This window comes from Hibiscus syriacus, unplaced genomic scaffold (assembly GCF_006381635.1).
Source record: "Hibiscus syriacus cultivar Baekdansim isolate YM2019G1 unplaced genomic scaffold, ASM638163v2 tig00112383_pilon, whole genome shotgun sequence".
Lineage (NCBI taxonomy): Eukaryota > Viridiplantae > Streptophyta > Magnoliopsida > Malvales > Malvaceae > Hibiscus > Hibiscus syriacus.
The window spans coordinates 433,218-505,306 of record NW_024063319.1 but is presented as its reverse complement, the minus strand read 5'-3'; the positions used below and the strand labels follow the sequence as shown (position 1 = coordinate 505,306).

At 34.0% G+C, this 72,089-nt stretch overlaps 2 protein-coding genes, 1 non-coding gene and 1 pseudogene across 6 annotated transcripts; 3 read left to right on the top strand and 1 right to left on the bottom strand.

The window, feature by feature from the left end:
• Positions 1-134: 134 nt before the first annotated feature.
• LOC120178913 lies at positions 135-2,780 on the top strand (annotated as a pseudogene).
• Positions 2,781-4,371: 1,591 nt separating this feature from the next.
• On the top strand, positions 4,372-7,748 carry LOC120178909 (mitochondrial outer membrane protein porin of 36 kDa). The gene is made up of 6 exons (XM_039184676.1): positions 4,372-4,503; positions 4,586-4,653; positions 5,033-5,143; positions 5,397-5,483; positions 6,610-6,818; positions 7,180-7,748. The coding sequence occupies exons 1-6, from the start codon at positions 4,455-4,457 to the stop codon at positions 7,484-7,486; spliced, it is 831 nt and encodes a 276-aa protein (XP_039040607.1). The 5' UTR covers positions 4,372-4,454; the 3' UTR covers positions 7,487-7,748.
• Positions 7,749-19,718: 11,970 nt separating this feature from the next.
• Positions 19,719-19,791, bottom strand: TRNAK-CUU. Its single transcript has one exon. It is a non-coding gene; the product is annotated as a tRNA-Lys (tRNA).
• A 7,783-nt stretch (positions 19,792-27,574) lies between these two features.
• Positions 27,575-44,821, top strand: LOC120178984 (protein TWIN LOV 1-like). 4 transcript variants are annotated; one of them, XM_039184727.1, is made up of 8 exons: positions 27,575-27,592; positions 41,892-42,578; positions 42,922-43,141; positions 43,254-43,318; positions 43,476-43,555; positions 43,662-43,717; positions 43,804-43,867; positions 44,620-44,821. In XM_039184727.1, exons 2-8 carry the CDS (start codon positions 42,020-42,022, stop codon positions 44,770-44,772), a joined length of 1,197 nt encoding a protein of 398 aa, XP_039040658.1. In that variant the 5' UTR covers positions 27,575-27,592; positions 41,892-42,019; the 3' UTR covers positions 44,773-44,821. The 4 variants fall into 4 exon arrangements, with proteins under 4 accessions (XP_039040658.1, XP_039040657.1, XP_039040655.1 ...); XM_039184726.1 differs by lacking the exon at positions 27,575-27,592 and having other exon boundaries at positions 41,853-42,578; positions 43,515-43,555; XM_039184724.1 differs by lacking the exon at positions 27,575-27,592 and having other exon boundaries at positions 41,853-42,578.
• Positions 44,822-72,089: the final 27,268 nt, after the last annotated feature.

The following is a 72,089-nucleotide window of genomic DNA, read 5'->3' as shown; positions in this document are numbered from 1 at the left end:
ATGAAAACTTCATTTATTGGGATGTTTGCATTCTGCAGACTGAAAATATGAAGTTAATGTGATTCTCCCTTTCCCAGAAATTTATTTTTTAGCACCGCTTGTTAAGGTTTAACAAAGTAGATTAGATGACAATAATGGAAAATTCCAGGGTTGGTTTCTGTTTTTTGCTTTCTGCAATTTTCATGGTTGTTCTTGTTCCAGTTTCAATAGCTCAGCTAACTCCAAGTGAAACCAGGCTTCTTTTCCAAGTCAAAAGGATTCTCGAATACCCCCAAGTTCTTCAAGGATGGACAAATTGGACAAACTTCTGTTATCTCCCATCTTCTTATTCTCTCGAGGTTGTATGTTCAAACAGCCGAGTTACTGAGTTGATTATAGTTGGAAACGGGAGCTCTTCAGCTGGACAGACTTTGTCCCACAAGTTCTCCATTGATTCATTATTCACTGTGCTCACCAAGTTGTCTGATCTGAAAGCATTGTCCTTGGTGTCCTTGGGGTTATGGGGTCCCTTGCCATTCAAGATCAACAGGTTTCGTTCACTCCAAGCTCTCAACTTAAGCTCCAATTTCCTATCCGGAGAGATTCCCAAGCAGATTGCATCGTTAAAGAATCTAACCAGTCTGGTTTTGGCTGATAATTTGTTCAATGGGAGTGTTCCTGATCTTACTGGCTTAACAGACCTTCAAGATCTGAATATGGGGGGCAATCACCTTGGACCTCAGTTCCCTTCGTTAAGCCAGAGTCTTGTAAGTATAACGTTAAGTAACAATTCTTTTAGATCTGAAATCCCTTCTGGGTTGAAGAAATTCAATCAGCTTCGGAAGCTGGACATCTCTTCTAACAAAATCCTCGGACCAATCCCATCGTTTCTCTTCTCCTTGGCTTCGATTCAGTATCTTAATTTGGCCCGAAACCAGTTAAGCGGGGCACTTCCTTGGAGTACATCATGTAGTAAGAATCTCACTTTTCTGGATATCTCGAACAACATCTTGATAGGAAAACTCCCATCATGCATTGGATCAAATTCCAGCAGGAACAGGACAGTCGTTAGTTCATGGAATTGTCTGTCTGCTGATATGTCGAATCGCCAGCATCCTTATTCGTTTTGCAACAAACTAGCAGTGGCTGTTAAACCGGTCGAAAGCAAGGAGCGGGAGCCGGGATCAACTTGGGCCTAATATTCGGTATTATCGGAGGTGGTGTTGTCATGGCAGGAGCTATTGTTGTGTTAATTTTCTTCATTGTTAAAAGATCAAGAAGTGAAGATGCAGAGGATGACAGATCCATTGCAGATAAAATGTCCGTTCGTAGCTCTCCGAAACTGGTCATTGATTCAAGTAAGACTTGTCGAATTTTATGCCTTGTTTCAAAAGCATTGACTCAAGATTGTTAACGTGCCAAATTCGGTTGGTTTGCTACACCACAGGACGTGTTCCTCAGACAATGAGATCGGCTGCAATCGGGCTCCCTAGATATCATGTTTTCAGTCTAGAAGAAATCGAAGATGCAACCAACAACTTCGACCCATCAAATTTCATGGGGGAAGGATCTCAAGGGCAGGTAAAACATTTGTGTTAAATCTCATTACATGAAGCTATATATAAAAGGTTACATTATTTCTTTTGGAAGAAGATAAAAGGTTGCATGAAAGTTGAACAATTGGGTGGTTTCGATGTTTGCAGCTCTATAAAGGTTGGCTTGTAGATGGCTCGGTGGTGGTGGTAAAATGTTTGAAACTAAACCAGAAACATGCACCTCAAAATCTGATGCAACACATGGAAGTCTTGTCCAAGCTAAGGCACAGGCATTTGGTTAGCGTTCTGGGACACTGTATCGTTACCTACCAGGATCATCCCAATATTGCCAGTACAGTGTTCGTTGTTTTTGAGCACGTTTCCAATGGAACAATACGGGACTATCTTACAGGTAAAGCTGCCCCCTCAAACAATTTACTCGGCAAAGAAGATGTTAGATTTACATTTGATTTGATCTTGGCAGATTGGAGAAAGAAGGAAATACTGAAATGGCCACAGAGAATGGCAATCACCATTGGAGCTGCAAGAGGAGTCCAATTCTTGCACACGGGGATTTCACCTGCAATTTACGGAAACGATTTGAAGATCGATAACATTCTGTTGGATGAGACTCTTACAGCCAAAATTAGTGATTACAACATCCCATTGCCCCTTAAGGTGTGCTAAACAGCACCAAATACATCGTTTCTGGATTTAATGTGTCCTTGTTTTTCATGTGTTTTACTTGATGAAATTTGCAGACAGGTTCAGAAAGCCCCATTTCCAATCGGCTTAGCAGTGATGAGAATGGTGAAAAGGAAGACATTTATCAGCTGGGAATTCTTCTGCTACAAGTTATTACTGGTAAACTGGCCACATTCACAAGTGAATTGAACGAGCTTAAGCATCAGGTAAGCCAAGTTTCTTTCTTCTACTTCTTAGCTTAATGGCGTTATATAGAAGCACCAAACAGTGAATTAAATTTGGCAATACAGCTGGAAGAGAGCTTGGCAGAAGGACCATCAAAGCTGAGAAGCGTGATAGATCCTTCAATAAGGGGCACTTTTGCATATGACTCGATGAAAACCACGGTTCAATTCGCCATCAATTGCCTGTCCAAGGATTCAACCAAGCGCCCCTCCATTGAAGACGTGCTTTGGAATCTGCAATACTCGATTCAGGTTCAGGAAGGATGGACCAGCAGCGGCAACTTAGCCACACATTTGTAATAAATACTTCATTACAGTTTCTTTACCCTTTTTCAGCAACCATAATTTATTATCTTCTGTAACTTCACAGCTGTTGCAAAAATAATGTGTTTGCAGTTTCACTTGTACTTGCTCAAGATTCTTTAGTAAAATCAACATCATGACAAATTATCCATGTGGCAACAGGGTCCACCATCATTACTTCTGTCAACACCTTAAATCATTCCTTCATTCAATTAATCTTTCAAAATTATTTTGTGTAAAGTACACAGATAGACCTCGGATTAGGGTGTTATTTTATTGAGTATTTTAATTATTAAAAATTATAAAATAGTTCCTAATATTAATCTTCAAACTCGTTCTTTTCCGTTGAAAATTTGACGGTCGTCTAAACTGAATGTTGATTTGTTGATTGAGATAAGAACAAATCTAATCACAAAATTGTTTGAGATGTATTTTGTGGATCGAGTCTTTATTTACATTGTGTCCTCGAGTTAGTGTTTAAAACATTATATCGTCGAGCCAATGCTTGAAAGCAACGAAAGTGGCAATAAACATGATTGAAATATAATTTTATCATACCTCGGTTAACAAGTTAATGTCCAACTCAAACATTCGTCAGTAGATCATTTTATAACTTTTAATAGACAAATGACTTAACAAAATATCACCCTATAATCGAAGGACTATTTATATATTTTACCTTATTATTTTCGGAACCTGTAATGAACTACAAAGAAAAAAGTTACAGTGAATAAATATTAGGGCACAACTCCTTGGACATAAGCAAAGTGAATCGAGTCTTTATTTATGTTAAGTCAGCAAGTCAGTATCTAAAACATTATGTGATTAAGCTAATGGTTGAAAACAACAATAGACATTACTAAAATTTTAGTGGCCTGAAGTTGAAGTGCACAACTTCCTATCCATTAAGAGCTTCTTTGTCAACCTAATCTTTCATTTGTATCACAGTATACAACCGAAATGCACTACAAGACATTATAAAATGCTCCTTACAGGGGGAGCATAATCTGTAATCTTGTGTGGAATCCAAGTTGTAGGAGTTTAAAATTTTGCTACGAAACGAGGCCAGCATGTGTTTTTCAAGCTTTGAAAATCATAGAAAACAGCAATACCTGAAAATGAGGATCATCCCCAACCACTGCACCATCAGAACAATGCTCTTAATTCACTTACGATTTCCATCCAAGCAAGGAATATTTTGTTCTAAAATGAAACGTTGGAGACTAAAATGTTTTAAAAAAAAGAATGCGAGGCAAAATGATAATTTGTACAAATGTTGGGGTAATTTTGTTATTATTTCCTTTAAACAATAGGAAACTTTACAATAGAAAGACCACACTTTCTTCTTAAGTGGCATTATGACGTGTATTTATGTATACTCAGACATGGTAAAACGAAAATTATGAAGAAAAAAAATGCACATTAAATACGCTGGTAGTATTTTACGCCAAATGATTTGATCGCATAATTTAAATAATTAAATGATTTAATTGATAAGATAAAAAATGAATGACCAAAATAAAAATAAATAATAATTAAATGGTCATATACGGAATAAAATCCCAATGTGATTGAGTTTTAACATCAACAAATTTACTAAATAGGGGTTGGAGTGTTATTCATCCCCATCTTTGGCAATCACCCACTAAACTAAACCCGCCTTGGTTTCTCTCACTTTCCTCTTTAATTTTTCTCGGCAAAAACAAGCATGGTGAAAGGGCCTGGTCTCTACTCCGATATCGGCAAAAAGGCTAGGGGTTAGGCTTTTCTCATTCCCCACTTTATTTCTCATTTCACCTTCTTTTTGTTCATTCTTATTCTTGTTTATTTTAATTTCAGATCTTCTTTACAAGGATTACCAGTCGGACCACAAATTCACTGTCACTACTTACACCTCCAATGGAGTCGTGAGTTTTTTCCCTTTTAATTTTCAATTTTTTCTTTACATCTGATGTTCGGTATCGATTATTTTTATTTGTTTTCTTCGGCTTGATCCGAGTATTGTTCTCTTTAAGTTGAATTTCAAGGTATTATCTGCATTCAGCATTTTATTTATTTGTCATGTTTATGTAAAATGTCTCTGTTTTGCTGGTTATACAATTATGTATGATTTTTTTGCATATATTTTTTGTTTAGTATGCTCGTTTGAATATTTTGTATGTTTTATCTTGTGAATTTATGACCGGTCTTGAGATTAGTGGTTTTGGCTCTTTGTTTCCTTTTGTTCAATATGTTACTGTGTTTACTAGTTCTTATGCTGATTCTTTAATTTGATATATATGTCAGGCAATCACATCAACTGGGATTAAGAAAGGTGAATTGCTTTTGGCTGATGTAACCACTGAGCTGAAGAACAAGAACATCACAACCAAAGTGAAAGTTGACACTAATTCTAATGTAAGTTGTAAAACAATTTGATAAGTTTTTGAATTTTAATGGTCATGCTCATATAGTTATTGCATGCAATCCCATTATGAATTCAGCATTGTTTTGGACTAGTACTGTTTTACTCATTGCCATGGTGAATTCAGTATTGGCTTCATTATTATCTCATTCTGAAGAATATGAAGGTAGGAAATTTTTTGGTCTCGTACCATTGGTGTCATCTTGAATTCAGTCTTGACATTATTTCAATTTTTTTCTTTTGTAGCTATTTACCACTTTTACTGTCGATGAACCTGCACCCGGATTGAAGACAATCTTCAGTTTTATTGAACCTGATCAAAGGTCTGGCAAGGTAATGGACATTTCCTTACTCCTGTCATAAACTTTTTCCCAATATTACCAACATTTTCAGGATTCTGGTTTATGTAACGAGCTGTAGCTATGTTTATCAATTGATTCTACAAACTAGTAGGTTTCATTTGGTCATGACCATAGTTACATAAATCGCTCAATTGCCCACGATCTACGTACTGAACGTTGCGATCCAAAACGCGGTACGAACGCGTTCGGATTGTTTCAAAATCGCAATTCGGTACATCGTAGTTTTGCAGCAGGGATAAGAGGAGATGCAATCAGAAAAATAAAGGGATTGGGGGTTTGAGAGAGAAAATCAGAGGAGAAGAAGAGGGATCGGGGAAACCATTCGGGGAAACCAGAAAAAAAACAGTGAGTTGAAGAGCCTTACCTTAGGTGTTGTCATCGTGGCCTCACCGGAGCTGGAAGAGCCCATCATCGTTGTAGTAGACATTGATTCTCTTGAGTTGAAGATCTTGGTCTCCTTGGTAACGACCGGTTGGATCTATACCGAGCTCGGCACAAACAACCTCCCAAAACTTGGCTCCGATTTGGTTGTCGCACTGGCCACCTTGAGTGTGAAGGATCTCACGCATCTTCGATTATTGAGAGAAGAAACCAGAAAAGATAAATGAAGGGATTTAGAGAAAGAGAGAGACGGCAAAATAAGAGATGTAAAATTGAAAATGGAAGTGGGAAGAGCCTGGTTTTTATATAAAATATATTTCATTTAGTTTTGGTCTAATTTTGAGTTTAGATCCTCTATTCTACTCAAATTTAGAGATTAATCCTTTTACTTTTCGAGATAAGAATGCTCAGTCCTGTTCCTAACTACAAACAAAATTGAGCAGTTCAGTTGATAAACCTCAAATCTAAATTAAATAAAATAAGGCAAACAAAACATGCATTTCTAAATTTTTTCTATAATTGATCTCTATCTAAGAAACTGGTACATCGTACCAATTTATATGGTACATCGTACCGGAGCGATCCGAAATAAGTCTACCCCGTACCGAATTTTAGGGACCTAGCGAATTGTGATCCCGTTCTACGTTCCCGTACCGGAGCGTACCGCGATCCATGTGACTATGGTCATGACAAGGTCTTTATCATCGTTGTAACAGGTGGAACTGCAATACCAACATGAGTATGCTGGCATAAGCACTAGCATCGGTTTGACTGCTAAACCCATTGTTAACTTTTCCGGGGTGGTTGGAAATAATTGTGTCTCTGTTGGGACTGATCTTTCATTTGACACTGCCAACGGAAACTTTACCAAATTGAATGCTGGGCTGAATTTCAGCCATTCTGACCTTGTAGCTTCCCTTACATTGTAAGTACAGTTCCTTCAGCATAATTGCTTTAACGTTTAGTTTATATCTACATTGCTATGATATGAACTCTGATGATCCTAGCAAATGGAAAAACTTAAAAGAAAAATCTAACCATACTTGTTTTTGAGGAACATAAGTTTATTACATATTAATATAACGATATTCTCATATGGGACTTTTATTAAATTGCTTTATACGATCAGCTAATTTATTGTCCTGGAAGCATGAAATGATGAAAAGTTGTGCTGAAATATCTGTTTGAATGATTCTCTTTCCATTTTTTAAGCTTCTGCATGTATTCCATTATTCTGCTTGTTATGCTTCTGGTTTTGACAAGGTTATTTTTGTTGATATCGACAGAAATGATAAAGGCGACACTCTTAATGCTTCCTACTACCACATTGTTAGCCCATTGACTAACACAGCTGTTGGTGCGGAGCTGACCCGTAGTTTTTCAATTAATGAGAACTCTCTCACAATCGGTACACAGCATGCTCTTGACCCGTTGACAACAGTGAAGGCTAGACTGAACAACTATGGCAGAGCAAGTGCTCTGATCCAGCATGAGTGGCGCCCGAAATCTCTCTTCACAATCTCTGGAGAGGTGGACACCAGAGCAATTGAAAAGAGCGCTAAAGTTGGGCTGGCATTGGCACTCAAGCCTTAGGGAAAGGCGATATTTCTGCGCAAAAGAAGGCGGGACTTTACCTTTTGAATGATGAAACTGGATGTCTGGAAGACTTAGGAGAGTAATAATGTGAAGGATTTTTAATGATCTTGGATTGGAGAAATAATTGTGATTGATGAACTGAAAATTGGCAATTTGTTTTGTTGAATTTCCAAGGGCGTATAGATTTTAAAGATCAAAGTTTCGTGTAGTCTATTCATTTGTGAAATCAATTGTTGCATACATGCTATTACTCTCGCTTGTTTTCTTTTTTCAGTCATTGAACATAGCAGGTGGATGAAGGAAGGGCCTAATCATAATTGAGACCCTCGATATTTTTTAAGGGTAAATTACACCGTTCCTCACTCTACTTTACACTTTCTATTATTTTGCTCACCGAACTTTCAATTTTTCTAATTTGCTCACTGAACTTTACAAATTAAATCATTTTGCTCACTCTTTGTTTTTCTCTAACGTGGCATTTTTTTTATTATTTAATATAAAATAATTAAAAAATAAAATAAAAACATAAGATGATCGGATGTCATCGTCGGCAACCGTTGACTGTTGTAGAGGGTGACCATTTGGTCTCAAAATGGGATGGTTCGCTTCGCCTCGACGTTGTGAGTTCGAATTCGACCTCCATTTTGTCGGAAGTTGCTCCGAAGTCTATGTGTATACAGTCATTTTCGTCCCGTTATTATTTATATTATTATTTATATATTATTATTGTATTATTACTATAAATATTATTAATAAATACTAAATTTTACTATAGTAGATATTTACAAATCAAGACCCGGAGGCCCGTTTACAAGTTCAACCCGAGTCAGGCCCAAAAATGATCCAGGCCCAACAAGACCAGATCCGATCCAAAAAATCGATTCTTTAGCAGCCAACAAGCTCAGCCGTTGGATCTAGAGAGATCCAACGGCCCAGAATGAATCTAGCAGAAATCCTAGGGTTTACCAACCCTAGGGAGACTTTGGTGTTGCCTCCAACTGCTCCGCCGCTTATATCCAACTGCCCTGCCACCTACATCCAACTACTCTGCCGCTATGTTCCCCAACTAAATTCTGCCACATCACCTAAGGCTCCAGAAGACGCAAAGAGGACCGCACAACTCATCGAAGCTACGGTGAGTCACCATCGTAGATCCGGTGACTCATTGAAGGGTTCAGCAGAATAGTGGCTCATCGAGGCCTATAAAAAGCATTGAAATCCTGCAAAGAAAGATGGGGGAGCAAGGAGGAAGCAACCAACAAAGAAAGCTACGAACAACCAGCAGTAGCCATTTAAAAGCAAAGAAACAAAAGGGAGAAGAAGCATAACTTTGTCGAAGGTCAAAAGTCGTCGGAAACCATTTTACCGAAGGTAAAATCTTAGATCTAGGCTGATTGAAAGACTTTCAGGAAAAAAGGAGGGTGGTTTCGGGTTTAGGGTGTTTCGATCTACGATTTGGTGTATTTTTATTTTTTTCGGTCGTGAATAGTGATCAGAATAATAACCAGCGCGCGGTGAATAGTGACCAACGGTGGTCGGAGCTCCATCCGGTGAGGGAATTTATAGAGAATGGAGAGCTTCTCTTCTCTCTCCTTAGCTCTCCTTAGGGAGAGGTTCTCTCTCCCTTAGAGAGAGAAGCAAAATAGAAAAATGAAGAAAAATAACTTGAAATGGCCATTTAAGGCCTATTTATACCCAAATTAAAACTACGTTGTTTTGGGAGGGAGTGTTTGTATAATTTCATTATGAGAAAACCCTTTCCATGGTCCCTTAAATTTGTAATAGTTTCAAATTGGTCACTAAAATCATGTTTATGTGCCTTTTAATTTGGACTTCGCATTTTATTTTATTTATATTTTAGTCTCTGCTGGTATTTATATATATTTAGGGTAAATATTAGATTTAATCCCTTAGATTTTAATAATTTATAATTTAATTCGAATATTATTTAGGGATAAATTACACTGTTAATACCTATATTTTATTATATTTCGAATTAGGGCTATTAATTTATATATTTTTGTAAATTAATATTATTTTTTAATTTCTTTTATTTTGGTCACTATTTTATTTTATTTTATATTTTATTATTGCTCCTCTATTTTTCAATATTTTTTATTTAGTATTTTAATTTTTATCCCCTATATTTTTAATTATTTTTATTTTAATTCCTTATAATTAATTATGATTAAATTACTATTAATACTTATATTAAATGTTTTATTTATTGATTACATATGTTAGGTGATAAAAATTATATTATATAAATATATTGATAATAAAATCAACATGAGAATAGTATGTTATTAAAGCTATTCAACTACTCTTGACTTTTTAAATTATTAGTTAAGCATGTAGTAATGTATTCAAAGATGATTTTGTTTAAAATATATATTTACTTTATTAGAATATATTTTATTATTAGTCACGCACATGTAGTAATGTATTCAACATGGGAATATATTGGTAATTATTAGTCATATTTATATATATATATATATATATATATATATATATATATATATACTTTATTTAAATTAATTTTTAGGAAAAATTATTATATTCTTATTAATATTTATTTATTTTTTATATCAAATAAAAGGGATGTCTTAAAGTAACTAGATGTCATTTTCTGATATTTGTAAATAAATAAATACCATATTTATAAAACACTACAAAATATAAATATTTACTTCAGTTTTATAAAAATCATTTTCTTTAGAATTATCTGATTGGATCTGAAATAATAAGATCATAAATTAAATTTATATTTGAATTCTTAGACTTTCACTAACAGAGACAATTTTATAATCAATGGGTACTAATTTTGGGCGTTGTGGGGGTGCTAATCCTTCCCCAAACGTAACTGACCATGAATCCTTTTTTATTACTAAAAAGAATGAATTTTGGTTATACGCAGACCAATTTATCTTTTAACTGACGTTTTCTTAAAAACTCTCTTAAAAGGTGTTTTTGAGGTATTCGACCTACCTAACTCAAAAGGGTTAATGGCGACTCTAAAATATTTCCTTAAAAACCCATTTATTTCATTCACATATTTTTCCGCCAAGGAAATTCATGCCTGGGCGAAAATCGGTTACGACAGCTTGGCGACTCTGCTGGGGACCCTGGTCAGTCTCTATAAGTTAGAAATTGAGAATTCATATTTATTTAGTTTACAATTCTTTTTATTTCTTTCAATTCATTTTATTTTATTTTTTATTTTTTATCCTTATATACTAACATTTATTTTTGATTAATTTTCAGATATTAGGATTCATTTTTTAATGGTTGTTTGACAAGGTTTGAGAGTTTATCCTCACACACAACACGTGCATTGCATAAACAAAAGCTCTATAATCGAGCTCTTTTCCCTTTTAAGTAGGAGTGAAAGCGACGTCTTCGTGAGAATTTATTCTCCATGTCAGACCTAGCAAGTAGTTTTCGGGGTCTATGTCTTCATGAGAATTTATTCTCTATGTCAGTCATAGAGAAATGTGTCCCCTCGAATTGAACTCGATCCGCTTAAGTCTGTAATGGATTAGGATTGAGGGTTTGGTAGCCCAAGGGGGCACCAACAATGACAATTCGAGTACCTTTACTCTTAAATCCAAAACCTTGCATATAATAAACCATAGAAATTCACCCAATCTAAGACAATACTAAAACTCTGTCTATAGGTGTACACAAAGGATAAATAAGCTCTTACTTTTGTCTTTTAATTTTTTTTGGAATAAATGCATGTGAACTAGAAATCATGCAGTTAGGTTAATTTTTCCAAACAAAACATGAAACTAGAAAGAATGAGGTTAGAATTTATATATAAATAACGTGATAAATAAAATCTTTTATTTCCATTAATTGGTACTAATCATTTTATTATATATTTTGTAGATACATTTTATTGTGCTCTAACTTGTTTGTATTAATTGCTTTTGTTTGCATTGCATGATCATGACATGATTAGAAGGTATTGATTCAAGAGTGGACATCAAATTGAAAAGTTTTCATATATGGGCACAAAGTTTTATGGTCAAACAAAATATGGCGCAGCTAAGGAATGACATCTTAAAGAAGCTCTAAACAAATGGTAATTTGGATGTTAAGAAGTTAGGAATGAAATCTATCCCATATATGTAAAGTTTTGTTTGATGTACTGAAACTTTTGTGTTCAATGAAATCTGTTTTAAGATGATCACTCTTGATTAACACCTTTTTGCATACATGCATTTTCATTTTATTTTTGTTATATTTGCATTATTATATTTATTTATTTAGCATTTTTTTTGCATTCATTTTCAAAACTTAAAATTAACAAAAAAAGTTTTTTTTTTCTTTTTTCGAAGAATACTGGACACCTACAAGCAACCATATCGTACTCGAAAAAAAGTAATGGATGATAAGATAGATCAACTCGAAAGGACTCAACTGGAAATGCAAGAAAGCTTCAAGAAAGTTCAGGAAGAAATGCATGAACAAATGATGAAAGCCCAAAATGATATGATGAAGAAATTTGAAAGTATGTTACAAGGAAGAAGTATGGATCAAGAAAATACTCTAGCTGTTGCTACTACTGAAGAACCTTTACACCCTCCGGGTTTTACACCATGAGCAGATCGTCAAAAAGCTAAAGTTATTGAGGAACCTTTGTATCCTCCAGGCTTTACACCACCTCATGTTAAGGCCCAGCAAGGAATGGCTACTCAGTCAGGAAGAGTAAACATAAACTTACCTAATGCCTCTATAAACCAACAACAAACTGAAGATGTTCCTGATCTTGATGAAGAGGGTAAAAAAGAACAAACCAAACATGATGTTGAAAAATGGAAACAATTAGTAGAGGAAATTAGGACTATAAAGGAGGACCCTAGCATGTATGGAATTGAGGCTAAAGAATTAAGTTTGGTGTCTGATTTGGTGTTACCGCCTAAGTTCAAGATTCCTGATTTTGAAAAATTCGATGGTACGAAATGCCCCTCTGCTCATATCACAATGTTTTACAGAAAAATGAAAGGTTATATAGGGGATGACAAACTGTTGATTCATTGTTTCCAAGAAAGCATAACAATTTCGGCTATTCGATGGTACAACCAGTTAAGTAAAGCTCATATTAAATCTTGGAAAGATTTGGCAAAATCTTTTCTTGAACAATATAAGCATGTAAAAGATATAAGGCCCAATCGATTTGTATTGTAGAGTATGAAAAAGAAATCCAATGAGAACTTCAGACAATATGCCCAGAGATGGAGGGACATAGATGTACAAGTACATCCACCATTGAAGGAGATGAGACAATTGTGCTTTTTGTGAATACTTTAAAAGATCCTTTTTCTACTCACCCTATAGGGAATTCCTTCAAGAGCTTTGCTGACATAGTCACAGCTGGTGAGATAATTGAAATGGCAGTTAAGAGTGGGAAACTTGATAGTGGTGAATCTAGCAAGAAACCACTAATGAAAAAGAAAAAGAGTGAGGTAAATAACGTGAGGAAATACGAATCCAATAACATCACGGTGTCTCGACCTCAGGATACAATATCATCTATACAAAACCCTGCCAGGCAAGGGATAAGAGAGAGTATGAAAGAGAGAAGCCCCATTTTGATCCAATTCCTATGACCTACAAGGAATTGTTTCATATCTTGTATGATAAACATGTGGTGTCACCTTATCATATATCACCTATACAACCTCCATACACTAAATGGTACGATGCTAGCTTGCAATGTGAATATCATGCAGGAGCCCATAGACACTCTATTGAAAACTGCATGTCATTTAAGAAACTTGTTCAAAGTCTTAGAAACAGGAATGTCATAAATTTTGGTGACAATAAGCAGCCTAATGTGGCCAAAAATCCATTTCTAAATCACGCTGGTATGGGAATCAATGTTGTCAATTAAGAAAAAAAATTATATTGGAAGTCAGTGAGGTGGAATCACCCATGTGTTGGGTGTGGAGTCAAATGATCAATGTTGGTCTGTTAAAGCCTAGTTTTCCAGTTGAAAAATTCAATAGTGAAAATACATGTCATTACCACCAATGTGAAGGACACGTTATACAACAGTGTTCAAATTTCTGAGATTTGGTACAAAAGTTGATGGATGAAAAAGAAATAGAGTTTTTCAAGGAAGTACCAGAAGAAGAAGAAATGGATATTTGCGCCTCTGAGGGATCGTCTAGAGGGATCTACAATTCTGATTGTCCTTTAATTATTACACCAAGGATTCGCGTATCAGAGAAAATAACTCCAAAAGTGGTTATAATACCTCCATCTTCGTTCTGTATAAAGATGACAAACAAGTGCCATGTAAATATGGTTATAAGATGGATGATATAGTAAAAGAAAAGGATGAAGTATATGAGGTTGGATATTTTACTCGAAGCGGAAGATGTTATTCCAAAGAACCTAAGAAGCAAGCTACCGTTGTGACAAAGGGAAAAATGTTGACCTGCAGTTGAGAGAATATGAACATGTCATCAACGAGCCAGTAATTGAGAATGAATTTGTATAATTTCTAAAATTTCTCAAACATGGTGAATACAGTATTGTTGAACAGTTGCATAAGCTGTCTTCTTGTATATCAGTCTTGGCACTTTTATTAAGCTCTGAGGCACATCGGAATGCCTTATTGAAAGTGTTAAATCAAACTTTTGTACCAAAAGAATTATCGGCAAATAAGATGGATAGGTTGGTCGCAAACATACAGGCTGACAATTTCATTTCTTTTTCTGAAGATAAAATCCCCTCTGGGATGAATGGTATTCCTAAAGCCCTGTATTTCACGATTAAGTGCAAAGGACATATTCTATCTCGAGTGTTAGTTGATAATGGATCAACTTTAAATGTAATGCCATTAGTGACTTTGAAGAAACTACCAGTTGATAGCACACTCATGAGAAATAGTCATAGCATTGTTCGAGCTTTTGTTGGAACCAAAAGGGAAGTATTAGGAAAGATTGACATTCCTTTAACTATTGGCCCAACTACATATGAAGTGAAATTCCTTGTGATGAATATTATACCCACTTACAATTGCTTATTGGGGAGGCCTTGGATTCACCAGGCAGGGGCAGTTATATCTACACTTCAAAAAAAATTAAAATTTGTGATAGATGGAAGACTGATATGTCTTAATACTGAAGAATATATCATTGCTTCTGTCTCTACTGCTGCTCCATATATTGAATTAGATGAAAAAGCTATTGAATGCTCTTTTAGATCATTGGAGTTTGTTAATGCCATATTTTTGGCCAAAGGCCAAAGGATGCCCAAGTCTATAATTTCAAATTGTACTAAGATGGAGCTTAAATTAACCCTGGGGAAAGGAGCAAAAACTGGAAAAGGGCTAGGAAGTCACTTGCAAGGTCCAATTAATCCAGTTTTTCCCATCACTAAGAAAGATCGATTTGGTTTGGGATATCAGTCGACTATAAGGGACAAACAGAGAAGCATTAGGAAGAGCCAGGAAATGAGGAAGGCAAAGTTAGGTGGAGAAGATCTCAGCTGGGAACCAATGACTTTTCCTCTGTTGAGTAATACTTTTGTGTCTGGAGGACATATGTTCCAAGAATATCAGCAAAACGAAGGGCTAATAGTTGTGGATGCTTTGAAAGAGTTGAGTATCAATGTCATATCAAATGATGAATCTGAAGAAAAGAGAGCTATGGGCATTTACCCCGCACCACCATACTTTGAATTGAATAATTGGACTATGGAGGAATTACCTGTAGTTTTTAAGTCTTTTTCATAGTACTACACAAGAACTTCCTCTATTGTTTATACCCTGGGGCAATAGTTTATTTTGTGTAAAGGGTTAAACTATGTGTTTTTCTTTTTCAATAAAATATGCATTCCAATTAATTTCACATGGAAAATATTTTATATGCATTCTTATGATTATATTTATATATACTCTTATTCATTTTCCTTTCAGGAACTCACATATCAATAACATGGATATTGATGACACTGACACGAAATTTGATTTTTGAGCAGCCCATGTGTCAAGGGGAAGTTGAGGGTTGTGATAATGATGAGAGATTAGACTTACCTTTTGAGTTATTAAAAATGGTGGAAAAAGAGGATAAGCAAATTCTGCCTCATGAGGAACATACTGAGACCTTGAATTTGGGATCAGATGAGGATAATAAAAACGTGAAAATTGGTACTACTTTATCTGATAAAGCACGACAGAATTTGATTAATTTGCTTCAAGAATATAATGGTGTATTTGCTTGGTCATATTAAGACATGCCAGGTTTGGATACAGAGATGGTAGTACACAAGTTACCAATAAAGCCAGAATATAAGTCTGTTCAACAAAAGCTGAGAAGAATAAAACCTGAAATGCTGCTAAAAAATAAGGAAGAAGTAAAAAAGCAATTCGATGTCGGGTTTCTTAAAGTGGCCCAGTACCCGGAGTGGGTAGCAAATATTGTCCCTGTACCAAAGAAGGATGGTAAAGTTCGTATGTGTGTTGACTACCGAGATCTCAATAGAGCTAGTCTGAAGGATAATTTTCCTTTGCCACACATAGACATATTGGTGGATAATACTGCTAAAAATTCTTTGTTCTCATTCATGGATGGTTTCTCCGGTTACAATCAAATTAAAATGTACCCTGACGAAATGGAAAAAAACAACATTTGTTACCATATGGGGAACATTTTGCTATAAAGTAATGCCATTTAGGCTGAATAATGCAGGAGCAACATATCAAATGGCTATGGTAACGTTATTTCACGACATGATACATAAAGAAATAGAAGTTTATGTCGATGATATGATTGTGAAAGCCAAGTCAGAGGATGAACATATCAAGAATTTGAGAAAGCTTTTCCAAAGATTAAGGAAATACCAGTTGAAGCTTAACCCAAATAAGTGAACATTTGGGGTGACATCTGGAAAGCTTTTGGGGTTTTTCGTGAGCAAAAAAGGAATTGAAATAGATCCAGATAAAGTCAAAGCTATTCAATATTTTCCACCCCTACAAACACAAAAAGAGGTTTGAGGATTCTTGGGAAGATTGAATTATATAGCTCGATTCATCTCACAGTTAACTGAGAAATGTGATCCTATTTTTCGTCTCCTTCGCAAGAATAATTATGGGGCATGGAGTGAAGATTTTCAGGAAGCTTTTGAAGCAGTTAAGAGATATTTTTCAAATACCCCAATCTTAGTACCACCTATTCCAGGCAAACCCTTAATTCTCTATTTATCGGTTTGGAAAAATTCAATAGGGGTGTGTATTAGGACAACATGATCAAATTGAGAAAAAAAAGAGAGCAATTTACTATCTCAGCAAGAAGTTCATTGATTGTGAAACCAGATACTCGCTAATTGAAAAATTATATTGTGCTTTGGTATGGGCCACTCGAAGGTTTAGACAGTATATGTTATATCACACCATATGGCTTATATCCAAATTTGATCCTTTGAAGTATATGATGAATGTACCTACATTATCTGGAAGGTTATCTCGTTGACAGATCTTGCTGTCAGAATTTGATATTCAGTATGTAAATCAAAAAGCAGTAAAAGGAAGTGTTATAGCTGAATTTATTGCAAGTAGAGTTACTTAAGATTATGAGTCAATTAGTTTTGATTTCCCAGATAAAGATTTAATGGCAATCTCAGTGGAAGAATCAACTACATCCACTAATGAATATTGGAAGTTGAATTTTGATGGTGCTTCGAATGCTTTAGGGCATGAAATTGGGGCAATCTTGGTTTCACCAAATGGAGAACATTATCCTTTTATTAGCCGACTCAATTTTGATTGCACAAACAATATGGCTGAATATGAGGCATGTGTTCTGGGTCTTAAAGCTGCCATTGAACGTAAGATAAAAATGCTTAAGGTATATGGGGATTCAGCCCTAGTAATTTACCAAATCAAGGGGAATGAGAGACAAAAGATCCCAAGCTTGTAGAATATAGTAAAATGATTGTGGAACTTATCAAAAAATTTGAATAAGTAACATTCAATTACCTCCCTAGAGAAGATAACTAGATGGAAGATGTCTTGGCCACCTTGGCAGCTGCATTCAACGTAGATGAGCATTCGAGCATGATGCCTATTGAAATGCAGGCTTATAAGTACCCAACCCATTATTTTAACATTGAAGAAGAAGAAGATGAGAACCCCTGGTACTATGATATTTTGCAATACATCAGATATCAGAATTATCCTGAACAGGCAACCTAGAATGATAAAAGAACTATCAAGTCTTATTGAGATGCGTGGACACCAAAGAGGCCAAAATAATTCTCGAAGAGGTGCATGAAAGAGTATGTGGTACCCATGCCAATGGGCATACAATGGCTAGACAAATTATGAGATTTGGTTACTATTGGTCAGCTATGGAAATTGATTGTATCAATTATGGCCAAAAATGTCACAAGTGTCAAATTTATGGAGACATGATGCATACCCCTCCTCATCCATTCCACGTGATGACAGCTCCATGGCCATTTTCTACGTGGGGCATAGATGTTATTGGACAAATTTTTCCAAAAGCTTCAAATGGTCATCGCTTCATTTTGGTAGCAATAGACTATTTTACCAAATGGGTAGAAACATCTTCTTATGCAAATGTCACTCAGACCACAGTCTGTAAATTCTTGAAAAAGGAAATCATTTGTCGATATGGTCTACCAGAAAGGATTATTTCTGACAATGCTTTGAATTTAAACAACAAGATGATGAAATCGGTTTGTGAACAATTCAAAATAAAGCATCATAATTCCACTACCTATCGCCCAAATATGAATGGAGCAGTTGAGGCAGCTAATAAGAATATCAAGAGGCTTATAGAAAAGATGACTGAAACTTATAAGGATTGGCATGAGAAACTACCATTTGCTATGTTGGCTTATAGAACTTCAGTACGAACATCGACCGGTGTAACTCCGTTTTTGTTAGCTTATGGAATGGAAGCTGTCCTATATATTGAGGTAGAAATTCCTTCACTTCGAGTTTTATCAGAGGTAAAACTAAATGAAGCAGTATGGGTACAACCAGATATGACCAGTTAAATTTGATTGAAGAAAAGAGACTGAAAGCTATTTGTCATGGTCAGATGTACCAAAAGCGGATGATACGAGCACATGATATGAAAGTTCACCTCCGAGAATTTTACGAAGGAGATCTCGTACTTAGAAAGATCTTACCTATTCAAAAGGATTTCTGAGGAAAATGGATACCGAATTGGGAAGGACCTTATATTGTAAAGAAAGCCTTTTCTAGAGGAGCTCTAGTTCTCACTGAGATGGACGGGCCAGAATTACCTCACCCAGTGAATTCTGATGCGGTTAAAAGGTATTTTGCCTGATTAAAAAAATGAGGGTTTAAGATGAAAATCCGAAAAGGATATCTTGAAACCAAAGGAGGTCCCAAGTTGAAAACCTGTAAAGGGCGGCTTGAGTGTTATAATTCAAGATTCATGTTTGAAAAAAATCTTGGATTCTTCGTTAAGGATGCATAACATCTGGAGATTTGATAGTCAATAAGAGATTTTACATCCTTATAAAACATCATCCTTAGATAACCAGACGTCCTCATCACGAAGGAACCATGTTATCTCAAATATCTTTAAAGATGGCCAGACATTCACATCACGAAGGAACAATGTCATCCATTGATCATAACTCCTCATCACGAAGGAGCAACATAATCCTTAGATAACCAGACGTCCTCATCACGAAAGAATCGAGCTATCTCAAATATCTTAAAGATGGCCACGAAGGAACAATGTCATCCACCGATCAGAACTCCTCATCACGAAGAAACAACATCATCCTTAGATAACCAGATGTCCTCATCACGAAGGAATCGTGTTATCTCAAATATCTTTACAAATGGCCAGACGTCCTCATCATGAAGAAACAATGTCATCCACTGATCAGAACTCCTCATCACGAAGAAAAAGCATCATCATTAGATAACCAGATGTCCTCATCACGAAGGAAATGTGTTATCTCAAATATCTTTAAAGATGGCTATATGTCCTCATCACGAAGGAACAATGTCATCCATTGATCAAAATTCCTCATCATAAAGTAGCAGCATCATCCTTAGATAGCCAGGTGTCCTCATCACGAAGGAACCGGAAAAAAAATTAGCTGAACCTATTCCCATATGTAACGGGGTAAGGGGAGGTAGGGTAATAGGCTACCCCCAACACCAGGTTGAGAACAACTTCCGTGAAAGACCTCCGTTATGAATTGCCCTCAGTGGGACTCGATCCCACGACCACAAGGTTAAGAGCCTTGTGCTCTACCAACTGAGCTAGATGGGCAATTTCATCAAGAAGGAACCGAGTTATCTAAAATATCTTTAAACATGGCTAGACTTCCTCATCACGAAGGAACAATGTCATACACTAGTTTGATTTCACTTGAATAAAGCAGATCTCTCATCAAAGTATAAAATCAACTAGACGGAAATTCTTTGTCTTTTGTCTTTGCTCTATTCTTGTTAACACAAAAATTAACAAAGAGGGGCAGCTGTCGACAGTCATTTTAATCCCGTTATTATTTCTATATTATTATTGTATTATTACTATAAATATTATTAATAAATACTAAATTTTACTATAGTAGATATTTACAAATCATGACCCGAAGGCCTGTTTACAAGTTCAACCCGAGTCAGGCCCAAATAACCCGAAGGCCCAATAAGATCAGATCCGGTACAAAAAAACCCGATTCTTCAGCAGCCAACAAGCTCAGCCGTTGGATCTGGAGAGCTCCAACAGCCTAGAATGAATCCAGCAAAAATCCTAGGGTTCACCAACCCTAGGGAGACTTTGGTGCTGCCTCAAACTGCTCCGCCGCCTATATCCAACTGCCCCGCCGCCTACATCCAACTGCTCCGCTGCTATGTTCCCCAACTAAATTCTATCATGCCACCGAAGGCTCCAGAAGACGCAAAGAGGACTACACAAATCATCGAAGCTACGGTGAGTCACCATCGTAGATCTGGTGACTCACCGAATGGTTCAGCAGAATAGTGGCTCATTGAGGCCTATAAAAAGCCTTGAAATCCTACAAAGAAAGAGGGGGGAGCAAGGAGGAAGCAACCAACAAAGAAAGCTACGAACAACCAACAGTAGCCATTTAAAAGCAAGGAAACAAAAGGGATAAGAAACATACCTTTGTCGAAGCTCAAAAGTCGTCGGAAACCATTTTACCGAAGGTAAAATCTTAGATCTAGGCTGATTGAAAGACTTTTAGGAAAAAAAAGAGTGTGTTTTAGGAAAAAATGAGGGTAGTTTCGGGTTTAGGGTGTTTCGATCTACGATTTGGTGTATTTTTATTTTTTTCGGTTGTGAATAGTGATCGGAATAATAACCAGCAGTAGTGAATAGTGACTAGCGGTGGCCGGAATAGTGACCGACCGGTGGTCAGAGCTCTTTCCGGTGAGGGAATTTAGAGAGAAGAGAGAACTTCTCTCTCCTTAGAGAGAGAAACAAAATAGAAAAATAAAGAAGAATAACTTGAAATGGCCATTTAAGGTCTATTTATACCCAAATCAAAACTACGTCGTTTTGGGAAGGGAGTGTTTGTGTAATTTCATTATGAGAAAACCCTTTTCGTGGTCCCTTAAATTTGTAATAGTTTCAAATTGGTCACTAAAATCATGTTTTTGTGCCTTTTAATTTGGACTTCGCATTTTGTTTTATTTATATTTTAGTCTCTGCTAGTATTTATATATATTTAGGGTAAATATTGGATTTAATCCCTTAGATTTTAATAATTTATAATTTAATTCGAATATTATTTAGGGATAAATTACACTATTAATACCTATATTTTATTATATTTCGAATTATGGCTATTAATTTATATATTTTTGTAAATTAATCTTATTTTTTAATTTCTTTTATTTTGGTCACTATTTTATTTTATTTTATACTTTATTATTGCTCCTTTATTTTTTAATATTTTTAATTTAGTATTTTATTTTTAGCCCTATATTTTTAATAATTTTTATTTTAATTCCTTATAATTAATTATGATTAAATTATTATTAATACATATATTAAATGTTTTGTTTATTGATTACAGATGTTAGGTGATAAAAAATTATATTATATAAATATATTGATAATAAAATCAACATGGGAATAGTATGTTATTAAAACTATTCAACTACTCTTGACTTTTTAAATTATTAGTCACGCATGTAGTAATGTATTCAAAGATGATTTTGTTTAAAATATATATATTTACTTTATTAGAATATGTAGTAATGTATTCAACATGGGAATATATTGGTAATTATTAGTCATGTTTAATATATATATATATATATATATATATATATTTACTTTATTTAAATTAATTTTTAAAAAAAATTATCATATTCTTATTAATATTTATTTATTTTTTTATGTCAAATAAAAGAGTTGTCTTAAAGTAACTAGATGTCATTTTCTGATATTTTTAAATAAATAAATACCATATTCATAAAACACTACAAAATATAAATATTTACTTCAGTTTTATAAAAATCATTTTCTTTAGAATTATCTGATTGGATCTGAAATAATAAGATCATAAATTAAATTTATATTTGAATTCTTAGACTTTCACTAATAGAGACAATTTTATAATCAATGAGAACCAATTTTGGGCGTTGTGGGGGTGCTAATCATTCTCCAAACGTAATCGACCACGAATCCTTTTTTATTACTAAAAAGAATGATTTTTGGTTATACGCAGACCGATTTATCTTTTAACTGATTTTTTCTTAAAAACTCTCTTAAAAGGTGATTTTGAGGTATTCGACCTACCTAACTCAAAAAAGTCGATGACGACTCTAAAACATTTCCTTAAAAAACCATATATTTCATTCATATATTTTTCCGCCAAGGAAATTTGTGTCCGGGCGAAAACCGGTTACGACACTATGAATTTGAGATTGAAATGAGGAAAACGAAACGTTTCAGTCCAAATTCATGGGGTTTGAGATATTTTTTGGTGAAACAATCACTGATCCAAACTCAGAGGGTCGAGACAAACAAACCCATCCCATTTTGGGATCGAACGGCCACCGTCTACGATAGTTGACTGTGGCCAGAATGAAAATGTCGTGGTGGCCGACAGAGAGAAAATGGAGAAGAGAAAGAAAAAGGGTAAATTACATCATGAGTCATTAAACTTTACTCTATCTCATATTTTACTCACCAAAACGACGTTGTTTTAGAGTATATTTGAGTTTTTCAAAACGACATCGTTTTGATTCTTGTGTCATGTCATAACGCCGTTAAAAAGTTAATAACATAGTGAGCAAAATGATTCAATTTGTAAAGTTCAATACATAAATTAAAAACCCAAAAGTTTGGTGAGCAACATATGAGAGCGAATAAAGTAGAGTGAGGAACCGTGTAATTTATCTTTTTTAAATAAAAAAAGCCAATGTGATCTATGGACTCCTTTCCTCTCAATGTGACTCTTAAATTGAGAGAAAAAAATAACTTACCCTTTGACGAATGAAATTAAATGTTAATTGTCAAGGTGTTCATGTGATAGTTACATTTTTGATATGGTAATTTACGATGCTGACGTGATAGTCTATGATGGATGAATATATGACTAAAATTAGTATTATATTATGTTGTATTATTATTTCTAGTAAATTAATCATTAAATCTAATGGTGAACTATTTAAATATAAATAAAATGTAACGTTGCTTGGAGTTTAAAACAATAATTAAATAATGAAAACATAAGTACATAAAAAATAAGTACCAAATAAATAACAAATTTGATTATTTATAATACGGAAAATGATCATGTGCGGCAGCCTTAATATACGGTTAAAAAAACACTACCAGTTTTGTTATTATTTAAATAACAAAACAGGTAAAAAATTACCGGAAACATTATTATTTATACTGATTTTGTTATTATTGGGCGCTTTACCGGAAATGTTAAAAAACATTGATGTTTTAGGTAGAAATAATAATATTTTAGGTGATTTTTTACTGCTTTTGGTATTTAAATAATAACAAAACGGTAACGTCTTTTTTAACTATATATTAAGAGTGTCGCACTGTAGAATTTCCCTTATAATCCATATTTAATAAAAAAAAGTTAGATTTTTTTAAAATAGAAGTTAGTGTACAACAAAAGTAACACAATCCAAGCACATAAATTCAAAAGGCACGAATAAAAATTAAAATTAAAATCTTCCCTTGAATAATTATATCATCTTCCACAAGAACCTAGTAATTATCATTAGTCCCTCCCTCTTTATTTGAATGTAGACACCATATTAATGTATGCTTGGAGATTGAAAGAATTAATATGACAAATTACTCTGTGAACAGTTTTGAATGTATCAATGTATTATAATAAAAAGAGATTTAACTATATGATATCATTAGTCTTTTCTAATTAAGAGATATGACATGACAAATACAATACGAAAAATCAAATTATTGTAACAATAAACAAAATTGTATCATAAAAGTATACGGACATATGTGTTGTGAAGACGAATAAAAATAATAACCTAAAAAAGTATACGAAAAGGGAAGAAATTAAATCAGAAAAAATATTTATTTAAATTTAAATAAGCGAAATAAGCGAAAAGGAAAAAAATGGAAAAAAAAAGACGACTCTAAACCATATTAAAAACTTTATGCATAAATAAAATAACAAAAAGAAAGAATAATTTTCATTTTCATATGAGAAATATAATTACTCCATAATTTTGAATGAAATTTTGGTTGACTCATCCCAGCCGTTCACGTGCTAAAAGAAATAGAATCATATGATATGACGATTGAAATAAGAAAACAATAAAGAATGCCAAAAGGATAAGTACTTCAATAACCATCACAGAGGCAACTGGACAATTTAAATTATTCAATTTTGTAATGTTTTATATTTTGTTTCTTCTTACAATTATAATAATAAAAAAGCACATAAATAGCCCCTTTCGAATTTAAGTCATTTTCATTTAATTTAATATTTCTTTTAAAAGATAATAACTTGATCGTTCTTCATCAGAATTTTAATAATAGATGACATAACAATTTAATATAACAATAAAGTTAACTCGTAATTTCTACGATTCGTAATAATAATAAAATGGTCAATAATAATTGGATATAAATGGGGGGAGCCATTGTTTCGGACCTGGAAAAATGAGGGACAATTAGGTTGGTTTTGTGGCGTAAATTCGGAAGGAACCTTCCTTCCGTTTTACTTTGTGAATTGTGATATCCCTTCCTTTGTGTTTTCTTCTCCCGTCTCTTAACTAATATATGCCTCTCACTTTTGATTTCATTGGGTCTGTCACATCACCTAAATAATTGTTTTAAATTAAATTATTTACGTAGACGGAATTAAGAATTTATTATAGCAGTGTCAAAATATTGTTTATGTTCCGCCATGATTATTTATTTATTCTCTTTTGTATTTAAAAAATAATATTATATATGCATAAGTTTCCTGCTTGGAGAATCATTCACCAAAGTCATGTGTGTGACGCGGGTTGGTTCGGATTAGGATTGTTAGGATCGAAGAGGATCAATTGAACAACCGAAAATTGCACAAGGGGGTGAATTGACAATAAAATGTTTAGGGAGTAAGGAGAACAAAAGATAGAGAAAATATGACACAATGATTTATAGTGGTTCGACTTATCAACCAAGTCTACCTCCACTACCTAAGCTCTTCACTTACGATTTTTTAACAAATTCACTAATTTGTTCTTTCTTTTTAAAAGATCAAGAGATAACCTTTATACTCCCTAGTTTTTCAGCTAAACTAGAACCAAATCCCTTTTACAAAAGGAAAGATAATGTAAACAAGAAAACCCTTACAAGTAGGTGTTTACAATTTTAAGCTCACTAAAACACAATATTTACAAGAGAATAGAAAAATAAGATCGGAAAACTCTTCTCTTGTGTTTGAATGGTTGGATATGTGTTCTAACCCTTCTTCAAGTGTCCTCAACTTGTATTTATATGTTGGAATGTTGTTGTGGTCGTTTATAGCAGTTGGGGATCAATTTTCATGCAAAATAAAACTGCCCAGAACATAGGGTATTGGTACTCCGAAAGGGAGTATCGGTACTACCTTTGTTATTTTTAAATCAACTAGCCGTTGGAGCCTGATGGTATCGATACTATGCCTATGGTATCGATACTACTATACAAAGTATTATTGGTACCCCTTTGGGTATCGATACCATTTTTGCATTCTGGAATTTGAGCATTGTTGGTAGTATCTATACTACCTAGTGAGTATCGATACTTCTCTTACCTTTGGTATCGGTACTGTTCATGAGATATCGATACTGTAAGAACATTATCGGTACTGCTTGTCCAGAAAAATATTCCGTGCTCAATTCCAAGTTAAATGGACTTTGAATTATTTTTGAAAACTTTAAATAAATTCAATTCAAGTCCAAAAATATTTTTTGCCTTAATTGTTATATTAAAATATAGTTTAACAATCTCCCCCTTTTTGATATAACAAAACATTTGAAAATTGTTTTTGACATAACTCCCCCTTAATAAAATATTTAATGAAAAAGATAACAATTGTTGGAAAATATATGAAAATGTTCAGCTCCCCTTTTATTAAGAAATTGAATTTTTCAAATCATACTTCTCCCCTTTTTTGTTATATAAAAAATAATTCAACTTTAAAGTTCTAAAATAACTTAGGAGAGTAATTGTTAAATTTTTTCTTAAAATCATTTGAAAAATCAAAAAAGCTCCCCTCAAAAAGTGCAATCCAAATAAAATTTGACTTTAAAAACTTGACACTTAAACACAATTGAATTTCAACAAAGAGTAACAAACTTGTTAGTAACACATGAAATTCAATATATCAAAGTCTAAAATACTTTATGCAATACCAAATGTTAAATTTAAGTGCATGTACATAAATCAATCCAAAAATGTTATGCATTTGAAAAATAGATATCAATTATTAGAAAGATATCATTTATAATAAATTGCTTGCATAACCACTTAAAATTAAGGTAAAAAAATTAAAATTTGTAAAATCAAAGTATTTGAAAAGTTGATATCAATTGTTAGATAAATATCATTTGCATTGAAAATCAAATTTGACCAAAATTCATTATGATGAACAAAAAATTATGAAAAATCATTAAAACTTTAAAATGTTCATCATAAAGCATTTTTCAACATACATGAGATTAAAAACAATGCATAATCATATAAATTCAAAACTCATGCATGCATAAACTTAAATGAGCAACCATATAATCAAAATTAAAAGCATTAAGCTTAGAGGTTACCTATTCCTTTTTCAAGTGTGGCTAGAGCATTTGAATATCATCACTTTCATCACCATTTCTCCCACACACCTACAAGATACATTTATTTAGATTTTGGTATCCAAATTGCTTTGGATCCTTGGATCTTAGTTTCAATGCCCCTTGTTCCCATAAGAACCCATACTTGTCTAATTTTGAAAGATTTTCTTTTCTTTATGGGACAAATATGTTCCATGTGACCATGATAATGATAATGACAATGTGAGCATTTTTTCATTATGCATTTTGTCATTATGGAACTAGATGAATTATTTAAAATGATTTCTTTTTCTTTTGTTAAGCATTTAAACTTAACTTTTAAATCAAAACATTCTTTTTCAAAACTTTCAATTTTCATTTTTAAAAGCTCTAAATCATTTGTCAAAATTTCATTTTGGTTTTCAAAATCCAATTTAGCTTTCAAAAGAAAATCATTTTCAACTTTGAATTTAGGAATCAATTTTTTGTATTTGGAGTTCATGGTCTCAAACTCTGAAAATAATTCATCGTATACATCTTGTAACTCATTAAAAGAATAAGAAATTAATTCATTTGAGTTAGAAGATACATCGGGCTCTTCACGAGCCATTATAAACACCACCTTTGTCGGTTCTTCTTTCTTGTCTCCATAGATTTCCTTGAGCTTATTCCAAATCTCCTTGGGATTCGAACAAGAAGAAACTCCTTCATAGATATCTGGACCAAACGCACAAAACAACATGTGCACGATTTTAACATTTTGTTAAGCTTTCTTCCGTTCTTGGTTACTCCACTTCTTCTTCTTCTTCTTCATAGGAGAAGAGTATTTGTTCTCGATCATCTCCCATGCATCAAGATCATTAGATTGGATAAATAATTTCATTACTTTCTGCCAATGATGATAGTTTGCTCAATTGAAATGTGGATGCTTGTTGATCAATTGGGAGTCTTCTATGTAGAACGAGTCGGAGGTAGAAGTCATCTTTTCGGTTGCGTTGGGAATTGGTAGAGCTTCTTCTAGGATCATCGCAAGGTGGTTAAACCTTCTAAAGAGTTAGGCTCTGATACCAATTGATAGGATTGAAGAGGCTCAATTGAACAACCGAAAATTACACAAGGGGTGAATTGACAATAAAATGTTTAGGGAGTAAGGAGAGCAAAAGATAGAGAAAATATGACACAATGATTTATAGTGGTTCGACTTATCAACCAAGTCTACCTCTACTACCTGAGCTCATCACTTGTGATTTTCTAACAAATTCACTAATTTGTTCTTTTTTTAAAGGATCAAGAGATAACCTTTACACTCCATAGTTTTTCACTTGGCTAAACTAGAACCAAACCCTTTTTATAAAAGGAAAAATAGTGTAAATAAGAAAACTTTTATAAGGTAGGTGTTTATAATTTTAAGCTTATTAAAACACAATATTTACAAGAGAAAAAAAACTAAGATTGAAAAACTCTTCTCTTGTGTTTGAATGCTTGGATAGGTGTTCTAATCCTTCTCCAAGTGCCCTCAACTTGTATTTATATGTTGGAATGTTGTTGTGGTCGTTTCTAGCCGTTGGGGATAAATTTTCGTGCAAAATAAAATTACCCAAAACAGAGGGTATTGGTACTCCTAAAGGAAGTATCGATACTACCTTTGATATTTTTAAATCAACTAGCTGTTACTAGTCGTTGGGGCCTGATGGTATCGATACTATGTGTTGAATACATTTTGATATTTTGATATAACAAATTAAGATAAATGGATTTTAAGATTTTCTAAGTATATTCGATATAATTATTCGAATATCAAAACATTACTCCAAATCTTTCAAATGTCGTTTTTAATCCTTACTCAAGTGTAAAATTAAGTTTTAATTTTAAAATAATTTCAAAATAATTTTACAAAGTATTTCGAACCATTTCAAAGCCAAAAATTCTAGTATGTCCAGAGGGAACCGATTTCCCCCCCCAAGGGGGTATCGATTCCCCCTGAATGGTTTGTCTCTGAGAAAAGCAGAATGCTCGGAGGGAACCGATTCCCCCCCAAGGGGGTACCGATTCCCCCCTGAACAATGGTCGAAATATTTTAATTTTACACTTAGGGAACTGATTCCCCATGAGGGGGTACCGATTCCCCCCACGCTCCAAGCTGTTTTATTAATTGATTTCACACTAAAACGGCTCTATTGACTCCACTAATCATCCCCAACATTCAGAATCATTTGAAGGTGTATTTAAACAAGCTTAGAAGCCATTGATCAATAACAAGAAACATCAAGCAACTAGAATCAAGAGAGAATCCAAGAGAAAGCATCAAACCTCAAGTTTGTGCATTTCAAGCCAATTTTTCAATATTCATTTTGCTTTCAAGAACACTACTTGTACTCAATTGTATTCATTCTTGAGTGTTCTTTTCTTTATTCTAGAATTGTGCAAACAATCTACCTTGTGAGGATTTCCTTGTAAGTTTGCGAATTTGTAATCTTCTCTTTGAGAAAGAGTGTTCTCAAGAATTGGGGTATATTCTTGAGGGAGTTGTAAGGTTATCTCTTTGGTCTCAAAAGAAAGAACAAATTAGTGAATTTGTTGGAAAATCCTTAGTGTGGATAGCTAAGGTAGTGGACGTAGACTTTGGTTGAGAAAGTCGAACCACTCTAAATTGCTGTGCAATTTCTTTCAATTTTCTGCAAAAGCTTCCACAAAAATTTTAATTGCCAATTCACCCCCCTCTTGGCCAATTCCGTCAATCGATTAATTCAACACTATGCCTATAGTTAGATATAAGCATCAATTGCAATTTCTTTGAATTTCTTTGGATTTATGGATGGTTTGAACTTATATTTCTATATATTTGGTGTGGTTAAATTTATTCATTATTGCATCATTTACATCAAGTTAGATATATGACCAATTTTGCCATGTCACATTGTTTATGAATATTGATTATGAAATTAATGGCAAACGTTTCTCTTGATTGTGATCTTAGCAGCTTAAGCTATATATATATATATATATATATATATATATATATATATATAATATATATATATATAATCAATTGGCTAAATGATTTCAAAACCTTGTTTAAAATCTTTTACGAGTCTTTTTGATTTAACAAAAAGGGGGAGAAATGTTAAAAGCGTTTTAAAGAGGAGTAGTGTTAGAGTAAGGGGGAGTAATTTCAAAACCTTAAAATTACTAAAATGTTTTGTTATATCAAAAAGGGGGAGATTGTTGAATACATTTTGATATTTCGATATAACAAATTAAGATAAATGGATTTTAAGATTTTCCAAAAGATTTTCTAAGTATATTCGATATAATTATTCGAATATCAAAACATTACTCCAAATCTTTCAAATGTCATTTTTAATCCTTACTCAAGTGTAAAATTAAGTTTTAATTTTAAAATAATTTTAAAATAATTTTACAAAGTATTTCGAACCATTTCAAAGCAAAAAATTCCAGTATGTCCAGAGGGAACCGATTCCCCCTAAATGGTTTGGCTCCGAGAAAAAAAGAATGCTCGGAGGGAACCGATTCCCCCCAAGGGGGTACCGATTCCCCCTGATCAATAGTCAAAATATATGAATTTTACACTTAGAGAACCGATTCCCCATGAGGGGGTACCGATTCCCCCCACGCTCCAAGCTGTTTTATTAATTGATTTCACACTAAAACGACTATTGACTCCACTAATCATCCCCAACGTTCAGAATCATTTGAAGGTGTATTTAAACAAGCTTAGAAGCCATTGATCAATAACAAGAAACATCAAGCAACTAAAATCAAGAGAGAATCAAAGAGAAAGCATCAAACCTCAAGTTTGTGCATTTCAAGCCAATTTTTCAATATTAGTTTTGCTTTCAAGAACACTACTTGTACTAAATTGTATTCATTCTTGAGTGTTCTTTTCTTTGTTCTAGAATTGTGCAAACAATCTACCTTGCGAGGATTTCCTTGTAAGTTTGTGAATTTGTAAACTTCTCTTTGAGAAAGATGGTTCTCAAGAATTGGGGTATATTCTTAAGGGAGTTGTAAGGTTATCTCTTTGGCCTAAAAAGAAAGAACAAATTAGTGAATTTGTTGGAAAATCCTTAGTGTGGATAGCTAAGGTAGTGGACGTAGACTTTGGTTGAGAAAGTCGAACCACTCTAAATTGCTGTGCAATTTCTTTCAATTTTCTGCAAAAGCTTCCACAAAAATTTTAATTGCCAATTCACCCCCTCTTGGTCAATTCTGTCAATCGATTAACTCAAGAATTGGCATCAGAGCTTGACTCGTTTGAAGGTTTAACCACATCTTGAGTAGATCCGGGAAGAGTTACATCGATAATCAAAGTCATCAATGGCCTCCACTTCAAATGTCGACTTCGGTCTCGATTCGATGCCCTTCAACAAGCCTCATTTCTTCAATGGAGCTTACTATGCCTATTGGAAGAATAGAATGATGTATTTCATTCAAGCCAGTGACATGGGAGCATGGAATGTTGTAGAAGACGGATATATCAAACCTCTCACTCATCCAAGATTGTGGAGTGAAGGAGAGACAAGAATGTTCCAGCTCAACTCCAAAGCTATCCATATCATATTTTGTGCTCTTAGACCAGATGAATATGGAAGAGTTTCATCTTGTACAACCGCCAAAGAAATATGGGATAAACTACAAGTCACTCATGAAGGCACCGACGAGGTAAAAGAATCTTAAATTAGTCTTCTAACACATAGCTATGAAAATTTTAGGATGAAACCAAATGAAGATATCAAAACTATGACGGATAGATTCTCAACTATTGTCAGTGGTCTCAAATCATATGGAGAGATCATTCCTAACGAGAAGCTTGTGAGGAAGTTAGTTTACTCACTTCCAAAATCATGGCAATCCAAGAAGACGACAATCATCGAGGCTAAGAACCTAAAGTCCTTAACTCTTGAAGAGCTAATCGATTCTCTCCTCACTCATGAAATGATGCTTGAAGATGAGGTGGACCTCGAATAAGATTGAAGAAACACCAAAGGAGAAGGAGAAGAAGAAAAACATTAGAGTTGCTCTCAAATCCATAAAAGATGAGAGTAATTTAGATGAAGATGACGATGACGAGGAAGTGACATTGTTTGCCAAACGGTTCAAAAAAATGATGAGACCTTACCGAGGAAGAAAATTCAAACGAAATGAAGGCCTCAAAAATGAACCAAAAGAGAAGGACCATATCATTTTCTATGAATGCAAAAAGTCGGGGCATGTCAAATATGATTGCCCACAATTGAAGAGAAAGGGTCAATCAAAGAATAAGCACAAGGCTCATGTGGCTACATAGAGCGATGAAGAAGGTTCCGATGAAGAGGAACAAGAAGTAGAAACTTGTGCTTGATGGCATTCGAGGAAGATTCTAAGATAACCTCTAACTCATCTGATTTTGATGATTTATCTTATGATGAGCTATTAGAGGAATATAATGGGTTGACTTCGGATTATGAGAAATTATTTTTAAAATATAAAAATGATATTTCAAAATTGAAAAATGAAAATAAAATCATATCTAAAACCAACAACGATCTTGAAAGTAAAATCAAAGATTTGCAAATCAAACTAAAAGAGTTTGAAAAGAAAAATTCGGATTTGCAAAATTTACTTTCAAAGGTCAATGATGATCATCAAAAGAAAATTGACGATCTTAAAGATTCTTTTGATAAAGTTGGAACAAAACGTTTTGAAAAAGGAGAAAATTCAAAATCCAACTTTGTTAGAAAAAGTTTTAAAAATTACAATCATAGAGGTCCCCAAAGAACCTCTAATGGAAAAATTATTAGAAGTATGTGGGTTCCTAAAGAACTCATTACTACTAAAAATAAATATATCCTACACAAATGGATACCTAAGGGGACTAGGATTTTGGAAACTAATGAATATGGACCCAAAAGAATTTGGGTACCAAAAATAAAAAATTAATCTATGTTTGTAGGGAAAGGAGCATTGCTACAAGGCACGGGAAACAAATTCAAATTCATGGTACCTTGATAGTGGATGCTCAAGACACATGATCGAAGACAAAAGCCGGTTCATAGAGCTTAACGCCAAAAATGGAGGAGAAGTGACTTTTAGTGATAATTCAAAAGGTCACATTGAAGGTATAGGTACTATAGGTAATACCTCTTCCATACAAATTAAGAATGTTTTATATGTGAATGGATTAAAGCATAATCTTTTGAGTATTAGTCAATTTTGTGATAAAGGATTCAATGTCATATTTGAAACTAATGGTTGTAAAGTTATTGACATTGCATCTCGGATTATGCTTGTTGGTCATAGAATAGGAAACATTTATATGGTGTATTTAGATTCTATTAATGTGACTAATTTATGCCTAGTTGCAAAGGATGAGCATGATATTTGGTTATGGCATAGGAGACTAGGACATGCTAGCATGAGTGTTTTGCAACGGTTAGTTCAAGGAGAATTGGTTCAAGGGCTGCCTAAACTAAAATTTGATAATGATAAAATCTGTGATGCTTGTGCTAAAGGAAAACAAAAGCGAGTTTCTTTTAAATCCATTAATGATGTGTCAACTAGTAGAGTATTACAATTGATCCGCTTAGATCTTTTTGGGCCATCTAGAACTACTAGCTTGGGTGGAAAAAAATATGCATTTGTCTTGGTAGATGACTATTCTAGATATACTTGGGTTCTATTCTTAAGTACTAAAGATGAAGCATTAGAAAAATTCATCACGTTTTCAAAAGTAATCCAAAGCGAAAAAGGTTACTCTATAACTAGTGTTAGGAGTGATCATGGAACTGAATTTGAAAATCTTGGATTTACTGAGTTTTGTAATTCTAATGGTATTAGCCATAAATTTTTAGCACCTATAACCCCTCAACAAAATGGAGTTGTTGAGAGGAAAAATCGAACTTTAGAAGAAATGGCTAGAATCATGCTTTGTGAAAACAATTTACCAAAATATTTTTGGGTGAAAGCCACAAATACCGCTTGTTATGTTATTAATCGAGTAATGATTAGGCATATTTTAAAGAAAACTCCATATGAACTTTTCAAAAATAAAAAGCCTAACATTAGTTATTTTCATGCTTTTGGATGTAAGTGTTTTGTTTTAAACAACGGTAAAGACAATCTTGGCAAATTTGATGCTAAAAGTGATGAAGGAATTTTTCTGGGTTATTCCTTAAATTCTAAAGCTTATCGAGTATTTAATAAAAGAACTTTAGTTGTAGAAGAGTCTATACATGTTGAATTCTTATGTAAATGATGATGTAGGAATTATAAATACAAATGACGTTAAACATGACGTTGGAGAACCATCATCAAAGGAAGAAACGAAAGATGAGGAAACTCATGATCCGCTCGAGAATCTAACCATTGAAGAAAGAGAAGTATCTTATCCAAGAGAGTACAACTATGTCAAAGATGGTGAGATTATAGGTGATCCATCAAAAGGGGTAACAACTCGATCCTCTCTTAGAAATATTTGTAATTATGTGACATTTATCTCATGCATAGGGCCTAAGAATATTAAAGAAGCATTAAAAGATGAACATTGGATTATGGCTATGCAAGAAGAGTTAAATCAATTTGAGAGGAGTAAAGTATGAACAATAGTTGAAAGGCCTAGTAATAAATCTACTGTAGGTACTAGATGAGTGTTTAGGAATAAGCTTGATGAGAGTGGTAATATAGTGAGAAACAAGGCTAGACTTGTTGCTCAATGCTATACTCAAGAAGAAGGCATAGACTATGATGAAACATACGCTCCCGTAGCTAGGATGGAAGCAATTAGAATGTTATTAGCATTTTCATGTTTTCATGAATTTAAATTATATCAAATGGATGTTAAAAGTGCATTTTTAAATGGTTTTATAAAGGAAGAAGTGTATATGGAACAACCTCCAAGTTTTGAAGATTCAAAATTTCCGGATCATGTCCTTAAATTGACAAAAGCTCTTTATGGTTTAAAACAAGCTCCTAGAGCTTGGTATGAAAGATTGTCAAACTTTTTAATTGAAAAAGGTTTTTCAAAAAGAAAGGTTGACACTACATTGTTTTTTAAGCATAAAGGTAAAGATTTATTAGTAGTTCAAATTTATGTTGATGATATAATATTTGGTTCTACTAATGACATTTTTTCCCAAGAATTTTCTAAGCTAATGCAAAGTGAATTTGAGATGAGCATGATGGGGGAGATCTTATTTTTCTTGGGACTCCAAATCAAGAAAAGAAAAGATGGCATCTTCATCAATCAAGCTAAATATGTCAAAGATATGCTCAAGAAGTTTGGACTGGAAAATGGGAAACCTCATGACACTCCAATGAGCTCATCAACAAAGCTTGACTTAGATGAAGGAGGTAAATGTGTGGATGTTAAATTTTATAGGTCAATGATTGGCTCTTTGCTTTATCTAACTGCAAGTAGACCGTACATTATGTTTAGTGTTTACTTATGTGCTAAATTTCAATCATGCCATAAGGAATCACATTTACTAGCTGTTAAGAGAATCTTTAGATACCTTAACGACATTCCTAGTTTAGGACTTTGGTATCCTAGAGACTCTAGCTTTAGCTTGCATGCCTTTTCTGATGCGGATTATGGAGGATGCAAATTAGATAGGAAAAGCATCTCCGGTAGTTGCCAATTCCTTGGAAATATGATGATTTCTTGGTTTTCAAAGAAACAAAATTGTGTTACATTATCTACCACTGAAGCCGAATACATTTCAGCTGGTAGTTGTTGTGCACAAGTTTTATGGATGAAACAACAACTTTTTGATTATGGAATTAAACTAGGTATCATTCCTATCAAGTGTGACAATACTAGTGTTATTTGTCTCACTAAAAATCCCATCCAACACTCTAGAACTAAGCATATTGAAATAAGACATCATTTCATTAGAGACCATGTCGCTAAGGAAGATGTAGTTCTAGAATTCGTTAATACTTTTTATCAATTAGCGGATATCTTTACAAAACCTTTAGACAAGGAACGTTTTTGGAAACTTATGAGAGAATTAGGTTTAACTGACCTATCTTCACTTAGTGTTTAAAATAAATTTAGCACTTTTAAGAATAAATGAAAATTGCATATAATAGTAATTTTTAATTGCATTCATTGCTTTTAGTTAGGGGGAGTTTATGATTCTTGGTTAAAATTAACTTTTTGTTCAAATAATTTTTAATGACAAATTTGATTGATTGAACATGATTAATTTTCAACATATGAGTTGCCAATACCACTAGAGAAAATTAATTTAGCATTTTGAGTGTTTAAAATCAGATTTTATCAGTTTTGGTGCAGAGGGAATCGATATCCCTTGAAGGGGAACCGATTCCCCATTTGAAGGGAAACCGATTCCCCCTTGTAGGGGAATCGATACCCCCATGGGGTTCTATTTTTTAACACGGGCAGAACACCCAAAAACTCAAACCCTCTCTTCTTCTCTTCACGTCGTTTCTCCTCTCTACTCTCTCCCTATCTCCATAATTCATCAAAACAACATTTTTAATCGGAATTCTCTTCAAATACCATCTCCTAAACCTGTTGGAATCATCAAAAACGTACAAACTTCATCTAATCTCACTCAAATACAAAATTCTTCAAGGTATTTTTCTAAAACCTCTATTTTATCAATTTTTTTTTATTTTAGAACTAGTTTTAATTAGTTTTAGGTTGAACTTTAGATCGAGAATTGATTGTTTAGTAATTATAAACTAGATTCTACAACTAATTTCATAAAAAACACAAGAATTTTCCAAAATTCTTTGAAATTTTCGGAAAACAAATTATTTTTCAAATTATTGTGTTTTGATTGAATTATGTTGTTGTTATGAAAACTATACATATATTGATTTTCAAAACCTTATTTTTCAATAGTTTTCAAAAACTTTGCCTATTAGGATTGGTATAGAGAACCTTGAAATATTGAGGACTCAATTGAGTTTTTGGATTGATTATTTTGCATACATATGTTTTTAAAATTGCAGGTTATCTTTCCATTCCGATTATCTTAAATCATGTCTCATAAACATTCTAGGGCCTCCTCTAGTCGTTCTAGCCAACCTCCAAATCCTCCACCTATCCCATAAATTCCTATTTCTAATCTCGATGATCCAAACATGACCATTCGCAATTCTTGTTTCAATGAACCCGGTCGTAAACAAAATTCTACTATAGGTTTTGTCAATACTTTGAGTCCTACAAAATCTGAGAAGAACATATCCCATCTCTTCAAGCCATGTTAGACATCAATTTCCGTCATCTTCATACTCTTCATGAGTGGAAATTTGACAAACTCTTCGAGCTTGAACCAAATGTCTACCATCAACTTGTTCGTATCTTCTACTCTAATGCTGTTTGCATTAAAAACTGAGAGAAAACCTTAACCATAGGGATCCGATCCTATCTTTTAGGACGATTCTTTCATCTTGACTCGGAATCCATTGCCAAAGCATTAGGATTAGATAATGAAGGGTTAGATAATGAAAAACTTACGGTAGGATCTCAGTATAAGCAAAGGGATGGTGCAAGTGTTCTAGACCTTCATGACCGTTTTCTTCACCTAATGATCTCTTGGTGGTTTCGACCATCCAGAGGCCGTTACTCTACTCTTCAAGCGTTAGATCTATATTGGCTTCATTGTGTCCAAAATAATCTCAAAATTAACCTTCCACAGATTATTTTTGCTGAACTTGTCGAAACCGTAAATCTTGGTCCCACTAAGAAATTATGTTCTTCTTTAGTTTACGGTTGTATTCTTAGTAATCTGTTTAAGAAGACTGGACTTAGATTTGGTATTGATGCTTCCTTTCCCCTTAAAAACCAAATCAATCTTTTCTCTTTAACTAAATCGGGATGGAAGATCAATGAAGAAACTGGTCTTTGGGTTCGTACTGGTGAGCAACCTCCGGAAGAAGACGACTCCGACAATGAGCCAGAGCAGTACGAGGAACAAGCACCTCCAGAGGAACAACCTCGTCTAGATTATCAAATGCCTCCATACTTCCGATCTTTTATGGAGAACATTGATTTGAGGCTTGCATCTATCGATTCCAATCTGACTGCTACCATCGAAACGATGAATCGTCGTTTTGATTCGTTGGACGAAAGAGTCGATGCACTTTCACGTGTTGTGACCAATATTTGGTCACATTTATCCCCTCCTGATGCACCGATGGACGAATAGGATCTGTTCTTGCTTAGCTTTATTGTTTTAACATTTTGGATATTTTGGAATGTTTGAATTTATGGATTGATTGACTTTGAATTTGTTTGGATTTATGGATGGTTTGAACTTATATTTCTATATATTTGATGTGGTTAAATTTATTCATTATTGCATCATTTACATCAAGTTAGATATATGACCAATTTTGCCACGTCACATTGTTTATGAATATTTATTATGAAATTAATGGCAAACGTTTCTCTTGATTGTGATCTTAGAAGCTTAAGCTATATATATATATATATATATATATATATATATATATATATATATATATATATATATATATATATATATATATATATATATATATATAATCCATTGGCTAAATGATTTCAAAACCTTGTTTAAAATCTTTTACGAGTCTTTTTGATTTAACAAAAAGGGGGAGAAATGTTAAAAGCGTTTTAAAGAGGAGTAGTGTTAGAGTAAGGGGGAGTAATTTCAAAACCTTAAAATTACTAAAATGTTTTGTTATATCAAAAAGGGGGAGATTGTTGAATACATTTTGATATTTCGATATAACAAATTAAGATAAATGGATTTTAAGATTTTCCAAAAGATTTTCTAAGTATATTCGATATAATTATTCGAATAACAAAACATTACTCCAAATCTTTCAAATGTCATTTTTAATCCTTACTCAAGTGTAAAATTAAGTTTTAATTTTAAAATAATTTCAAAATAATTTTACAAAGTATTTCGAACCATTTCAAAGCTAAAAATTCCAGTATGTCCAGAGGGAACCGATTCCCCCCCCCAAGGGGTACCGATTCCCCCTAAATGGTTTGGCTCCGAGAAAAAAAGAATGCTCGGAGGGAACCGATTCTCCCCAAGGGGGTACCGATTCCCGCTGATCAACAGTCGAAATATTTGAATTTTACACTTAGAGAATTGATTCCCCATGAGGGGCTACCGATTCCCCCCACGCTCTAAGCTGTTTTATTAATTTATTTCACACTAAAACGACTATTGACTCCACTAATCATCCCCAACGTTCAGAATCATTTGAAGGTGTATTTAAACAAGCTTAGAAGCCATTGATCAATAACAAGAAACATCAAGCAACTAGAATCAAAGAGAAAGCATCAAACCTCAAGTTTGTACATTTCAAGCCAATTTTTCAATATTCATTTTGCTTTCAAGAACACTACTTGTACTCAATTGTATTCATTCTTGAGTGTTCTTTTCTTTGTTCTAGAATTGTGCAAACAATCTACCTTGTGAGGATTTCCTTGTAAGTTTGCGAATTTGTAATCTTCTCTTTGAGAAAGAGTGTTCTCAAGAATTGGGGTATATTCTTGAGGGAGTTGTAAGGTTATCTCTTTGGCCAAAAAGAAAGAACAAATTAGTGAATTTGTTGGAAAATCCTTAGTGTGTGGATAGCTAAGGTAGTGGACGTAGACTTTGGTTGAGAAATTCGAACCACTCTAAATTGCTGTGCAATTTCTTTCAATTTTCTGCAAAAGCTTCCACAAAAATTTTAATTGCCAATTCACCCCCTCTTGGCCAATTTCGTCAATCGATTAATTCAACACTATGCCTATAGCATCGACACTACTATACAAAGTAGTATCGGTACCCCTTTGGGTATCAGTACTATTTTTGCATTCTAGAATTTGAGCATTGCTGGTAGTATCGATACTACCTAGTGAGTATCGATACTTCCCTTACCTTTGGTATCGGTACCATATGAACAGTATCGGTACTGTTCATGAGGTATCGATACTGTAAGAACAATATTAGTACTGCTTGTCCAGAAAAATATTTCGTGCTCAATTCCAAGTTAAATGGTATTTGAATTATTTTTAAAAACTTTGAATAAATTCAATTCAAGTCCAAAAATATTTTTCCTTAATTGTTATATCAAAATATAGTTTAACAAGGATCGATTAGAAAGAAACTCTAGAATCGGGAGGAAAATAAAAAAATACATATTTAAAATAATTTTTTTTATATATCTAAAAATATTTAAATGGAATAATACCCAAAATCATCCATAATTATTAAATAAAAATAATCATTTTAGTTCGTTCTTGTTTTGAAGCACTTTAACTTTTAATGTTTCATTTTAGGGTAAAATATGAAATTAAAATCGTTAATCGAATAACAATCAACACTTATCATTGTACTGACAAGTTAGATATGACCAAAATGTTAACGTAATATGTGTCAAATCATCAATTATGCACATGAAATATTTGTGACACATTCATTTTGAACAAGTGATATGTGTCAAATTATCACTCATGTAACACATGTCACATTATTACTTTAAACATATTTTTTGAGTAACACTTTAGACATATTAAACTAGTCATTTTAGAGATAAATTTTGATAGTTAGTCAACTAATAATTTTTATTTAATTAGGGTTGTTTGCTCCAAAATAAAATATCGGAAGCTAAAATATTCTAAAAATAGAGACTAAAATAATTACTCAATGAAATAATATAATCACTTTTTATTATTCTGTTTTTTAAAAATTCTTAATCCATTTTTAGAATAAATTATCTATTTGGTCTCTCAGTCATTACTTAGTGGTTTTTGGTCACTCAACTTTTTTGTTATAATCATAGTTAACCTTATATTTTTGTTCTCTTTTGACACATATCATTAAAAAAATTATCAATGATGCTGATGTGGAGTTTAGTATCATTTTTCAATTAAATAATATAATCACTTTTTATTATTGTGCCTTTTAAAAAATCTTAATCCATTTTAGAATAAATTATCTATTTGGTCACTAAGTCATTATTTAGTAGTTTTTGGTCACTCAATTATTTTTTATTTTATTGTCATAGCTAACGTTATATTTTTGTTCTCTTTTGATCAACTATTATTAAAAAATTATCAATGGTGCTGGTGTGGAGTTTATTATCATTTTCAATTAAATAATATAATCACTTTTTATTATCGTGTCTTTTAAAAATTCTTAATTCATTTTTAAAATAAATTATCTATCTGGTCACTCTATTATAACTTAGTAGTTTTTGGTCATTCAACTATTTTTTATTTTATAGTCATAACTAACGTTATATTCTTGTTCTCTTTCAGCCACTTATTGTTAAAAAATTAACAATGGTGTTGGTGTTGAATTTATTATCATTTTTTAATATTGATGTAATATTATTTTATTATGAAATATCTTTATCATTAATTTTGAATGGTAGGTGACCAAAATATAAGCAAAATATAATATTAAGTGTGATTTTAAAAATAATAGTTGAATAACTAAAACATAAACTATAATTAAATTGGTAGTTTACAATATTTTTTAAAATAAATATTTTCTGCTAAAATAATTTTAAAATAACTAAATATTTATATTATTTAATAATAAACGTTCAATTATAATAAAAATTTCCATAACCACTTAGATGAGTTCCTTCATATTTTTAAATAACGTTAAACTAAAGTTAACAATATATTTGTTAATAAAAAAAATAAAAAGAAAAAACTACGGATGATATTTATTTTCTCTGTTTGGGCAATCCTGTGTGCATTTCAACTTCGACTGCGCAGAAAGGATTTATAATTCTTATGATTTACAGTAGGAGTAGAGGTAGACGATTCTGCAAATCGGCAGCTATCAGTCATCACAAAAATATTCAATCGTTCGTTCCAACCTTACTTTCGAGGGAAAAGAAGAAAAAAAAAAGCAAAAACGATTGATGTGAATTGCTCAATTATCGTCGTTCATTCGATCTTAAATTCAATTTCTTGAGATATTTTCCCAATTTCCCACTTCTCACACCCACTCCTTTTCTCTCATTTTTCACCTGTAAAAGACAAATTACTACTATTCAACTTTGAACATACCCTTCGTTCTTCTCCTAGTAATAATAACAATTTCTCACGCTCCTGTTTTGTTCTGTTTGTGGGTTCCTTTCTTTTCTTTCTTTTAAGTCTGGGAATTCTTCGAAATTCTTTAAAAATATATTGCTACCCACATGGGATTGGTTCCAATCGGGAAACCCAGAATCGCAGGTCTCAAAAAGCAACAACAGCTTCAGCAATGTCGAACATGGATTCAAAATTGCGTTTAATCCAACAATCTTTCAACTCTCGTTATTCCGAATGGGTCCGGGAGGCTCTCGACGAATTGTCCGACAATTTCACCATCACGGATCCTTCGATTTCAGGCCACCCACTCGTTTTCGCAAGCCGGAGCTTGTTGAAAATGTTGAGTTATTCCCGGGAAGAAGTAATCGGTCAAAACGGGAATATATTTCAGGGCCCCAAAACTAATCGGAGGACGGTGATGGAGATAAGAGAAGCGATTCGAGAAGAGAGGGGTATTCAAGTGAATTTGGTGAATTACCGTAAAGACGGGACGCCGTTTTGGATGTTGTTCCATATGAGTCCCGTTTTCGGGAAAGAAGATGGGAGGGTGATTCATTTTGTGGCTGTTCAGGTCCCGATAACAAGGCGGCAGAGGGGGAATGGAGGGGTGAGATTGAGTGAGGAGGCCTCTGGCTTGAATGAGATTATGTTCGGCTCTTGTAGGAAGGAAGTGGATACCAATTCTGTGCTTGAATTGGGTCGTGTTTTGTCCTCGGATTCGAGTAGTAATGGTTCGTTTTCTCAGCTTCAACTTTTATATTGTAGCCATTATTGAATGACCAATTGCAGTACTAACTAAATATTTTCATTCATTATGCTTTTACTGGTATATTTGTTATCAACTGTTTATTTAATGTGGAAACATGTTCATAAATAGCAGGTATAACAAGTATGCTGAGTGCCATTATCAAATGCAAATCACAATTTTATTTCAAGTCACTTCTTTGACCTTCTGGATTGAGTTTTGGTTATATGCTACTTGATGTTTCACTCTTTGTTTCGATGATAATAATTGACAGTATGTTATCATCTTTCATTGCAGATGGATTTAGTTGTTTTGAGTTCTCATCTAAGTGTATTTTACAGTATTAGATATTGAAGAGACATGCGAGGCAAGTGATTTCGAGAAGCGAAGGGCAGCGAATGTATTTAACAGCATCTTGACCGTGCTAACCCACTATAGTGAGTCAACTGGCAGATTGGTCTGCGGGAAGAGATGCAGTGTGCCTGGGGTAGGCTACATCAGTTCATCACTAAATATATCACTTGGTAGAATCAAACAGAGCTTTGTACTGTGAGTTTGCAAAATTCTTTATTTTCAATTTTATAATGATAACCAACTTTAGTAGGGATTTCTGATGTCTCTTACTTTTGGTTACCTGCAACATATTTCCGCGGCCTTGCAGAATCGATCCACATTTACCCGGGCTGCCTATAGTTTATGCAAGTGATGCCTTCTTAAAATTGACAGGTGCTTTAACTTATCTGACTTACAATACCAGGCATCATTGTTAACCTCGTATAATTACTTTACCTGTGAAGAAGGAAAGGATTAGTGTAGATTGTATATAAATTGATTTAAGGATGCATTTTTCTGTAGCTTCTTACATACTTATTTGCCTCCATAGGCTATGATAGGCATGAAATATTGGGACTTAATTTTGCAGTTTTGAATGGTGCTGATACGAATACTTCGAGCGAATATCAGGTAAACTGCTTTTGTCCAGTATAAACATAAAAGCTTTCTGGGTTATATAGTTATTTAAGGACTTCCCATTGGGTGGATGGTTACTTATTGCCTACTTTTCTTCCAGATACAGGAAATCATTCAAAACGAACAAGCATGCACAGTACGTATCGTATGTTACAGGTTGATACTTTGCCACTTCCAATATTTACTGAAGTATGGATTTGTTCCCCTAAGGTTTAATCATGCATGTCTTATTACTGTACCAGGAAGGACAAAAGCTCATTTTGGAATAGCCTTCACTTATCACCTGTTCGTAATGCCTCTGGCAAGGTAATGCGATATTGCGTATGCATTACCTTTTATTAATCCATATAAGTTCTATGATCTTAATTTTTGTTGTTCTGTTGACAAGATTAATATTATTTGCATGTTATTGTTGGTCACTGGCGTATGCTTCAAATGCTGAAGCCAAGCATTGATGAAATTGGGTGGATCAGTTCTATTTAACATGAATTTTTAATTTTTGTTATGCCCCTTATAAGCAAAGAATGGTTTTTTTTTTTTTGGTTTTTCTGGAAAGCCAATTAAGGCTTTTTTAAAAAAGAACAAAGAAAAAACACACACACACACACAAGCAATCCAGGCCAGTAGGCTTGCCTGTCATAAAATAAGACCACAGTGATACTTCGTAGCATATGAACGATAGAATCTGAGTCTGTATGTTTAGTACTTGATGTTTTTTCCACTTCATTCCATCTCTTTTTTACTTTGGAATAATCCGACTTTTTCTTTGTTATTCTCAATTGAGTAAAAGAGGAACTGTATTTCATGATTTGTGTTTTTAATACCACCTTAATTTTTCATATTGAATGAATTGATGCTAAAACTAGGTAATTCTGGAAGTTGATAATGGTTGGGAACTTGAGATCTAGGCTAAAACTCTCAGTCACTGTCGATGATCAAGCTGTTAATAGCTCATAAGTCTGGTTTTTACATGTTTTAGTTCTTCTCTATCATCTAAAGCCTGGTTGGAGGGTATCAATGCTATAGAGCGCTCTCTTACACCGAGTATTTTTGCTCAGATAGCTTACTTTGTGGGCGTTCAGATGGAGGAAGAGTGTAAGAACATGGACAGACATGGGCTAAGCCCCGAGATGAGGCAACTTAGCACTGTCGGTGCGGTGAAGGTTGCAGTGAGGAGCTTATCAATGGCTGCTGGCTCCTCCAAGTCATAAGACGGCTTCTGTATTCTTTGCAGCTGTTATATATCACTCGCCAAACACTCAAATCCAGTCTCAAACGTGTAATCTCATACCAGTGTAGATTATCTTTTGTAATCTCGCCTATTACCTGCCCGAAATGAGAAAATGTAAAGGAAAAGGAATAATCAAGGAGATATTGTTTCAGGGGTTCATTAGTATGTAACATTGTTCATATAGAAAATGTATCAATAACGTTTTCCCTTTTTGGTAAGTAAATCTGTTGTTACCAAATTTCATCCACTTGTCCCCGCAATTGTTTTATTCTACTGTTGAAACAGTATCTTATCCATTTTATTAGCAATGAAGGCTGATATACTCTGAAGCTGAAAACATACAAGGCCAGGAGTACAAAGGGAAGAAGAGTTACAAATGCAGAAGCTAAAATATCCGATTCTGTCACTATCCAGCCCTCATTTTTCATACTGACATTACAGGGTTACTGATATCTGACAAAGTATCCAGTCTCACTGGTATGTCATTTCCAATTGGATAGTGTTATAATTTCTAAGAAAATCTTTTGAAATCGTCACTTTTTCGTCAATAAATATCTTCAGGAGGATTACATTTTATTAGCAAAGCCTCCTGAAGTCCTTCGGAGACATTACACTCTCTTCGGGACCATCTTTATCGGGATTGTTTGTATTAATCTATATTCTTTAATCTTTGATGTAACCATCGACAGTTAAATCTGATAGTTAATAATGGTTTAAGAGTGTCATGTATTCGTGTAATAGATTATATTTAACAATTTTTTTCGTATTATAATTTTGCATTAATTTTGTCTTTAAATTGTTTAATTGTATCAATTTGTACCTATGATTATATTAATTAACAGAACCGTTAATTTATGTCGATATGCACACCAATTGTTTTCACATAAGATAATTTTGCTGATATATTTGTCGTAACCGGTTTTCGTCCGGGCACGAATTTATTTGTTTGGCGGGAAAAGTGATGTGAATAAATAGTTTTGAAAATAATTTGGGAGTCGCCATCGGCCTTTTGGGTCAGGTAGGTCGAATACCTAAAAATTATTTTTTTAAAAGAGTTTTAATGAAACACCAATTTAAAAAAATAAACTGATCTGCGTTTATAACCAAAAATTCATTCTTTTTAATAATAAAAAGGGATTCGTGGTCGGTTACGTTTAGGGAAGGATTAGCACCCCTACAACGCCCAAAATTGGTACTTTTTAATTATAAATTGTCTCTATTATTAAAATTTTAAAAATTCAAAAATATATTTAATTTATAATTCTATTATTATAAAAAATATTTATTTATTTAAAAATATCCGAAAAGAACTTCTAGGTGCCTTAAGACAGCTCTTTTCTTTGATATTGATAAATATTAATTTAAATTATATTGTTTACTTTTTAATTTTAAAATATCAGAATAGGACATCCAGTTGTATTAAGACTGTCCTTTTCTTCGATATTAAAAATAAATATTTAAAAATTACTATTTATTATATATTTATGGATATAAAAATATTTAACAATATAATAAAATAAAAATACAAATACTACTAAAACAATATATTTAAAAACAATAAATGAAAACATATAAAATAATTGACTAAATTATAATAAAAATAAAATTAAAAATCTAATTCATAATTAATCAAAATTATAGGGATTTAATATGTTATTTCCTTATTTTATGTATTTGGTGACTAAAATAAAATTATCTAAAATTCGGATATTAGAATCAAATAAATTAAAAATATAAACTAGGGATTAAAATATTATTTATTAAAATTAAGGGATTAAATCTGTAATTTATCCTAAATATATTATTTTAATATGAAGGACTAAAATAAAAGAAATTAAAATTCGAAGACTGAATTAAAAATATTATAAATTTAATTTAGTGACTAAAATGGAATTCTACAAAACCTGAAGGGTCACGGACGGGGTTTACTAAAACGCACAGTTTCACTATAAAACGGCGTGGTTTCATCTCGGGTATAAATACCCTATAACCGGCTTCTCCCTTAAGCCATTTTCTCATTTCTTCATTTTTTTTTCTCTCTCTAATAGAGAGAAAATTTTTCTCTCCTCTCTCTCTTCAAACTCCGCCTGGAGGGAGCCTGATTACAGGCCGGTCGTCGTATCCTGGTGCCGACGACCACCGCCGGCCACCGTGAATGGTGGCCGGAATTTGAAAAATAGCTTAAGCGAAGCCCTATTTCTTCTTAAGCACAAATCTAACTTCTATTTCTCTAAAATCCCTCTCAATAGCAGTAGATCTAAACAAAACCGAAGGGTTCTACCTTCGCTTAAACGGCGGTTTGGCAACGTTTGGCTTCCGAGGGCAACAAAGGCTTCAAGGGTAAGTCTCCTTCTTCTCTTTTTCTTTGGTTTGCTGCTGTGGTTGCTATTCGTTGTTGTTGTATCTCTCCCTCTGTTTTTTTTTGTTGTTGTTGGCTGTCTGTTTTGGTTATCTCCGATTCTTCCTCCTTTTTCTTCCTTTTTGTTGCAGGTGTGATCGATGGCTTTTATAGCCATCGATGATGTGGCTCTCGGACTGGTCAGAGGAATGAAGTTTGGTGAGTCACCGAGCTACATGGTGACTCACCATAGAGCTCGACATGTGGAGGGGCAGTTGGCTTCTGGAGGCTTCTGGCGAAGCGGCGACTTCGTGGCGTGGCACTGGCAGCTGGCTGAGATGCCGACGTGGGGCGGCTGGACTGCATCAGGGCCTTTGGATCTACGGCGGCTGGGACTTAGATACAAACCCTAAATGGGTTTAGGGTTACATATTTGGGCTTTTGGGTTGGGCCGGATTTGGCCCGTTTGTAATAATAATTAATAATAATATTAGTAATAAATAATAAAATTAGTAATTATAATTATAATAATAATAATAATAATAATAATAATAATAATAATAATATTTAAATGAAAAAATGAGTATCTTCAGCTGCCCCTCTTTGCTCATTCTTGTGTTAACAAGAATAGAGCAAAGACGAAAAGATAATAAGTTTTTCATTTGACTTAACTTGGATCATAATGGAGATATTGAATAAATTCTTCTCTCTCTCCAGATGAGTTCCTCTCATTATGAACTTTCTGCTGGGGATGATGATGACCTCCTTTTTTCTGTGATAGAGTCATTCAAAAGGTTGAATAAGCTCTTGATGAGTTCTTCTCATTATGAACTTCCTCCTTCTTCAGATGACGAGTTCTTCTCATTATGAACTCTACCTGGCAATGTTGATCCATCAAATGATGAATTCAAGCAAAAGGTTGAACAAATTCTTCTCATTATGAACTTTCTCTGGCAATGATAATCCATCAAGTGATGAATTCAAACAAAAGGTTGAACAAATTCTTCTCATTATGAATTCTTCTTCCTTCTTCAGATGAGTTCTTCTCATTATGAACCTTCTCTGGCAATGATAATCCATCAAGTGATGAATTCAAACAAAAGGTTGAACAAATTCTTCTCATTATGAATTTCTTCTTCATTCTTCAGATGAGTTCTTCTCATTATGAACCTTCTCTGGCAATGATAATCCATCAAGTGATGAATTCAAACAAAAGGTTGAACAAATTCTTCTCATTATGAATTTCTTCTTCCTTCTTCAGATGAGTTCTTCTCATTATGAACCTTCTCTGGCAATGATAATCCATCAAGTGATGAATTCAAACAAAAGGTTGAACAAATTCTTCTCATTATGAACTTTCTCTTCCTTCTTCAGATGAGTTCTTCTCATTATGAACCTTCTCTGGCAATGATAATCCATCAAGTGATGAATTCAAACAAAAGGTTGAACAAATTCTTCTCATTATGAATTTCTTCTTCCTTCTTCAGATGAGTTCTTCTCATTATGAACCTTCTCTGGCAATGATAATCCATCAAGTGATGAATTCAAACAAAAGGTTGAACAAATTCTTCTCATTATGAATTTCTTCTTCCTTCTTCAGATGATTTCTTCTCATTATTAACCTTCTCTGGCAATGATAATCCATCAAGTGATGAATTCAAACAAAAGGTTGAACAAATTCTTCTCATTATGAATTTTTCTTCCTTCTTCAGATGAGTTCTTCTCATTATGAACCTTCTCTGGCAATGATAATCCATCAAGTGATGAATTCAAACAAAAGGTTGAACAAATTCTTCTCATTATGAATTTCTTCTTCCTTCTTCAGATGAGTTCTTCTCATCATGAACCTTCTCTGGCAATGATAATCCATCAAGTGATGAATTCAAACAAAAGGTTGAACAAATTCTTCTCATTATGAATTTCTTCTTCCTTCTTCAGATGAGTTCTTCTCATTATGAACCTTCTCTGGCAATGATGATCCATCAGATGATGGATTTGAACAAAAGGTTGAACAAATTCTTCTCATTATGAATTTCTTCTTCCTTCTTCAGATGAGTTCTTCTCATTATGAACCTTCTCTGGCAATGATGATCCATCAGATGATGGATTTGAACAAAAAGTTGAACAAGTTCTTCTCATTATGAACTTCTTCTTCCTTCTTCAGATGAGTTCTTCTCATTATGAACTCTCTCTGGAAATGTTGATCCATTGAATGATGGATTTGAATCTTTGCTAAAATCCTTGAAATTCCTGTCAGAATTCAACATGGATAAAATGAATGAAAATGCACCTATTTTTGCAATTGTCTAAATATGATGCATGAATGTTTATGCAATCTTCATTTGACTTCAAAGTGGTGAACTCGGTTTTCCTCCACTTCATCATTTATTGCCAGGTTCACCTCTGGATATCAGTGTAGCAACTTATGCTATCAAGCTTGAATTTCTGAAGAACCATATGATCAACTCGTATCTTTATGTCTTCTTTGCTTTATGAAAGTCTCAGAAGAATTGTTTCGTTTGTGGAACTCTTATCGTAATCAGAACTATGACCTTGATGCCCCATTTTGTCTTGGATAAAACCAATTTTCTTTGCTTGGAGTTGTGCAGAAATTCGATAAAGCTTTCATCTTTGAAAAGAGAATCTGTCATCTTTAAAAAAGGAATCTACCATCTTTGAAGAGTGTAGATGTAGATATGCCTGACTCAGCGGGGATTAATTAGGAGAGTAAAGTCTGTTCTGATTTGACTCTTGAAACACATCATAAGGAGAATTTATCTCAATTCATTTCATGTCTCCATATTTAATTGGTTCCCGAACAAAGCAACTTGGACCATATAATATGTCTCCATATTTAACTAGTTTCTTGTGGTTAAAATTTCAGCTCTCCATTTGCGGAAAAAAAATCTTCATCATATCTCATCTTATAATCTTGAAGTTGAAGAAGACAAACTTCATCTTGGATCAAAAATGGAAACCATATGATCACAACATTGGTTCAACATCTGAATAACTGGTTCGTAAAACATTTGATAACATATTCTTCATCTCATGTGGTTTCAGCTTAGATGTAAAACACTTGACAACACATTCATCCTTTTCTGTGGGATGTAAAACATTTGACAACGCATTCATCCTTTTCTGTGGACTCTGCTCAGATTTCTCAATTATTAAAGCTCTTTGCCTAGTGTTCAAAGTTTTTGTATGATATCACAAGATCACTTGAGAACAAAACTCAGTGGGGATATAAGTGTAATGTTGGTATGACCAAAAAGTTGGTCAAATTCACGATATATGCTAGTGTTGAGTTAAATAAAAGATACCAACTGATCTTGATATCATCTCGAGCAAGGGCAAGTGTGATATTGATCACGTTTTCTTCTGTAATGAGCATTGTAGGAATTAGAAACACACTCACTATAAGAGCTATGTATGGAAAGATATCCGTGGAATTCTTGCTGCTGGGGATGAAACACACATGATAAAACCCAAAATAGATGGAAACTCAATTCATCTTGGCTAGCAATGATGATCCCAAATAACAATGGGAATAACAGTAATATAAGTGAGAGTCGAGTCTCCCTTTTCAATGTCATCAAGCAAGCAAAAACTGATGTGAAAAACAGCTTCATAATCTCAATAGTATGGTTGAAACTATTTGCTAGGAATCTCAAAGAAATATTTTCAATTATCACCGACACACAGAAGGCCATATTCAATGCTGAGATCTTGAGGAACTGAACCCTGGATGGAGTAGTCTGCCTGGGGATCATCTTTATTCATGCAACCGTAATGTAGTTTATCAAATAACACACTGTCATGTGACATACGGTTAAGAAGATTAGGTTTTTGAAAACATACTTGCTGAGTAAACATTTGTTCAACAACATGATCATAATGTAACTGCCTGATGAACGAAGCAATTATGTATAGTCAGTTCGACTGTCACTGTTTCACCATTTTCATTCTTCATATCTTTCTGTCTCATTGGAAATATTTTTTCAAGTCAATGATCTTGACACAGGATGATATGGGCCTTCAGCATGCCCCAACATGGGTAATACAATCGTGCATAATGCATCGACATTCTTGATTCTGATTGAAATGGGCTTTCAGCATGCCCCAACATTTGCTTCTTGTTAATCTGAGCCTTCAAAATGCCCCACATGGATCTGTCTGAAGGAATCTTTAAAATGCCCCAACATTTGCTGATACAGATGCTAAAAGTATGCTCAACATTACTTCTTGTTGAGATGAGCTTCCAAGAATGCCCAAATATTCATATTGTTGTGAGCCTTTAAAATGCCCCAATATTCTATTTCTGGTGGAAATGAGCCCTCAAGATGTCCCACATGAAACATTTCTGTCTGAAATGGGCTTTCGAGATGCCCCAATATTCTGCTTCTGATTTACTCTTAATGTCTGTTTGACTGGAATATCATGATCCTCATGAGGTCTAATTTTGACAATGCACTGTTGTAGGTACTTGTGGATTTATTCGTGCCCCAAATCTGTTTATCTTGAATGTTCTCATTATGGTGTCACTGAACAACAGTGTTGTCAAGTAACTGGAGGAATTCTCTTCATGTTGTCACAAACTTTAGAAGTACTCAATCATTCTGACGGAAATGTCTGAGATATGTGTCTTCTGAATGAGGTGACCATTTTCTGAATCTAGAGGGATTTAATCAGATAGAGTAGTAAAAATAGCTTGGTAATCCGTTCCAGGCTGACACAGTGGCTTATCATCTTTCAGTGAAGGCCATCTCTGAAATATACTTTTCTGTGGGAGAGAAACCAATTTATGCAAACAGTAATCTGATGCAATACAAGACTACATATACAGTGATACAGGCTCTTCAAAAATCCACACCCATGCAACATGTTGATTCTGATAACAACTCATCTGATTATGAAGCGATCTTTCAGGATGATTTCACAGATATTGATAGTTCTTCTGATATCGAGGAAATCCTGAATTCTAATTCTGATGAGGAGAGTAAACTGTTATACTTGACAAAAACAGGATATTCAAAGGCTGAGGCTTCAATAGCCATGAAGAGATGTGGTTCAGATTCATCAATTGCAGAATTGACAGATTTTATATGTGCTGATCAACTGGTTAAGGCTGCTGACGCACTTCTTTCAGTAGAAGATAGGAAGCAAATATGTAATGACCCTAATTACAAGCAAAGACGAAACTTGGGCTATGATTTGTGGAAAAGGAAGAAGCAGAGGAAGCTTGAAAAGAAGATTCTTAATGAAGATGATCATGCAGTTCATCTTTCAATTTCAATGATTGGTTATGGGATTCCTACCGAACCAGATCAGATAACTCAAAGAATACTTCCAGAAAATGCTATTGGGTCTCCTTATTTCTACTATGAGCAAATTCATCTTTCAAATCCAATGATTGATTTTGGAGTTCATACCAAATCAGATTAGATAATTCAAAGAACACTTCCAGAAGATGCTATTGAGCCTCCTTATTTCTACCATGAGCAAATTCATCTTCCAAATTCAATGATTGATTTTGGAGTTCATACCAAATCAGATTAGATAATTCAAAGAACACTTCCAGAAGATACTATGAGCACATTATTCTTCCGAATTCAATGATTGGTTTTACCCAAACCAGATCAGATAACTCAAAGAACACTTCCAGAAGATGCTATGAGCCTCCTTATTTCTACCACGAGAACGTGGCACTCTGCTCCAGTTAATGTTTGGACTGGGATATCACAGTACTTATTCGATGTAGAGCCAGAATTTGTAGATTCAAAGCATTTTTCATGCTACTACACTGAAAATGGCTATATTCATAATTCTGCCAATTAAGAACAGATTTTTTCTTATTCTGCTTCCTTTATGTGATGATGTTTTTCCATTGACAAAGAAATGATGGCCTTCCTGGAATCCAAGAACAAAGTTGAATTGTTTATAAACATGTACAGGAAGTGCCAAATTGACAGAAAGGATCTGTAAAGCTCTTGAAGCTTATGACAATGAGCCACATTTGAGTGTCCAGAAGTATGTTCTTGATGAGTGCTGAAAATGGAATCTAGTATGGGTTGGAAGGAATAAAGTTGCTCCACTTGAATCTGATGAGGCGGAAATGCTTCTAGGTTTCCTTAAAAACCATACACAATGAGGAAGATCTGCTAGAGACATGTTTCCCGGTGGTATCAATATCCTATCTCTTTTCTCTGGAATCAGTGATGCAGAGGCCGTCTTTTACTATCTTGGCATATCTTTGAAAATAGATGTGCAAGAACTGAATGATGATTAGTTGGAGCAATTGATGAGTAGATTTGGCGGATTCAACCTTGTTGTCGGTAGCATCCCGTGTAACAACCTTACTGGAAGAAATAAACATCATCAGAATGAAATAGAAGATTTTTGCTGGTGCATTTTCTTGCAATGACTGCCACAGTGACTGTCTCTTCTGCTGCTCCAAAATACACACTGCCATATCCCACTCTTCCCTAACCATGGAAAGGTTTATTTGATGGTAAAACTGGTTATCTTAACTTTTGGAATCTTGTACGGCATACAAATGTAGAATTTGTTCCAATGTCTTATTCTGTGCCATAAGTCCTCAAATTCAAATTCAGCAATCTTCTGAAGGACATAATGGATATCATCTTGACAAAGAAAGTGATCGGCATAGAAGAAGTAGTAATGAAGTATCAAGACTTGAGCCAGCATCATGATATAACCAGAGTGCAGGTAATGACTTGTTCATTCCCATAATACATCTTACTGGGACTTATATCTCTGTGATGTAATCTTCTAGAGAACATGGATTAATGGTTGGGGAAAATAATCTGTCTGGTGATGCTTATCGCCTTCAGCATGAGATAAACGATAATCTTTCTTGATGAGCTGCTAATAATGTCATAGGAGAATATCACAAGTTCAATTCTCCAGACTTTCTGGCTTCTTGGACTACTTGCTTTCAAGAAATGCTTCATCATTCTGTCCTTGTTTATTCTTTTTCTTCAATTGAGGTAGAATAGGCAACAATTTCTTCAAGGACCTTCCTCGTTTGAGACTGTCCTGTTTGAAAATGTTTTTTTTCTATTTTCTTTATTGAAGAATGAAAGAATTTTGCAAAGTATTGCCTATTATAGGTTCACAATAGAATCAAATCATAAACATGAATTCAAAGAATATCAAAACAATTCTTTAATGTTTGAGAATTATAGCTCTTTGACAAGTATCAAAATTTGAGTTGGTTTTAGGATGGCTTTCCTATTTTCTATGGTTACATCTATTTAAGATGTCACTCCTCTCTCTCTCTTTGTGAACTTTGTCACATGCCTCACTTTAAGGACTTGGTATTTTAACTGGATGCGTACAAAATGACGCAACTAGGATTACCAATTACTATACCTTCTAGAGTCCTTCCATTTTAATTCTCTGGAATTTTTCATTTAGACTCATATAATCAAAGTAGTGCGAAAATATCGGTCTAAAAATGAAATTTCTGAGTGCTTGTGTGAAGTTGACTATAACAGGCGTTTCGTAACTCCCTTAGTCCATTTGTTAACACATTTGCCATTTTGGCTAGCTGAATTCAGCTTTATTGTATATATAATATAATCACCTTTATCAGGCTAATTGAAACTTATCCATAAAGCCAGGGCTATCAACCAATTGCTTTAGAGGGACAACTTTATTGTATATAATATAATGGGTTAGCTGACTATTATCCATAAAGCCGGGGCTATTAACCAATTGCTTTAGAGGGACAACTCAAGCATAACAGACTAGCTGAATATTATCCATAAAGCCAGGGCTATTAACCAATTGCTTTAGGGGGATAACTCAAGCTTTATTGTATTATATGAGTATCCAAATCCAATTTCTTAAGCTTGTTAAGAAGAACCTGTTATAGCCTAGGTGTTTTGGTGGAATTCAGAAAATCTCTTCGTTAGAATTCAATTCCCAAGCAACTGACTTAAACTAGATTTACCTATTTGTAAAAATTACGCTCATCATCGAATGTCATCAATAGAAAAATACTCTAGTCAGTTTTGTAATGTAATACCAATGATGCCCCATGTTGTACGCTCCTATATATAAATACCAAGCCTTTTTGTAATTCCTTTCAATGGAGAAAGCTATCTCATATTTGTAATAGGATAGTGTTTGGGTGTATTTCTTCTGGGGTAAGGTCAAGAGTCCTTGTTTTTCAGGTTTTCAATCTTGATATTTTGTCAAAGATTACAACTCTAATCATGCAGAATTTTAATCCAGTTGATATTCAAAGAATTGGAAGCTTACAAAATTGATTCAATGCTCATAACCTTAAAAGCAACACAAATTTATTTATTGCACAAAAGGCGGAGAAAGGAACAAAAAACATATTCAAACAAGATGCTAAAAGTAGAAAGGTACTACAGTGGTAGATATCAACTTCCACTTGTTTATGCATCATTACTCCTCTATTGTTGGGTGTGTACTTGGCCCAGGATTTTTATCTTTATTTGCCCCCCATTTCTTGATCATTTCTTGTGTCAAGACTCCCTTGTCGATGAGCGTCTCTATTTCCTTTAACAGTGACCAACAATTCCCTGTTAGATACTCCAAAGTGAAAATTACAGAAGCTATTTTGATCATAGCAATGAGTATAAGGCTTCGGTGACACCTTCACCAATATTGGTGTAATGTATTGACCTTTAACCAAATGAGGGTATATGTCTGAGATAGATTCTTGAAACACCTTCAGAGTTTTTCTCGCTCGCGAGGCTATCACTTTCTTTGATCGTTCTGAACGAATGAATGCTCTCATATTATCGAGGGGGTTCTGAATACTCATTTCAGCTATAACTGGGGTAATATTAACCAGATTTTTTTTAAGTTGTCCTTTGCCTTACTGGTTTTCGGAAAATCTGATATAGGTATCTGAGGTGTCTTCTGGGTTATATCTGCCTCATTCCTTCTTAGACCTATGGGCCAATCTCGAATTACATCCATGGGAGCCTTTTGATTTCTTTTCCCATTTTCTTGCGCCTGATATTCTTCGTAGGATTTGGTTACATTAGTTTCTGTTGCAACTACGGTTTCTGAACATTGAACCTTAACCCTTTCTTTTATCTTGCATTTTTGAATTGCTTGCTCTAAAGGGTCTTGGAAATTTCCCTTAAGGTTACCAGGAACCTTAGCTGAACAATTTGGAATTCTAGTCTGATTTATCCAAGGAATTTCCTTATAGGTCCAATTCTCATTTGGAGGCCATTGTGATTGATCAAGTTGTGGAGTAATTGATCTGGATGAGAGCATTTTTGGATGCAATTTTTCACTCGAACAGTGGAAGGGAGGAAATTGAAATCCCTGCACATTCTTTTTCTTCTCGACCACTTTATAAGGTTTGGCACCATGTTTAACTGAATAATACCTCACTGTATTAACCCCAGCTTCTTTCTTGACTTTAGTATCGTCAGAGCCTCTTATCTTGCCATTCTTGATAGCCATTTCGATGATTTCTCCACTTATGATGATATCAGAGAAATTATTAGGGACAACCCCTATCATGTGATTAACATAAGGAAATTTTAATATGCTTATGAACAAAGTAGTGAACTCTTTTTCAGTCAATGGTGGATGTACTTGAGAAGCAACGTCTTTCCATCGTTGTGAATATTGTCGAAAGCTTTCATTGCACTTCATATTCATGCTTTGCAACATTGTTCGATCAGGGGCCATATCAGCCATGTAATTGTATTGACCCAAAAAGGCTTGAGATAAGTCCCTCCAAGAACGTATTTGAGTATGTTTTAGCTGATTATACCATTTGGATGCAAACCCGGATAAACTGTCTTGGAAACAGTGGATCAACAATTTTTCATTCTCTACATAGCCAGTCATACGACGACAGTACATAGTGATATGATATTCAGGATATGTGGTCCCATTATACTTCTCAAAATCTGGAATTTTAAAATTTGGTGGAAGAATTAAGTCGGGGACCAAGTTCAGTTCTTTGGCGTCAAACTCATAAAATGACTCAACCGTCTCTCTAGAAATAGTACAGAATTCATTTGGCTTTAACCCAGAAGCAGTAAGACAGTCAGTAGGGAACGAAACTCCAGCCAGATATTGTTGTTTTCTTAACAGTGAAGTGAACTGGTGATTGGATTTCCTGACGTACAGAGGTGTGCTCAGGAATATGAGCAGGCGTAATACCCAGAGGATTTGTGGAGTTTTCAATAAGATTCTTTCTAGCAGTCAAATGCTTCTCAATCATTTCTTTCATATTGTTCAGTAGATCGACCTGAGAATTAGCTTCGATTTGTGCCAACTTGCTCCTCAATTCCTCTTGTATTTCTTTCTGCTTTATCTCAAATTTGGCTAGCCTATCTTCAGTTTCTTTAGACATTTTTCTTGTGTCGTGCTGAGCGTTCTTGCTTCAAGGAAAAAACCAAGATCACTTCGTTTGAAATCCTTATTTTAATGAATGTTTTAATGTATTATGACAAAAAAAAATGCAAAGATGCCAAATGCAAATGTAAATGTAAATATGTGAATGTAATAATAAGAATACAAATTGTGCAATACAAAAGCAAACATAACAGTATAAATGCAAAATGAAAAATGCAAGGATGTAAAATACAAATGTATGCATGAAAAGGTGTTACTCAAGAGTGATCATCTTAGAACAGATTTCATTGAACACAAAAGTTTCAGTACATCAAACAAAACTTTACATATATTTTATTCCTAATTTCTCCAAAGCCAAATTAGTTTATCAGCTTAAGGGACATATTGTTTGTCTGGACTGCAACTTCTTCCATGACATTCTCCTTAATCTTCTGTGTCACTTCTCGGAGTTGCTCATTTTCCCTTGTAAGAGAACTTTTCTGTCCAAGAAGTTCTTGAACAAGATCTTCATATATGTTGCAGCTCTTTTTCAGCTTGGTGACCCCTGTTATCCACTCTTCTGGGGTACTTCCTAGACCAGCATTTTGAAAGGCTTGACTGATCTTCTGAAAATCTTCATGCATGGTTTTCATCTCTGTGCTCAATTTCTTGTTTTGGTCATTCAAGTCCTTCAAATAACATGCTTGAGCTTCATAAAAATCTCCACTACTCTGAATGCACTGACTGATGCTCTTACCATAGATTGCTTTTGGTATCAATCTGGTAGGATCTTTGTGTAATACTTTTGGTATTAATATAACCGGTTCTCTGTATACATAACTTCCCTCGATCCTCGGAGTTTCCTCAGGATGTCTTTCCTTGGCCGCATCATATTTTGTTTGATCATAAAACTTTTTGTCCATTTACGATTTCTTTCCAATATGATGAACAATCTTTCAAGTCAACACCTTTTGATTATGCCATGATCATGTAATGCAAACAAAAGAAATTAATATGAACAGATTAGAGCAATGTAATATACATGAAAAAAAATAGAATAGTTAGTACCAACTAAAAAAAACTGTATATCAATGTATAAATCTTAACCTCATGCTTTCTAGTTCCATGCTTTGTTTGGAAAATTTAACTTAACCGCACGATTTCTAGTTCACATGCATTTATTCAGGAAAAAGAAAAGGAAATAAAATAAATTAAAAGCTAGAGCTTATTTCTCCTTTATGTATACCTATGAACAGAGTTTCAGTATTGTCTTAGATCAAAAGAATTTCTAGGGTTCATTATATGCAGAGTTTCAGTTCTAGGAGTAAAGGTACTCGAATTGTTCTTGTTGATGCCCCCTTGGGCTGTCAAACCCTCAATCCTAGTCCACTACAGACTTTAGCGGATCGAGTTCAATTCGAGAGGACACATTTCTATATGCCTGACACGGAGAATAAATTCTCACGAAGACATAGAGCATATGAACCCCGAAAGTTACTTGCTAGGTCTAACACGGAGAATAAATTCTCACGAAGACGTCGCTTTCACTCCCACTTAAAAGGGACAAACTCAATTATAGAGCTTTATGTTATGCAAGTGTTGTGTGTGAGGAGAAATGTTCAAACCTCTAACAAACCAATAAAATAATTAATTCTTGAATAAAATAAATAAATAAAATAATAAATAATAATATATAAAAATAATAAATAATAAAAAATTGAAAGAAAAGAATTAAAATTAATATATTAATTTTAATTTCTAACTGATAGAGACAATTTACAATTGATTTTAAAGCTTAACTGTTCCCCAGTGGAGTCGCCAAGCTGTCGTAACCGGTTTTCGTCCGGGCACGAATTTATTTGTTTGGCGGGAAAAGTGATGTGAATAAATAGTTTTGAAAATAATTTGGGAGTCGCCATCGGCCTTTTGGGTCAGGTAGGTCGAATACCTAAAAATTATTTTTTTAAAAGAGTTTTAATGAAACACCAATTTAAAAAAATAAACTGATCTGCGTTTATAACCAAAAATTCATTCTTTTTAATAATAAAAAGGGATTCGTGGTCGGTTACGTTTAGGGAAGGATTAGCATCCCTACAACGCCCAAAATTGGTACTTTTTAATTATAAATTGTCTCTATTATTAAAATTTTAAAAATTCAAAAATATATTTAATTTATAATTCTATTATTATAAAAAATATTTATTTATTTAAAAATATCCGAAAAGAACTTCTAGGTGCCTTAAGACAGCTCTTTTCTTTGATATTGATAAATATTAATTTAAATTATATTGTTTACTTTTTAATTTTAAAATATCAGAATAGGACATCCAGTTGTATTAAGACTGTCCTTTTCTTCGATATTAAAAATAAATATTTAAAAATTACTATTTATTATATATTTATGGATATAAAAATATTTAACAATATAATAAAATAAAAATACAAATACTACTAAAACAATATATTTAAAAACAATAAATGAAAACATATAAAATAATTGACTAAATTATAATAAAAATAAAATTAAAAATCTAATTCATAATTAATCAAATTATAGGGATTTAATATGTTATTTCCTTATTTTATGTATTTGGTGACTAAAATAAAATTATCTAAAATTCGGATATTAGAATCAAATAAATTAAAAATATAAACTAGGGATTAAAATATTATTTATTAAAATTAAGGGATTAAATCTGTAATTTATCCTAAATATATTATTTTAATATGAAGGACTAAAATAAAAGAAATTAAAATTCGAAGACTGAATTAAAATATTATAAATTTAATTTAGTGACTAAAATGGAATTCTACAAAACCTGAAGGGTCACGGACGGGGTTTACTAAAACGCACAGTTTCACTATAAAACGGCGTCGTTTCATCTCGGGTAAATACCCTATAACCGGCTTCTCCCTTAAGCCATTTTCTCATTTCTTCATTTCTTTTTCTCTCTCTAATAGAGAGAAAATTTTTTCTCCTCTCTCTCTTCAAACTCCGCCTGGAGGGAGCCTGATTACAGGCCGGTCGTCGTATCCTGGTGCCGACGACCACCGCCGGCCACCGTGAATGGTGGCCGGAATTTGGAAAATAGCTTAAGCGAAGCCCTATTTCTCCTTAAGCACAAATCTAACTTCTATTTCTCTAAAATCCCTCTCAATAGCAGTAGATCTAAACAAAACCGAAGGGTTCTACCTTCGCTTAAACGGCGGTTTGGCAACGTTTGGCTTCCGAGGGCAACAAAGGCTTCAAGGGTAAGTCTCCTTCTTCTCTTTTTCTTTGGTTTGCTGCTGTGGTTGCTATTCGTTGTTGTTGTATCTCTCCCTCTGTTTTTTTTTGTTGTTGTTGGCTGTCTGTTTTGGTTATCTCCGATTCTTCCTTCTTTTTCTTCCTTTTTGTTGCAGGTGTGATCGATGGCTTTTATAGCCATCGATGATGTGGCTCTCGGACTGGTCAGAGGAATGAAGTTTGGTGAGTCACCGAGCTACATGGTGACTCACCATAGAGCTCGACATGTGGAGGGGCAGTTGGCTTCTGGAGGCTTCTGGCGAAGCGGCGACTTCGTGGCGTGGCACTGGCAGCTGGCTGAGACGCCGACGTGGGGCGGCTGGACTGCATCAGGGCCTTTGGATCTACGGCGGCTGGGACTTAGATACAAACCCTAAATGGGTTTAGGGTTACATATTTGGGCTTTTGGGTTGGGCCGGATTTGGCCCGTTTGTAATAATAATTAATAATAATATTAGTAATAAATAATAAAATTAGTAATTATAATTATAATAATAATAATAATAATAATATTTAAATGAAAAAATGAGTATCTTCAATATTAACAAAAAAAAAAATTAAGTAAACTGAAAAAAAACCTCTCAACTCTTAAGGATTTTAATGAAAACCCAGTCCCTAAACGAACCATGTATTATTGTTCTTGTCGCCTTTCCTCTCCCCTTCTATTGTCATCGCCTCCGTCGGATGGTGGTTCTTCTAAAACCCATGCCACGTTTCTTGTCGAGACTTATCATCACCACCGGAGGCTCAGGGCCTTACTTGAAAAACTGGAGAAGGAGGGCTCTTTTCCTTTGCAAATTCTTCTCCGATCATCCATAACTATAATATTTCTCTACATTTTCTAATAAAAACACAAAACAAAAAGGAAATGAAGGTAGGCAAAGGAAGAGAAAACAATTACAACTAATGAGAAATCAACCTCCAAGCTTTCTTTTCTCTTTATCCGCACCATCTATAAAACTCATAAGAGCTTTAATACTCCTAATCCGACATTACAAAGCCAATATATAGTCAGTAGTTTCTTCAAACAGATTGTCTGCACCCAAATCCTCGCCTCTCGGAACTATCCTCCGCAATGCTACCATCTTTTTTTCACTTCAACCTTCCCACCATCATCATCTTCGTTTTGCTTTTCGATCGAGGAATCATTGTTTTGAGCCTTGTTCGAGTGCTCGATCCTCTTCCTCGTGTTGCCCCGGGTTTTTTAGAAAATGGGTAAAGGTTCTTCTTCTTTTTCTTCTCCTTCTTCTCTTTTCTCTTCACCTTCTTCTTCTTTTCCTTTCTTTTCACCTTCTTCTTCTTCTCTTCTTTCTTCTCTTATTTTTCCTTTTCTTCTTCTTTCTCCTTCTTTCTTCTCCCTCTCCTCTTCTGCTTCTCCTGCTCCTTCTCCTGCTGCTTCTTCTCCTTCTCATGCTTCTTCTCCTTATTCTCATTCTTCTCCTTCTCCTTCTCCTTCTCCTTCTTCTCCTCCTCCTCCTTCTTCTCCTTCTTCTTCTTCTCCTTCTTCTTCTTCTCCTTCTTCTTCTTCTTCTCTTCTTCTTCTTCTTCTTCTTAATGCAATGTGTTTCTCGTTCTTAATGCAATGTGTTTCTCGTCAATGGGGATTTCTTGGGTTTTGCCTATTTGGTTTAGAATGTGGTTGTTTTTGTCTGGATCACGACGTCGATCTCCATTGATCTAAAGTGGAGAAAAGGGAAATGTGATTATCATGTCATGTTACCTGGTTCACATATCAACAAAATTATTTTAGGTGTAAATAGTTGATGTCTATATCAATAAAAATTAATAGTTTTACATGACGATCAAAGTAGAAATTGATGAAATTAAATAATTTTAAGGATAAAATTGATGTAAAAATAATTGGATGAAATTGATAAATTTAATTTACTACGGGAGCATCTGTGACCATGAAACCAATAACAATCATGTCTGCATAGTCTATCAATTTATTAATATGTGTGATGATTATTGATTTGACATTACTCATCTTATGAATGAGATATTTATTTCCGAAAGAACGATTAAAGGAGAAATCTCACTATTAAATATTCTTTCATGCTTAATTTAGAGTATTCTTCTCTCTTGTGTCTTTGTTTTCCTTTATTCTCTTTCAAAAAATCATCGGTTTAACGATTATCTCTGCATCAATTATAACTCTTCACTTAAAATAGAAGAAGTGAATCATCAACGAATGACGCAACCCACTTATTCTCATTGAGATGGTTTCCATGGTTGTTTCTTGCTCAACGTAAAATGTGAAGAGTTGAGCTAGGCAGCAGTTGGAAACAATGGTTCAACCAAATATGGGAAGGTTTTTGAGCATAATGTTGACTTTCTCTACTTCCTGCACGTACCGAATAAGTTAAGGTACAAGTAGACAAACATTACATTCTTTTATATTAGAAGATAAATTTATAAAATTTTAGAAGTAAAAATAAATTATTAATAAAAAATATAAAAAAATTAAATTTTTTAAATTAAACTGCGGTGGGCCTTCTCGGTCTATCACTGGAAAATTGCCTTAATTTTTAAATTTAAATATAGAATAAATTAAATGTTTAATAATTAAACTATCAATTTTAATATGTTTTAATATCTAAACTTTTAATTTTTTTAAAACTTAATGTTAAATTTTTAATAGAGTACTAAAATGAAATAAAAATTAAACATTAAATATGATTTTAAAAAATTGAAAGTTGAGAACATATATTTATTTTAGTGGGATAGGTCGCCTCATCATCATGGCCTTGTTTTAATGTATTGTAAAACCAAAAGCACAGAAGGAATGCAGCTGCCTCTCAGTTTTAGACTTGAGGAAGTCTACTAGATATTACTTACTTGCCAATCTCCCTTCTTTTCTCTTGCTATAAATAAGATCGGCGGATTAATAATAAATAAAAACCCATCGAAAGATGAAGATTTTCGTCAGAACTCTCAAACGCACTCACTTTGATATCGAAGTCAAACCAGAAGATGCGGCGCGTTTCTTCTATTTCGTATTTTGAATTTTTTTTTGTTTTTTTAATCTTTATAGATTTATCCTATGAATTTTATGGTTCCTGCTAGGGTTTGTTCTGATTGTTATTTTATGTTTTACACATTTTTCGAACATCAATTTAGGCTTACGTAGGATTGTACAAGTTATAATTTGTTTATATCATTTAGATTATAATGCATGCGTTTGAATTAGCAGACGCGAACTCTAAATTGAAGATCGTGCATGATAATTTGTTCAATTTCCGCTTTTATTTGATTGAATGTGTTCATTTAGTTTGTTGGAGGGTTTACCTCATCTCATTATGTCCCACTGGACTGATACTCCTATAGTTGAATGGACGGGAGGTATTGTCTCTTCTGGAAAAAAATAATCATTTTTCCATGTCCAGAGAGACGTGGGAAGTAGCTGTCGATATCTTAGTGAAGGAAGTGGGAATGTGCTAGTAGTTCACTGAAAGTACCGAATAACATTTTGTTTCCGGGCTTTAGTTTTGCTTGATTCTCTGATTTACTTGTGTCCTTTAACAAGAATATATAGATTTCCATGTCAATGGTAGTTTTTGTAAACAAGTCTACAAGATGTAATATACAAGTAGAAAATACACAAACATTGAACATATAAGTATGCTAATATTTCGTTTCATAAATATTCTTTTATTGGGACTGAGCTCTCTTAAATTTCTGTACACAAGGTACTATTGTTCGACCGAGTGATAGAAACTTCTGCATTATGAGTTTAGCCATAATCTTCATTTTTTTTAAAAGGGTGTGGATGTTTTATTTGTAGACACCCGTTTTTTTCGGGTTCTAATTATAATCTTAATTATTATTATTATATTATTATTATTAATCTTTTTATCTTTTTTCACCCTCATGCTCCCACCAGCAGCTGCCGCTGGCAGAAGACAAATATGGATCGTCCGATCATGCGTATGATCCACGCTTCAGCCGTTCGAATTTTCGCCGCGTGAGCCACCAGCAGTTGATAGCCTCACCGCCGCCGTCATCATCAGAACATACCAAACAGTAACAAAACAACCCAAATCAATCAAAAATCCAATCAAATCAAAACCCCAATAAACAAATCCTAAATCCTGAAATATCAAGATTTTGTACTTATCCAGGCCTAAGAAAATCATTCATACCGAATAGGAGTTCATCATTTCACCAAAAAATCAACCAAAATTTAACATGGAACCACCATTTGAAAAAGGGCAGAGAGTTTTTGGTGGGGAAAAAACAGAAAAAGATCGAAAAAAATAATAAAAAAGGGGGTTCACTTTCAGTCGAAGTTTCTTGTCGGTGTTCGAGGGGGTTTGATCGTGGATCCAAATGGTGAGAAGGAGCGCGCGAGAGAGGGGAGTGGCATACTCGGAAATCGAGACGATCCGACGTCTAGATAAGGAGATCGGAGAGGTTGAAAGTTGAATGATTTTCGACAGATTTGTGGAGATCGGGACGTTTTTGGGAAAACTGATCCCAGATCTGTGTCCGAGACCTCAAGGTGGAGCTACCGGAGTAAGTGGGGCTCGAAAGGCCACCAGAGTACAACGACGGACGGTGGTTGGTGTGGTGACCGACGGAGAATCCACTCATCGGAGGCTCGTCGGGTTTAAAGAAGAGAGAAGGGACAGAGAATTCAAATTTTAGACGAGTGAGAAAGAGAGAAAAAAAGAAAATGTGACAAAAAAAGAAAGAGAAAGGTCCTATATAGGTCGAATGAAACAGCGTTGTTTCGAGGGGGACGGTTCCTGTAATTTCGCGTATAGGAAAATTCCAATGTTGATCATCGCAGGTTTTGTAAATCTTCATTTTAGTCATTAAATGAAATGGTTAATTCATGTGCATGGTCCTTAAATTATGAAAGGTTTATGTTTTAGTCCCTTGTTTCCTATATTGTTGAAAGTTGGTATATTTATGTTTTCAGTTCCTCATATTTTCTTTTATATGCAACTTGGTCACTATTTTATGCTGGAAAATTTGGATTATTGTCTGTTTAGCTCCCTGTACTTTTTGTATTCATGCATTTTGATTCCGATATTGTTTGTATATTATATATATCGACCCTTATCTTAACATATGCACATTTTGTAAATATTGTTACGCAAGTGATGCCATATTAAATATTTATATGTATATGTTTATGTGTATGTATATTTATATGTTTTATGTAGCTAAGTTATGTATATATATATTTTTAAAAACTTTTTATTAAATGATGTTTTATTTAATGATTTGTTCAATGTCACTCGCTCGAATATTTTCGAGAACACTCGGCGTAGAATGAATGTGGAAAGCATTGCCTGGTCGAAGTAGTGCGATCTGATATGATATTCGAATGATATGTGAATTCGAAATAAATCGAGTTTATTTGGTAAAAATGCTAATTAATTTATTTTTATGCAAATGTGTGTTTCTTTAAATAATAATTTATTTTATGTTATTATTAGTATTCAATTTATATTTGACTTGAGCTTTTTTTATAACGTTGGAGAGGGGGATATTTCTCGTATAAAGGAGAAATAGACGAGATATCATTCCCATTGGAAGATGTGCAAATCTCGTGATTTCTTCTCAAATTAATGAATGTTCCCTGATAAGTAATTTGAAACAAATTAATCAATGTTCAATAAATTGATCATAGTTTAATTTTCTATTTGAATTTTAATTTCCACCATTACGACAATGTATAAGTGACTAAGTACCAATTATGGGCGTTGTGGGGGTGCTAATCGTTCCCTACGCGTAATCGACTTTTGGATCTTAAAAAATGAATCTTTGTAAACGTATACCAATTTTTGTGTTAAAAAATGATTTTCCTTAAAATTGTTTTAAATTACGTTTTTAGGTATTTGACCTATCTAGCCCAAAGGTCAATGGAGACTCCAATTCAAAATTTCAAATTAATTCAAAAACCCAAAATTTTACAAATAAGTCATAATTGTTTTTTAAACTTAATTGTTTTCTAACAAATGGTTATGACAGCTTGGTGACTCCGTTGTGGACTTTTTTTTAGAAAGCTAGGCTATAAGTCGCTTATACATTGTCGTAGTGGTGGAAGTTATAATTTCGAGTCTAAAGTTAGCTTATGATATATTTATTGAAGCTTTTTTAGTTTCTTTATTTCTTTGAATTATCATACTAACGTTTTAATTTATGTTTTTAGCTTTGTCAAGGTTTTTGTAAAGTTTTTTCGTATTCATTTTTAGTCAAAGGTTTGTATGTTTTACCTCACACACATCACGTGCATTTGCATGACATAAGCTCTAGACCCTAGCTTCGTTTCAAGTAAGTGGGGTGAACGCTTTACTCTCGTAAGAGTTTATTCTTCGTATGAGTTTTAGCAAATAACCTCTGGGGTACACATACCTTATACCTTCATAGGGATTTTTTCCTCGTATGTGTATAAGGAAGTGAATCCCCTTGAATTGAACTCGATCCGTTTATGCCTATAATGGGTTAGGATTGAGGGTTTGGCAGCCCAAGGGGGCACTGACATCAAGAACAAATCGAGTACATTTTCCTCATAGAGATGAAACTATGCATATAGTGAACCGTAGAACAGTCATCCTAGGTATAGTCATATCGAACATCTTTCCGTCAGTAGGTTCCAAAATAGGTATACACGAAGGAGGAACAACTCGAAACCTTTACCTTTTACTTTAACTTCGTAGAATATATTTATTATTTTTAATAAAGGCATGCGAACTAGATACCTTGTGGTTAGGATCAATTTCTTGAAAATAAATCATTTTGCATAGAAAGCATGTTTAGGTAGGATTGCTATTTAATGAAAGCATGCTTGGATAGATACTATGATCGGGTAGATGTTATATTTATCTTTAAATAGCATCTTTTAACTATATTGATTATCTTACCGGTACTAACTTGTTTCTTTTCTTTTTGTGTCATTTTCACATTTTTTTGCAATGCATTTTATCAACATGACATAATGCAAAAGTGTTGATCCGCAAGGGAATATTTAATTGAAATTTTTCATAAGAAGAGATAAAGGTTTTCAATCAAGTAGTCACGTACACAAACATGCACCGAGGGCTAAAAGAAGTTTAGAGAGTACAAGAAGGAAACTTGCTCGAAGATCGTGTAACATTCGAGACTGGAAAGATGATCCATTAATCCAAGGAGTAATCCAACAATAGAGTCTTATCTACGATCTTTTCATCGCTAGTCATCAAGGAGTGACGTGTGACTTCATCATCGCACGGGGCATTAACAGAATTAGGTTACAGAGCGCTTGAGGGGCATCATTTTCAAGGATAAAGATCTGAGACTTCCTCATCATGTAGGAACTATACTATCTCTAAATTATCCCTAAAGACGTCTAGACGTCCTTATCACGTAGAAACAATGTCATTCACCGACCATATCTCTACAACGCATAGGAGCAGTGTCGTCCTTAAACAATCAGACTTCCTCATCACGTAGGAATCGTGTTGTCACCAAATTACCTCTAGATTGATCCAACTTCCTCAATGAGAAGGAGCATCGTCAGCCTCAGTAAACAATTTATCTGAACGCGGCCTGATCTCTTCAACATGGATGAGCAGTGTTGTCTTTAATATCAAGTATCAAGAGAAAAAGAGAGAACCGAACAAAAACTCATTGTCTCGTCATTTTTCCCTATTCTTGTTAACATAAGAATATGCAAAAAGGGAAGCTGTAGACACCAATTTTTGTCCAGGTTTTAATTATAATTTTAATTATTATTATCATCGGTATTATTATTATTTTATTAATAATCTTTTTATCTTTTTTAGCACATCCACCAAAGTCAAGCCTAATCAGCTAACCCAACAACAAGTTCCAATACCACTCGACCCAGAAGAAAGCATACCCACAGGTCTAACCCACCAAACCAGACCCGTTTATAGCTGACTCGACCGATTAGGGTTTTATCTCAACAGCCAGTCGCCGCACAGTATCAACCGTTGGATCTGTGAGAGATCCAATGGTCCATATTTGATTATAAATTAGGGTTTTCACCCTCATGCTCCCACCAGCAGCCATCGTCGATAGGAGATAGATCTGGATCGTCCGATCACGCATATGATCCACGCTTCAGCCGTTTAAATTTCCGGCGCGGGAGCCACCACCGGTTGATAGCATCACTGCCGCTATCGTCATCAAAACATACCAAACAGTGACAAAACAACCCAATCTAGTAAAAAATCCAATCGAATCAAAACCCTAATAATCAAATCCTAAATCCTGAAATATCCAGATTTTGTATTTATCAAGGCCTAGGAATATCATTCCTACCGAATAGGAGTTCATCATTTCACCCAAAAATCAACCAAAATATAACATGCAACCACCATTTGGAAAAATGGTAGAGAGTTTTCAGTGGGGAACAAAACAAAATAAAAGACCGAGAAAAATAAAAAAGTGTTCATGTTGAGTTAATCGAATGACAAAATTGGCCAAGAGGGGGGTGAATTGGCAATAAAAATTTTGTGGAAGCTTTTGCAGAAAATTGAAAGTAATTGCACAGCGATTTACAGTGGTTCGACTTTCTCAAACAAAGTCTACGTCCACTACCTTAGCTATCCACACTAAGGATTTTCCAACAAATTCACTAATTTGTTCTTTCTTTTGAGGCCAAAGAGATAACCTTACAATTCCCTCAAGAGTATACCCCAACTCTTGAGAACACTCTTTTCTCAAAGAGAAGATTACAAATTTGCAAACTTACAAGAAAACCTCACAAGGTAAGATGTTTGCACAATTCTAGAACAAAGAAAAGAACACTCAAAGATGAATACAATTGAGCACAAAAAGTGTTCTTGAAAGCAAAATGAATATTGAATGAAAATAGGCTTGAAATGCTCAAACTTGAGGTTTGATGCTTTATCTTTGATTCTCTCTTGATTCTAGTTGCTTGATGTTTCTTGTTATTGATCAATGGCTTCTAAGCTTGCTTAAATACACCTTGGATCACTTCTGAACGTTGGGGATGATTAGAGAAGATATTATAGCCGTTTTAGTGTGAAAACATTTAATAAAACAGCTTGGAGCGTGGGGGGAATCGGTTCCTCCTCATAGGGAATCGGTTCCCTAAGTGTAAAATTCAAATATTTCGACCGTTGAACAGGGGGGAATCGGTACCCCCTTGGGGGGGATCGGTTCCCTCCGAGCATACTGGAATTCTCAGAACAAAAACTGTTTAGGGGGGAATCGGTTCCTCCTATAGGGGAATCGGTTCCCTCCGAGCATTCTGGAAATCTCGGAGCCAAACCATTCAGGGGGGAATCGGTTCCTCCTATGGGGGGAATCGGTTCCCTCTGAGCAATCTGGAATTTTTGGCTTTAAATTGGTTCGAAATACTTTGTAAAATTATTTTGAAATTGTTTTATGATTAAAACTTAATTTTACACTTAAGTAAGGATTAAAAATGATTTTTGAAATATTTGGAGTAATGTTTTGATATTCGAATAGTTATATCGAATATACTTAGAAAATCATTTGGAAAATCTTAAAATCCATTTAACTTAATTTGTTATATCGAAATATCAAAATGTTTCAACAATCTCCCCCTTTTTGATATAACAAAACATTTTAGTAATTTTAAGATTTTTGAAATTACTCCCCCTTACTTTAACACTTCTTCACAATTTATTATGTAAAACATTTAACACCTATTCTTCTCCCCCTTTTTGTTAAATCAAAAAGACATTGTAAACCAAGGTTTTGAAATCATTTAGCCAATTGATTTATTAATTATAAGCGTAAGCTGCTAAGATCACAATCAAAAGAGAGGTTAGCCATTAGTTTCATAAATCAATATTCATAAATAATGTGATATGGCAAAATTGGTCATATTGCTAATGATGATGCAAAAATGAATAAAACATATAAGTTCACACTATTCATAAATCCAACAATCCACAAAATCAAACAATCCAAAATATCCAAAATGTTGAAACAATATTCTTTTTGTTCAAAGTCTTAAAACTAAACACAAAATCAAGCACCCGGATCGGTAGGAGGAAAACGGGCTCGCATAGCAGCCATTTCATGAGTTAGTTCATTAATACGAGCATTGGTTGCTTCATTGTTTGCACGCATCTCCTGAAGAATCTCTAATTGTTGAGCTCCCATTGTGGATAAATGAGACTCTATAGAGGAAAAGCGCGAATCCATTGTAGCATAACGGAAATCAAATGTCTCCATAAAGGATTGAAAATATGGAGGCATTTGAGTCGATTGTTGTGCGTGTTCCTCGGGTTGTTCAGGTTCTTCTTCAGCTTCATCAATATCCCTCATTAATTGTTCAAAATCGGGATCTTCGTCAGCTTCGGGTGGTGCTTGTGAAGAACTAGCTCCCGGAGTAGAAGATCGAACCCATGCACCGGTTTCCTTATTTTTGACCCATCCCACTCTTGTTAAAGAAAGAAGATTGATTTGTTTCTTAAGAGGAAATGAGGCATCTAGACCAACTCGGAGTTCAGCTTTAGAAAAGAGATTACTAAGAATACAACCGTAAACTAGTGAAGAACAGAGTTTCTTATTTGGCACTAGGTTAACGGTTTCAACAATTTCAGCAAAGATAATCTCGGATAGGTTTATTTTTATATTATTTTCAAAACAGTGCAACCACCAAAGATCTAAAGCTCTAAGAGTTGAATATCGACCCCCGGATGGTCGAAACCACCAAGTGATCATGAGATGAAGAAAACGCTCATGGAGATCTAAAACACTTGCACTATCATTCCGTTTATATCGTGAGCCTAAAACTTGTTTTTCGTTTGATAAACCTTCATTGTCCAAGCCTAAGGCATTGGCTATGTAATCCGGATCAAGATGGAAATATTGACCTAGGAGGTAGGAACGCACTCCTATGGTTTTGGTTTTGTCACGATTTTTGATACAAACGGCATTACAGTAGAAAATACGAACAAGTTGATGATAGACAATGGGTTCAAGTTCGAAAAGTTTATCAAATTTCCATTCGTGCAAGATAGGGAGATATTTAAAGTTAATATCAACCATAGTTTGAAGAGATGGGATACGTTCTTCCCTAATCTTATACGAGTCAAAATATTGGTAAAACCAATAACGATAATCTTTAGGACCCGGTTGATTGAAACAAGAATTTTGGATAGTCAAGTTAGGATCAAGATTTGGAATAGGATTTTGAGAATAGGAGGAGGATTTGGTTGACGACTAGAACGACTGGATGAAGACCTAGGACGTTTAGGATTTGACATGGTGAAGGAAATCGGAATAGATAGAATAACCTGCAATTTTAAAACAAATGTATGCAATTCAATTAATCCCAAAACTCAAATGA

Bases quoted from the DNA above. Each gene is read 5' to 3' on its own strand.
- LOC120178984 (XM_039184727.1), top strand. From the start codon at position 42,020: ATGTCGAACATGGATTCAAAATTGCGTTTAATCCAACAATCTTTCAAC. The intron at 43,319-43,475 runs GTGCTTTAACTT...TTGCCTCCATAG, and splicing joins TGCCTTCTTAAAATTGACAG to GCTATGATAGGCATGAAATA. The intron at 43,718-43,803 runs GTTGATACTTTG...TTACTGTACCAG, and splicing joins GTACGTATCGTATGTTACAG to GAAGGACAAAAGCTCATTTT.
- LOC120178909 (XM_039184676.1), top strand. From the start codon at position 4,455: ATGGTGAAAGGGCCTGGTCTCTACTCCGATATCGGCAAAAAGGCTAGG. The intron at 4,504-4,585 runs GTTAGGCTTTTC...TTTTAATTTCAG, and splicing joins TATCGGCAAAAAGGCTAGGG to ATCTTCTTTACAAGGATTAC. The intron at 6,819-7,179 runs GTAAGTACAGTT...TGATATCGACAG, and splicing joins CTTGTAGCTTCCCTTACATT to AAATGATAAAGGCGACACTC.